A 63,579-nucleotide genomic window follows, 5' to 3' on the forward strand; every position below is an offset into this window, starting at 1 on the left:
CAACTGTCATCTCAGCCCAGCATCACTTGCCTATTTCTACAACAGTCAAGAGATTGCTACCTAGAAAAAACACAGGAATAAAAAGAAGGTGCTGTTAATATAACATCTAAAGAAGAGAGGTATATCCTAAAGAGAAACTGAATTCCTTGAGAAGCTGGGTTTGGGCACTTCACAGTACTAAAAAGGAGAATAAACTCAGAGCAACTGCAAGTCATGAGCAGGCAACACCAAGCAGAAAATAAGACAAATAGAAAAGTTTTAGAGAAGTCTGATCTGAATGAAAAGGGACAAAAAATGTAGCTGCTACTATCTCACAAGTTTTTAAGCTTGTTTTTTGTTCACTTATCTGATTTCATCAGGATACATATTGTGAGTGAAACTCCAAACAAGCAGAAAGGACATCTGAAGATCCAGGAACCTGTACAGGTCCAAGCAACTGTATTGGGAAGGTGACGTCTCAGAACCGGCAGAAGGACACTGTCACCTGCCAAAGGCTTGCATGACCTGGATAAGCAGGTGCTTCCCTCAGCTTTTAAGACAGTGTCCATAGCACATAAATCACCAGAACACTCGAAATCACTCTCATTGGCAAACTCAAAGGGGAATCCAGGGAACAAGTAAACAGGGAAAAACATTCTCCATTTCCACATGAAACACTTAGGTCACAACTGAAGTGCACACTCCACAGAGAGGAAGCTGGAATGATCACTGTGCACACATCAATCTGTTCTGTTGTTTTTTAAAAAAAAATCTTGTGATCTTCTTTCAGCAATGTTAAACTCATTCTGAGAAGGGAACTAAGTACCTGCAGAGACACAAAAATGCTGCAGATGTAGTGGTGATAGTTGAGAGCTCCCAGCTCCCCAATAAAAGAACAGTGTAATAATGCTTTACTAAAAGACCAAACCAAGTAACCCTTAGCTTTTCACTACACAGCTCAGTGAAGGAACTCAACAGATGATCTGCTCAGAAAAATAAACCCAGTCCTTGTGGGCAGCAAACGTGGGCTGATAAACTGAGAGGGAGAGAATGCAGAGGCAGATGGGCAGAGGTAACCGGAAATGACAGAAAGACAAGCAGGCAGAGGGCGAGCAGAGAGCTTGAAGGACAGGCAAAAGAGCTGAGATTCTACACCATGCAGATATCTGAAAAGTTTAATCAACAGCTTTCCAACAGCAGTGTTTTAAAAATCATTGCCCCTAATGTATGCAGGGAATCAGCTCCTTGCAAAATGACCTTTAAACCATACTAACTGTACCTTATTAGACTAATTCAGAGCTGGAGGCTGGCTGCTCCTGAAATCCATTTACACAGGACAAACAGGCATTCAGCAGGGACAAAGAGCAAACACATTGTCAAAATAATTTTATCTGCATTTCTGGATGCACACTCAGGCTTAACACAGTAGATCAGCGCGCTTCTTCAACTTCAGAAGCAGGAAGATACACAAGACACTGCAGCACCGTCCTAGCTCAAGACTTCACTACCTGCTTCCCTCACATTGCAAAGGTTACAAACTAATTATAACAAGTATTGGCTCTCTAGTTCCCTTCTTAGCTTCCCTGAATGCATAGGTCTTTAAGAGCCCTTCATCAACTCCTAAGGGCCCCCAACAAAGTGTCTCTAATGAAAAAAGGTGTTAAAACAGAAAGCAAGTTTCTTACCAACAGATGAAAAGTATCAGTAGCAGAGCTAACTCTAGCACTGTACTCTGATCACTGTAACATGCTGCCTTCGACACATCTTGTTTCTACATTTGAAGCATTGGTGTCCAGAAAGGTTACTTGAACTAGTTTGAGAAGATCTAGCTAGGACAGATTCCTTCACATTGCTCTGGAAACATCACAAGTATACCAGCAATTCTTCCAGTGGATTGGGACCAATGCCACCAGAATAACCCCCGTACACGCTGTCTGCACAGACACACTCAGCTGATTGGTGAAGACTTTAAATCCTATTAGTCCTCAAGGTATTCAGCCCCCAAACCAGCTAACAAATATAGCTGATGGATGGTGTGTGGAAACTGCAGACGGCATGTAGCAGGAAACCATCCCACGCAGACTACGACTAAGCAGGAGCGTCACAAATCTTTCGTTTCCCCAGTTTGTCATGAAGACTTTGGCATCACCGATATCACTTGCCAGGTTATAGCCAATTTGTCAGAGAATGGATCTAACATTAGCACGGGAGTTATGGAAGTCCGGGCTATTTTGGAACTTCTTGGGGGTCTGAAGGCATTTGACCACTGACCTTGTGCTTCTAACCAGCGTTGCTATCGACAGCAATTTTTGTGGATCTGTTTCAATCTAACTTCAGCAGCAAAACACGCAGTTTAAAAATTGGAAATCAACTTCTTTCTGTCCAAGACTGCTTGGTCATCAGTCTCCCAGAATTAATCGGAGTAAGAATTTCCACTTCCCAGTTTGCCAACACAATGCTACAAATCTTTTGTGAAAAAATCTGGCATTAAAACAGCATGATGTATCACAACATTCCCCCACCCCCCGGCAACTATTTCCCATAACAGATAAGCCAGACTGAACACAGACTACAGTTCTCAGGAACACACTGCCTAACACACCATACAGAGAGCACAGAACTGGAGAAACCTAGGAGGTACACTAGATCCATGTCGGTCCCTTTAATTTAAGCACAATAGAAATTTTTGAAAAGAGCGAGAGAAATACACAGTACATCAGAGAAACAGATTCCTGACAGAGCTTGGCTCTGCATTGCTTGAGATTTTGACATCCAACTTCAAATAAGCCTTTTCAGATTCACTCAAAGACCACATCACAGCATTAAGTCAGCTATGATTTCTAACTCCTGACTAGACAGCTCTTATAGTATTTTTATTACAGAAAAAATTTTAGACACCTTTTAAATAGGTTCAAGCAAACTAAGTTTTAAAGCAAGAACAACTACAGCACAGACCACATTTTAGAAGTAACCAAATAACAAACAGTTCAGCTTCAGAAACTGTAACGGTATTCTGACTTCTTTCACTCTTTTAACAAAGTTGCCTTCAAAACCATCTGTGAAACATGCACATTTAGATAACTTTACCCGTAAATATATCTGAGAGCAGAACCACCAAGTGAGAAATTAGACCCAAAGGCAATTCTGCCTCACTTTAACGTCAAAAACTTAAACTAAGAGAAAACGAAAAATAAACACACCTGGACCATGTGTCGCACTGTTAGACAAGAGATTGTTTTTGAGAAGAGAGGGGTCACAAGTTCCCAATCCAGACCAGGCAATGGATACAAGAACTCGTGAGAAAAAGATCACGCAGGGTATGGATTAAATATCTCTGGAAAAGGAGATAGTCAGAGGAGTGAGTAGAAAAGTTCTAAGCTTATTTACAGTCCTGTTTTCTTCAAAAAACCCGAAGTCCAGGAGGTGCCATGTTTGGAGTTTATGTGGATTGCCAACAGCAGGCAAAGGATTTGTTCACAGGGGTTAATAAGTGATGACGACACACCAGGCTGTGAGGGACATCAAGGCTTTGTGAAGTGCCAAGATACAAAGCCAGTAAAGAACTTATGGCCCCAGTTTTGTAAATACCAAATATAGGCATCAGTGATTTCCATTTTAAGTAGGCCAGCATTTTAACTCTGGGACATGCCTCATCTATTAAGATAGCAGTTTACACCCTTTCAGGCAGCTCTATATTTTTAGTTTATCCACTGATGAACTCTTGAGGATATGAAGTGTTGCATTTAGACCAAAGACTCACCAGAACCAAGAACTACTGCCTAAAAAACCAAAACAATAACTGCTTCCATCCTCTATAATTATATGGATCCTTTTCACCTCTGCGAATAACAGGTCAAGGTATGCTTGGGTACAGTTAATCTACTGCCGTTCTCCTCCATGCTTATGACTAAACGAACAGAAGCCACCTGCAGCTTGTGGCCTCTCCACCGACCCCCTTGTGAGGGCATTTATTGAGTCATAAACACCTCCGATAGTCTTACCACCAGAGCATCTGCACAAATGAAGGCTGGAAGAGAGAAAAATTAAAAAAAAAGAGAATTGACTTTACAGAAAAGGCAAGAAAAACGCTCTACAGATATTTTTGCTTTGAGCACAGACTGACGGCCGAAAGGCAGGGCAGGAATACACCTGGCTGAGGATGGCTGGGCATATCATCATCCAGATACGAAACACACAGATTTATCTGAAACTACAAAGCTGAATTTCAGAAAGCCTTCCAAGTTAGATATATTGCATTTCAAGTAGCAAACTGTGTGATATAGTTACATCTCCTTGACAAGACTTCAACTGCAGGATCCCAGCAGAAGGAGGAGAGATCCTGCTTTTTCTCGAGTACAGATACAGACTTCACTATACCTGGCCATACTTTCTTCACCCAGTCACACACATGGGCTGCTACTCTCTACTCCAATAAGGGCACAAACAATCCATAAAGCATTCTGCAATCTATCGGAATGGAAACAACTCTTTAACAAGAGCCTAATGATCCAGACTGATTAGAGATACCTGCAGCACAGTCTGTAGCATCTGATGCATCCCAAAGCTTTTTCTCTTAAGAAGAACGAGATTCAGGTTGTGGAAACACCAGCTCCCAGGAGACCAAGCTGCAGCAGGATCCAAAATGCTTGAGCAAAACTGCTCCATCAGGATGGGACACTGCACAACTACCTGCAGCATCTTCTTAGCAATCTAGCTCACGCCCACAGATTGGAGACGAATTTCCGCAGAGCTGCAGTGCTCTGCTCTTGCACACCTGTGCCAAGCAGGAACTGGGCTTTCACAGGTATCACTTGGAAAAGTAGGCACAGTAAACTGACCACATTCCTTTTTGTTACAATCAAGGGCAAAGGAGAATGCACCTGACTAAAGGTTGTGTTAAAAGTCTACCTCCGCTGGAATCCAGTCAGTCAGTGTTTTGCAAGGGCCTGTTTGCACAGCACAGCAGAGGGACTCACAGTAAAGGAGTGTGCATTTTCCCTGCATTTCCGTTACAAACCCAGAAGGTTCCCATACAGAGGTTGCTGCACCATAAACTCACTCACCCGTTTATTGGATTGTAATTTCCTGACGTAGAAGCCCTAAAGCCTTGATAGAAGTAGATTTACCTTTGTCTGTTACAAATAGCCGACTCATGGGAAGCTGGACGGAGAATAGGGAGAAGGAGCACAGAATTACGAACGGCTGCTAGCTCGATGTATACAGCTTCTATCGACAAGGGAATACATGCCTGAGTAGGCAGCTCTTCACAGCTTGGTTTGGCCACAAGCTAAAGCACAAAAATTTCACCCCGGACCTTCTGTGAAAGACAGGCACCTAGAGTCAGTAAGACAACACTTGGAAAGACAGAGATACATGCACTTCACTAACATCCATTTTTCTGCCCACAGTTCCAAGAAGCAGGTTGTTTAAAATCTCAAATCACGTTAATCCACAGTGACCAGGGACTGTATTTTTCAAGCAGCAGCTGGTCCAAGATTCCCTGGTATAACCACCAATTACATAACAAATTAACCAACCAAAATTCAATGGAAAATCAGATTTGCCTACTGCGGTGAACAGGGAAGCAGAATGGGCCACAAATATTCTGAAGAGCTTGCATGTGAGTGCATATTTGCAGGAGGACAGAACCAATTCACTAATGGGACTCAGATTTAAAAAAAAAAATAAAAATAATTTGTTTTTCTCCTGCCTCTGGACTCGAAGTAAGAAATTAAGATTTCCACTGCCCACTCTCCTTTTCCTTCCACACCCTCTTCTCATTGGCATGAGATAAAACCTTGGGGAAACGGCAGCAGCAATTCTCAATTCTCATTATCTATCGGCAGCAGTAGCTCTTGGGGAAGCTTGCGGTCAATAAACTACAGGCGATTTTAAAAGAAAAAAAAAATAAATAAATTTGTTTTTCTCCTGCCTCTGGACTCAAAGTAAGAAATTAAGAAGATTTCCACTGCCCACTCTCCTTTTCCTTCCACACCCTCTTCTCATTGGCATGAGATAAAACCTTGGGGAAACGGCAGCAGCAATTCTCAATTCTCATTATCTATCGGCAGCAGTAGCTCTTGGGGAAGCTTGCGGTCAATAAACTACAGGCGATTTTAAAAGACACAATGGGAACTGCCCCTCCCACAGCTGTACCATTATCCCAGCTTTTATTAGATTTAAAGCCAGCGATTTTTATGCTGTAGCTGAAGTTCTGCAGAGCCATGAAAACAGACCACCAGAAAAGACATAACGCTCCTAAATTAAATAGAAGACATTACAGTAAGGTAGTCTAAAGTCAGAGAGCTTCCACATCAGCAAAGCACAGGATGCAGCAAGCAGCCTAAGTGGGCTGATGCCATTGCAGTGAGTCAATGGTCACGCCACCGAAACTCAACATTTGGGCTGGTAGAAGCGGCAAAGTTAGTGAGCAGGTTAAGCAGGGCATGTAGAAAGTGTACAAGCTACAAAGGTGGACAATCAGGGCAGGATCCTGCTCCCATAACTACAAGATCATCGCACTATGGGCATTAGCTCTGGAGTTCACGGTCTGGATGTGCCTTCCAAGCGGCAGAGAGAAATACTCCCTCGTGGATGGCAGCTCAGTGGACCTGTTTCAAACCCCTGCGTCAGGACCAGACGTGCCATGCTCTACCAGTGCCTGTTCCTCTCCCTTGACTACAAAAGATGCCCTAATGGCCAGAAAATATACAAAACAGGTAACATTAGTTATAACCCTACCATACGCTACAATAAAGTAACCTGTTCTAGTAAGAGGGTTTGTATAGAATGAGTAGAGGATTAATTTCAAAACTCACTAAATGATTACCTGAGACACTTGTCCTTGGGGCAGAAGTAACTGTGGGTGCATCTTAGCTCCCAGCTCAGAGACGTGCACAGCAATAGCCAAAGGGAAAGTGGTGCTCAGAGGAATAGTCTCAAACCAACACAGTAAGGGGGAAGATGTGAAGAATTATTCTCATCAACTGCAAGCTGTAATTTTCAGTCTCAAAATCCAGAGCTTGCTTTCTCTGAGTCTAATGCATACCATGCCCTGGAGACGTTTTTACCAGCCATCAAAAGGAACTTGCAGAGAACCAGATGCTTCATTAAAGAATATTCACCAAGCCTTATAAAATCTTTAGTAAAAAGCAGAAGAACAAATCACCAGCGTGCAAGTGAGCTGAAATCACACATCCAGCGTTGATTACAACCTCCTGTACTGGAAAATAAATTGTGTTTAAAAAAAAAGAAGGAGGAAAAAAGGAAAAACAACACCCAAGAAAGCAAGTGATTCTGGCCTCTGGTTCCCACATTCCTCCAACCTGAATTTCCTGAATGAGGAATGCGTGAGACAAAGCCATTTGGTAGAAGATGCTAATTTAAACTTAAAGAAAAATAACAGCTTAAAAGGGGGAGGAGGGAGTTTTAATCCTTCCTGAGAAACCACAACAACTTACGATCGCTACATATCTCTCGAGAGACAGAGTACTCAGTAAAAGCAGTGAAGCAAATTGTCAGGGCTTCGGCTGTCCCGCGACAAAGGAAAATACAGAAGATGCAGCCATACACAAGTTTTATTTGAATTTGTACTTGCAGAACCCTCTAGTGCCTGTATGTAGCTGTAAGGTTTAATTACCTATTCCTTAGTCTCTCACCTCTTCCAAGAACATAGCAGGGAGATTTTCTGTCATGTTCCATGACAAATTAATGTCCTGTGCACTACTTCCAGGAAGTTTCTACCACAGCAGAGGGAAAAAAATTCTGAGGTTCACTGAACACGCCAGGAACGAAGATGATCTCCAACTTTTGGTTTATAAAGAAAACCTACCAAAAACCCTACCACCACACAACTCCAAAAAAGATCCAAGTTAATAGGATCTTTCACTGCCCTCTGCTGTTACCAGTCATTTAGCTTCCATTTTACTCTGATAATGTTGGGCTGGGGCTCAGGGCTGGCAGCGTCCCAGCCCCTTTCTCAGGCGGGTTGGAGCCACAGCTTGCAAATATGCTGAAGTTTAATGCAATCTGTCTTCTTTGGTAATCACATTCCGCCCGCACCGCATGCAATAAAGACGTATTGGTAAATGCATTTGCTAAAGATACACTCCGCTGAAAAGTCTACAAGCCTGATTTACAGGAGGCAAAGGAGGAAGCATCAGGTAACAGAGGCTGGCAATAGACGCGCCAGTGCTCTGCGCACGGCAACAGAGGGCACGGATCGTGCGGCGGCAGCACAGGCACTGCTTTACTTTAAAGCTGAGAAAGAAAAAGAAACCACACGTTTTGGGAGCTGGGGACTTTAAAGATATCAGAGAAAAGCCCTTTCTCTGGCAGCTTTAACCTTGCTGATTTGCAGACATACAAAGACCTTCTTTGTAAACAGGAAGGAAAAAAATTCCACTAGGACTAGCAACAACATTTGGTCTAATATATCCTGACAATTTTCCCATCTCCTTCTGTCGGGCTTCTTCTGGGAGCCGGCTGGCAGCTTGTTTCATGTTATACTTAAATCAGGCATACAGCTTCCCCTCACAATGCTAATGCAACAGAGAAAGACTGCTTCTATGAAATCTCCACCTCTCCCCCACCCTCTGTATTAGTAACCCCACAAGAGGAGTCTCCGTTTTCTATTCCCAGATGACTCCATCCTTTTCCCCAAACTCACCTTTTACTGTAGTCTCAGCACCTTTTTGAGAATTTTCTACTCAACAAAGAAAACGGAAAGCCTGCTCTGAGGGACACGTGAGCCACTGAATTCTCACACGGGGCACAGCATCCTTTACGCTCCAGACATCCAAAGCAGTAGCTTATGTCAAACCACTCACTTTTCCCAAGACCATATCCTAGTTGTAATGCCTAAATACTCCATTTTTCCTTTCTCCTTCATTTGTTTCAATTGCCAGAAATTCTTCCAAGGTACTGAACAGCCACTGTCCTACGGCATCAACAGAATCTACAAGGGCTCTGCATCTCAGAAGGAAGAGCCATAATTAGGCTTGCTGGCCCCTCGCACAGGACGAACAGTTTTCAGTAGTCTGCAACTTTCGTAACAGGCAGCAGCTTTGCACAGTAAATAAGCTTTCCTCATGCAGCAACGAAAGGAAGCAAGACCTCCATCTGCAAGGCCCCATAATGGGAGAATGTTTAGAGCCTGTTGGCAAAATGGATTTGCCTACTGCTTCCAAAATACAGCACCCAAGAAGGTAAAGCTTGGGAAAATTATCGTGACTGACTTTGAAACCTAGGAGCATAGGCATTACTGCTTTGGCGGCAGCTCAGTATAACAGGAGCAAGGCTGGGACATACGACAGTGTCACTGGGAAACATGGAATGAATGTGGGAAAATGGTTCCCAAAGAAAACCTCTCTCCTAGAAACGTTGCAATTTGACTGAGATACCTCAGCCCCCAGAAACACTTCCCAGAAGAAAACACCATGCAAAACAAGACAGCAAAGCCAGAAAGTACAACAGGGAAGCTTTTGTTACCTTCTGAGCTGCACTAACACAGCGTTGATATTCCTTAGCCAGTTCCGAGCATTTGAGCACTTCACGTTTGTTTTCTTGGTAGCACTTCAGAATTTCCGACTGCAGGCTTGAACAGACAGGATTAGTGTTCCTTCTCCTGCGGGGAAAACAAGCACAGAAAGATGTGTGAAGAGGAGTTTTCACCCACTTACTACCACTTTACCAGCAACACGCATACTAACCTTGGGTTGGAGTCATCTAGTCCTAATAGAGAAACTGGTGGGAGCTGCAATCACCAAAGTGGGTCAAATAACCAACAGTGTCTTTCAGCTGAATAATCCAGGGTATTTAGTAGAAAGAAGGAACATGTTCTTTCTAGGCTGGTGTGGAAGGCTGTTTTACCCTTAGGTAAAACATTATCTCTCCTCTGCAGTCAGGAGAAAAAAAAATAATTCCAAGAGGTTCAAACATTTCCCAAACTCATAGTAGGAGTTTTGGGAGAACTCAGGAATCCTGGCTGGGTTTGAGCTAGATCTGCAACAGTCTGACAAGGAACCGAGCAGACTTGTTGAATAAGCTGCCTCAATCTATTGAATTCTCATCTATTTAAACACTTCAAAAAATCCAGCGGGATTGGAAGCACTACAATTCTCCTAGTGACTAGAAAACACAGAATAATAGCAAGAGCAGATATCCGTTTCTTTTTATTTCTGAAGCAATTAGTACTCATATCCCGTAAATGGCATTGACAGCTACCCAAGCACAATTAGGGATGGTGTTCTTAGACTCCAACGTGCATGTGTACATATGGCACATCATCAGCAACAGCACCAATAAAGGGGAAGGTCGTTGTAAAACAATACCAGCAACAATGGCACAAACACAACAGTGTCATCAACTGCACAGACTGGCAGGCACAAATTGCAGGAATTTGCAGCACAATTGCCATGGCATGTTTTACCAGAGAACGAGAGAACATATGCTTAGGTGTAGCAATGCGCAGATGCCGCCTCCTAAACCATAAATCCTTTTAATTCCTTGCATTTTCTGCCTCGATAAGCTTAGAGAGATCTGTGCCCAAACATCAAACGCAACGCCTCCTTCCAAAGCACTTGATGCCACAAACAGGCATTAATGCCGTGCTCTGATGTGTTCATTTCCACAGCACCCACAACAGTCACTCCTTCAGCAAAAGGGCTTCGTAGTGAGGCAGAGGAAAAACATGACCTGTTCCTGGGCAGGTCTCATTCTCTCAGGTGGAACAGATTTCTAAGAATCATGGCATCTTAAATTAAGATCTTCTAAAAGCTTTTGGAGAGCTCAGATATGCGTTTCCAAGTCACTCTTGTTTCTGTAAGGTGCTCAGGAAAACAAGTAGAAGGGCCAAAAGAATAATTTAAAAAAAAAAAACAAACAAACAACAAACCCCCACCACCATTCTGTCTTTTCTTCCATATCAGCAACTTTGGCTGCTCCCTCAAAATAGTTTGGCTGAGACATACTCCAAATGATACCTCTTCAGTCTTACTGTCACATACACGGACAGACCAAGAATCCATCAGTAACAACAAGACAGCCACACTCAAAACCACTGAGATTTGTATCAGAAACCACCAGAGATACTATACAAACTTCTTTCCCCACCTCTTCACTAATCTTACAGGCTTTAGAAAAAACTTATTCCCATGCATGGCCCCTAGAGGCTAGTGTGCATTTCTAATTTCTATGTTCTACAATAAATCACCTTTAAAGCCTCTAAAAATCCATATTCTAAAAAATCTTCGAGTTTTGGAATAGAAAAGAACCCAGGGAGAGCTTCAGAAACTCATAATGTTGGCATTTTGCTTTGTCACTAACTTTAATGTCACTCTAATCAAATCAGTGAGACTGTGGAAACGATACCAAACAATACCAGGTCAGGAAATACCACCAAATCCCCCACTTCATTGAAAAAGTTAAGACTTTTAAAATTAGGTTTTTGAAACTCAGCCATGTTAAACTGAAGGACGTTTTTGCAGTTTTCATGTAGAGAGCTGGAAGAGCAAAAAGGTCCAGCAAACAAACCAGTCTGTATTCATCTGAACTGAACAATACAGTGCAAACATCTCGGAATTATTTATACGAATGCTCGAGGTCGCCATTGCGGACACAGAGAGCTACAGAAATTGCGGGTTTTGTTTCAGGATTTTTCTTCACTGTCCCTCCTATAGCATAAGTCTTCATTGCCTAGCTTGAGGGTAAAGCCAGAACCCCCTGGGCTCACAGCAGTGCAAAGTCTGTGGCCCTCTTCTTCAGCAGACCCCTTGGTGATCAGCCCAGAGCACACAGGGCTATTGCGAAGCCACGCCGTGGTGAGCAAGAAGCCACAGAGTGATTGTTGCTGCCTAAAGCCTACCAGAGGCAAGGGATCCATCAGCACAGCACGCGTTGCCTAGCGAGCACCTAAATTACCGTTCATACGTGCCACTTCCCACAACACAGAGAGGATTTATTGGGTGCCACATACCCAGAATCATAACAAGACTATTCTCCTTTATTTCATCAAAATAAAATCTCAGACTGCAGTTATGCAGCAATTGCACCAGCTTCTCAAAACAGACTTAGAGAAACTAATCAATGTAACACAAAACTGGTTAAGGTAATTATCAATACAAATGACACAAACCAATATATTAGTGAATTCACAAGCAAACTGGAAATTCCACAGCACCAGTTAAATCCCCCTGAGAACGACATTTCACTTTGGAATAGGAAGCTCAGGAGGTAACTGCCACTGTGCCCCACCATGCAGTGGGATCTTTGAAACCAACAGACAAGAACTACAACTGTGAGCTCACCGTAAGGAAGCACATCTTGCTGTTCCCAGGAGCACACAAGTCACCCAGGTCCAGAAGACTAGCTCTGGTACTCATCGGGACTGAAAGGGGGTATCTGAACTGCTTTCCTCCCTGAGCAGCAACCGCTGCTCCCGTCCTGTCTGAAAGGGTCAGAGAAGCCACCCGCCACTCCTGCGCTCACGAAGCCTCTCAGCTTCGGGCTGCAACACTTCCTCACAAGAGGCAACCACAGTCCTATACACCAGTTGCACCTCACAGTTGTCTGGCTTTACTAACACATATCTGAGTGAAAAAAGGGACTAAAGGGAAAAAAAAGATGGAGACCAGCAGCGTTGAACTACAAATGTCTGTGTTGAGAGCAATGGCACATTGATTTCCAAAACAAGTGGACCTTAGTCCACCATCTCCCTTCAACCTCAGCCCAGCTCAAGATTTTTGGCATTAACCTTTAGAAAAATTCATCTTTTGGACACTCCGCTACATTGCTCTTGGTAACTTCTCATTGCTTGAGGGTTTCTATTCTTATTTCTTAAACAACAAGAGGGAAGGAACATGGTGGAGCAAGGATGAACTCTAAATACATACAGAGAAGTATGTTTTGACCTTTCTAAAATGGGTCACAGTTTTAAACATAATATGGCACCACCAAATAAGGTAGGCAATTAGCCTCTGCCTAAAATAAACCACTTTGCGATTGCTACTGCTGCTATCGAAACAGATATAAGAGGCTCATTTAGAGCAGCTAGGAAAAAGACAAGAGAGAAAGGCTGGGCTGGGGAGGGCTAGGACAGTACCTGCAGACAGGGAAGCACGGGAGATGAGCTCTGACAATACCTTGGAAACAAATGCAGGACATACGGAATATGAGAGATTAAACCACTAACACATGCTCTCATCTGTTTAAAGGAAGAGGAAAGGAGAAAAAATGACAAGTGGAAAGGAAGGGTTGAATCTAGAAATACAACTTGCCAGCACTGCCTCCCTCATCACAGTGGGGAAGGAAACCTTTGCCTCACCACCATTCAATGGAAGGAAGGCTTCATGCACATGAAATCCATTAGTTCAGATCTTCCCCTTCCCCTCCCCCTCCCATGTAGGGATCTGAACCAGGTCTCTGTGTGGAAAAGAAAGGAGAGGTTTTCTCAAAATGAAACAAAGAGGATCCTTCTTTCTGCTATCCCTTGAGGTAAGACAGAACAAGCATGATCTTGCTGCGTTTTGACACACCAAGAGTTACCAAATCCTCTCTATCACTGCATATTCCCTTTACTTTATTTAATAAATGAAATCTCATCAACTTATCCTTCTTCTATTATCACTGCTGACATCAATCTGATAATATTGGCTTGGCGTGGAATCGTGCTATTATATGTCCTCTTGATATTTAATTTAAGAGAAACGTCTGCAGTGGGGTGAATATGTGAAGCAAGCTTTTTATTACTGGCAGCAGTAAGGATGCTGGGAGTGAATTAGACATTCATCTTAGTCAGGGCCAATCTAGTGGCTCAGAAAAGGTTTTCTTCTTAACCCTCTCCTAACTGTTCAATAGCGGCAGGTAACGGCTGCTCCAGTCAGTAACTGCATTCATTTGTCTTGGCAAATTCATTTCTACATGGATATAAACCCCATGAAGAAGTGTTAAGCGTCTGGGAGGTTAAAGCAAGGTTCTTCGAGATTTTCCATCATAAGCTCTGCAATAGTAGGAAGAGTGTTGGTCTAAATGTCCATCAATTAATCAAGAAGCAGCACAGCTTCCAAATAGCTTCCAAAGACAAACACACAAACTTACTGCAAGAAACGATTAAGGCAGTATCATCAGGATGCAGACCCCATAGACAGAAGGTTTCAAAACAGAGCACAATGGCTACTCGCTAGCTGCTGCTGACAGGTTCCCTTTCTGGAAGAAGAATTATGGACTCAGTACTGAAAAGAGAGGGAAAGCTGGAAGATGTATATGTATTTGCTAGTCCTTCCACCCAGCTGAAAAATCACACCAGCCGAGAGGAGATACAACTTGAATGTTTTAGGACTTGGCAGCGCTTCAGACTAGTGCAACATCAGTAACCCCACAGCGAGTGCCACACGGTCACTTGGTGTTACTGGTTAGAACAGCAATTCCAGACAGAGTAAGAGCAAGATCCTCTTTTTACCTTTTGCTCTGGGAAACCATTCAAGCAGAGAAAAAACTCAAGAGAGAGACTGACTGTATCTAAACCCAGACACTTTGATGCCTCTGCTCAGAAAGTGAAAAACAAGGACACAGAGGATCCCTCATATAAGCCAACTTTAGAGTAGCTGCTCCAGTACACAGCTGCGACCAGCAACCTAAATGGGGCAGTAACCTGGAATTTCCTGTGGGCTGCAAAATCCAACAACTGCATTAGCTGCTTTCTGCTGCACTATTTGAGTAAGACCAGTGTCTGAGCTAACTTGAGCAAACCACATTTAGTCACCACCGTCACTGCAAGTGCAGACCGCCTCAGAGGTCAGCAGTGAGGTGCACAGGCAGCCCTGGAAGCAAAACCAGGGCACACAGCAGCCATTTCTGCATGTCGGGATGGAATCAGAGATGGGTCATATAGTTGGTTAGCATGTTTATACATCTAGGCTGTGAAATGCATTATGTGCATTTCAGACTAAGCTCGGTGATGCTTTGGTCACATAAGTGTGGTGTGCTGCCATTATGTCCTGTACATACATAAAACCCGGTAAGCAGCTAACTGACCTGTAAAACTGCATTCTCTCTCGGGTAGCACTTGGCTATGATGGCTTCTTAATGTGTCAGAAAAATAACTCCAGACAGATGCAACAGACAGCACATAGGATGGTTCCATCCTCTGTCATTATTGCATCCGTGATATTTGCAGCAGAAAATTAAACACAATTGAAGCATTTCATTTTCATCAGCAGCCAGGACAGCTAATTTCCAGCACAGGCTGCAGGGTGCTGCACTATCACAAAGCAAACGCTATGGCCTCACTACAACCTATGGGTTTCCTCAGTCCTGCACGCCAGCTTGATAAGATGGCTTGAATGAAAGCAGGAAGAGTCATATTGCAGCTGTTTGGCAAGAGAAGTAAGAGATGGAAGAAGCTTAATAGGTTATCCAAATGTCGGCTAAAAAATTCAGTAATATTTAAGCTACATAACCCAGCACAGTGCAAACAAACTGCAAACGTCACAAGGATAAACCAGTGTGATCAGGAAGGAAATATTTCTGATCAGACTCATATATTCAAAACACTGCTCATCAGGCTTTGCCGCTGATTTGGATGGAATACCAGGCTTGTAGAAGTAACGTACTGTGTACAGTAAGAGGGGGTGTATTAAAAGGTGAAACCTCGTGACAATTTTCATGAAAATAGGGGCACTACCTTCAAATCTCAGCTGAAACAGTTGTACTCTTGTCCTTCTAAATCCTTCCCACATGCCTTGTCACACTGTCCGTCTGCAGCACACTGCTGCACAGCTCCAGTATTCCCTTCTCTCTCTTCCCCTTGACAGCAGCATTTCAATAATAGGTCACTCAATTCTCATTTTTCCCTACCTTGTCCATGGAAGTACCTAATGAGTGCATATTTATAAAGTACTGTGAGTTTCTGGGTGACTCTGTGATCTTACAAAATTTGTCACTCAAGTGCTTCCCAATCTCCGTTCCTGTTTTGACAGCTTATTTGAAGCTGCCACACAATTCGCCACCGCAATTCGTGCACTCAGTGCACCCTTGTCCTTTCCAGGACAGATACTTCCTTTCCTTCCGATCACAGATACACAGAAGCTGTTCTGAAATCTTGTCCTGCGTAAGTAATTAGATTCTACCACTGAGAACAAAAGTTAACATGAATGTCCTAATCTGAAGTGTCAGCAACTTGTGTCACTGTGCTGCATTCAGTAAAAACGCCATGATCCAACCACATTCTCCTCATCAAAAAAAAACCCCAAAAACTAAAATCCAAAGTCTGAAATATACAGATTAAAGTGGAAAATAACTAAAATTTAGCAGTTCTCTGTAACAACCTCTAATTTTGGAAATCCAACAACAACCTTTTAATTTTACTGATGAAATTGATGCAAAGAGATTGTGTGACCCATCCAGTGCTGGTCCCAGCTCTCTTACTTCCATCGTATCACAATCTGTCCTGTCCTCCTGCACAGTTTATCCTCACACACAAGCAGACATTTCCCATTTGACCAATAGGTCATCCTGAAAGACATTCATTTATACTTATTGTGCTTTGCCAAGTGCAGTTTCAACTGAATTAACTGTCTTCCTTAGCACCTCATAAGCTGCAGGCACTGGGGTTTCAGCAGTGGGCTGTAGGTCTTTGGGGTAGGAGGAGGGTACCAATATGCAAAATACTGTACAAAACCATAGAAAATTAAATGATCCCTATCCTACTGAACCTGAAAATGCAATATCTAATCATCTCTATTAGCATTCTGCATGGCAGATGGCAAGTGGTTTGAAATAATGAGAGACTTTTCCCCACAAGTGGATAATTCCAATGTAAATTTGGATGTAAATTCTTCACTGATTATCATGATAAAATACTGAGTTATGAGAAACTGCCAGTTTGGAAGATGAAAGGAAAACTACTGCCTCTTCCTTCACTTGCCAAGAGATACAGAAGTTAACAGAACTGGATCTCCTGCCCACAAAGCCATGCAGCAATTTTTCCAAAGATGCCAAGTTACTAAAAGTTGACTAGTAAAGATGAAGAGCCTAAAGTTAGCAGCAGAACGGTCTCTGGAAGCCAAGCAGGAAGGAGTCAGAATCTTGTTGCTGGAAGGAGTTCTCTGCATCAGAAAGGAAGCTGGCTCAGCTCCCACAAGGCAGAAAAGCAATATAGCAAGCAATAACTGAATCTGAAAACAACACACAGCCCAACAAGTGACCCGAACAGGGATTTTCTTTCTTCAGATAAAATCCAACATCTAAAAACTGGTTAAGATCTCAGGTCAGGAAGGGAATGCATGCAGCTTACAGAATGCACGCAGCACTGGCCCTAAGAACATATGGGTTGTGGTAATGCTATAATGTCTCGGGGTTACGTGGGGAACTGACTGCTGGGACAATGCTGGGCCCATACGCTTTGTTGGTCTATTAAACTCTTCCCCAAAAAGTATTCCAAAGAAAGTAACTGAAGATGTGGTACGTTGATTTCATATAATCACAAGACATGAGGGACAGACAGGTTCAGTAAATTTTTCCTATGTGAAATGATCTTGTAATGATGTCAGACTGCTAACGAAACATTCTTTCTTAAAACAAAACCCTGAGCACTCATTTGAACAGCAGTTACTTTTCTAAAATGCCACTAAACATTGTACTAAGTCTCCACAGTTTACACCAGACTACACAAAGGAGTATCCGTGACAGACAAAAATAGAGTCCATTAGTATATTCCACACTGACAGTGCAGCATATCCTAGAAACAAATTTTGAGAGGAGAAGGAAGCTGCCAGCATTAAAGTTCAGGTGGGATCTGAAGTTAAACGTCCACCTTATTAAAAAAACTCCCCTTGCTCCTGCCCACATGCTCTAGTCTTCAAAACCACAGCGTCCCCTTTCACCATCCTGTGCAATTTGCCAAGTACTGACTTGGCAAGATGCCCATCAAGCAGCTGCTCATCCCCCAGAGAGCATCGACAACGGTGCTTTCAGAGAACACGCATGAAGCCACGAAGTCTGGTTTTGGGGGGAGTTTAGGATTATTTATTTTTTTTTAAATAAAAATTATAATTTCAAGAAGTTCTCAGTGAACTGGAAAAAAAAATCCTTATAGGAAATAATTTAGGTAACATGGTTTTCAGTTTGGGGAAGAGCACATGAAATGCCTTGGGTGAGTTCATGAGTCCCAGGCTCACCTGGGGCTACTCTGTGGTGCTGTCCGTGGCACTGCCAGCCAGCACAGCGCTGAGAAGTTCTCTCTGAAGAAACAATATTCATCTCTGAATAAGTGCTCCTGTCTTCCAAACGTCAATTTTTGGGGCCAAATTAGTCACAGTTGTGTTTGGTGCGGTACATGTATGTCCCAGACAAGGAGGCAAGAGACCCTCCAGGGCTAACAAGGAAAAGAAAAGGATAGGAAGGAAGAATCAATCCCAGCAAGGTCCTCACAGTAGGCTGAGCACCACTTGGTCCCGAAACTTCAAAAATTGATGGGACTCTACAGCCTAGAAAGCTATTTGATCAGAGTAACTTCATGAACTACCAAAATCACACAGAATAAATAAATAATAAAATTAAGTCATCACAGCCTGGTCTGATGGTAGAGATGGTTTTTCTCTCCCTTTATAAGGGAGGAGAGGACCTTGATCTCTCATCAGCCAACAACATCGACCACCACCAGCTTCCTCTGTGCAGATGGATCACCACAACGGAAGGTGTCCACAGCCACCCTGTCAAAGTCCTTACCTCCTCAGCAGTGGAGATACAGAAACTCTGACCTACAGAACAAACTATTGTCCTCCTCAATTTTCCTCCACTGGCACTTGCCTTTGGTCTCTCCTGTCATCCCTTCATCACTCCAGGAGGAGACTCACTCAACAATAAGTAAAGACATTCTGCACAGCACATATAATCCAAAATCAGGAATATAATAACTGTTCAAAATAGCAACATTGCCCTTGAAATCAGTTGCTATTGAATTAATGACCAGATTGTTAGGAGTGTTACCTCAACTTTGCCTTAGGCTGCTAATTAGCAAACAAGTCATTAATTCACTGGTAACAAATGGTTTCTCAGGCATTATTGCTTCTGACATCTTTAATTCACCACTCTTTCTGGACAGCTTCCCCAGACAACTTCATCCTCAATCCTCTACGAACCAGCCCCATGCCACTACCACCAGCACATGATACAACATACGCTGGAATACAGAGGCAGAAAAACACAGCAAAGCTGGGTCATTAATTACTATTTATGATATCTTTCTCAACTGAAACCAAAGGAAGTGGGAGGGGAACCAAAGGCACAAGAAGTTCTGGACATTGGTGTAGACCTGTCACTACATCTAAATGAACAATGAAATACTATGAACCTGGAGAAACCTTGCTTCCACCAGGGTACAAAGCACAATACCTAATTCCCAATCTGAGGGCAGAGATCTGCTTCTATTTTCACTGCATTCTCTGTGATAAAGAGCTTTGAACTGAAATATTTCACGTACTCTGATGCACAAAGTATTTCTGAGGCTTGTTTTAACAGCTGCACAAATATCCATGCTTTTGAAAACAATCTGGATTTGGCTTGCCAACAAACCCTGATCTAAGGGTTTTATAATGGCAACATTACTACACAATACAAGTGCTTTCTGTGTAAAAATCGATCGCAACAGAAACATCCCTAATAGACTACATGGAGTGTTTGGCACCTCTTCCTTTGCTATTCCAGCCTTCGTTACTCGGGTCTCATTTTATAAATTTCCAAGTTCCACCAATGTACCTTTGAAGAAATGCTCTTACAATTTTGAAAAGATATATTAATATTTTACACCAGTTTTTCAACACTAACAGAACTGCAATCTCAGTTCATTGGACTGATTTATTAGTCATCCCTCCTGATGCACGAAAGGAAAGATGACATTGCGAACACTAGATTAGAACATCAGTTTAAGAACTGGGCAAAAGGAAAGTCTCATTCAGAACCAGTATCTTAGTGATCTCCAAGAATTGAACTTCATAAAGAATAGTTGACGGCTTGGCTGAAGTATACAATCTAATAAATTTTTAAGATTTAAAAGTCAGTTCAAAAAAGAATAATCTGGCCCAACTGGAAAAGTTACAGAAATGTGACTATTATCACATATGATATTCCTAACGTGGTAAGGGAACATACCTTGTTTGGAAATCAACACTTGGCACAAACACTTGCTTAGGCACAGGCCTTCCAGAATTCGTAAAGATGATGTTTACATGCTAATAGAAATGAGGGAAAATCTTTGTGAAGCAGAACTGAAAATGATTAGAAAGTTTTTCTTTCAGTAAAATTCATGCCATGTAAAATGATACAAAGCCCCAGCTTGACCCATCTACTCTTTTGCCCCCTTTTGAAGTAACTTTGGGGAAACTCATGCCTTATAGTCTTACAGCAATATTCCAATTTCCTACCAGAAGCAATTCTATAAGTATGCAAAACAGCAAAGCTTTGACTAATAACTCCTCTCTTTCTTCAAAGATTACATGAATCAGAATCAGCGCGGACAGAAGTAGGAACATTCAGCACAAACCAAGTGCTGAGCGAAGAACGGGACTGGGATGGAGTCAAACTATTTTTTGTGAAAGTATCATCATCATTGCAGGGCACAAAAGCACAATGCTGAGATAAGGCTGGGGATGAGCTCCTAGCAGTAAGCAGTCTTTTATTCCTGAAAACTCTCAAATCTCTATTGCAGAGGCTCTTCATTTCAACATGGAATTAATCATTTATCTAATCTAATGATAGGAGAAATCCCAGCGCAATTTTATTTGAAAACTAGGATGTCTTTACCCTTCTGCTTGGGCTTCACAACTGTCCACATAATAACTATTTTAGAGCTTGACTCCTGGGCACAATCCTCTGCTCAAATACCTGAGGCCTCATAGTACATTTCAGGATTAATAAACTCAAGAATCACCACATACCTATCTTATAAACTTTCCAGATCTACACAAACAAGGGGGAAAAAAAAAAAAAAAAGAAGAAAAAAAGAAAAGGCAGCTCCTCTAGGTTCCAGATAGTGTTGCCATTTTGGCAGGTCGTCAGCCTCAAAATTTTGTGCAATTCAATAGAACCTTCACTTCCACGAGTACCGAAAGCAAGCCATACATTCCCTGTTCCCTGCAGACAATCCAGCTATGAATTTTCTCCCTCTACCCTCACTGTGTCAGTGTGGTTCTCTACTCCATGTTCAGCCCAGGAGGATACTTACTACGTGGCAGTTTCTCTAACATAATCGCCTTAAATACTCATGTCCATTAAGTTTAAAGATCTTAGGACCATTAAATGGAACTGAGATACTAAGTCCCACATGGAGTAAATCTCTTTGGCAGTTTCTCCATTGGAAAGCTGCCTTGGATTCGAGGCTGATCTCTATCAGGATAAGATACCGACGTTCTTTATGCACTCCCTGATAACAGTGTGAAGCATATGCAGCCCTCTCAGCACAACATGCAAAGCAACACACCCATTGGTAAGCAGCTTCCGAAACAGTTCTGCAAACTATAAGGAGATTTTGGAGGGAAACTCAACTTCAGAACAATTTTATCTTTTAACAGCTTCCTAATCCCCTGACCCCACTCCTGCAGCTTTACCTTTTAGAGAGACTCACACCCCACCCATGACAATTCTTGCATCCAAATTTAACAACTACAAAAATAAAATGAAAACATGATAAGACGACCTTCACAAAAGAAAATAAATAATTTTTTTTTAAAACCCAGCATTTTGAGGATAAATCTAGAGTGCCTGCACTAAGCCATAACCTCTTTACTGATGTTTTTTTCCTTCCCCTTAACAGATTCAGGGACTGTAATAACATTTAATCCTCAGAAGCTAATCTAAATGTAACACTCAAAAGAAGACAAAGACAACGCAACAGAAAAAAAATTTGGCCACTGCCTTTTGGGAGTGCTGCTTTATCCCCGGAGCGAGTGCATTAATAGACTCTGGAATGAAATGCCATTTTATTCTCTGTAGCAGGGAGGGGATTAGCAAGTTGTCTTCTCTAAACCCAGTCTGAGTCATGGCTCTATGAACACTGAGAAAAGGATGTGGAACGAAGTGAAGGGCGGGGAGCACTGGCGTTTTATTTACACACTGCTTCCTTTGTGGGTGGTTACTGATGTGCACAGTTTGCTAAACAAGGAAAGAAGAGAGGGGGAAATGTTCTAGGTCCCCAGACTTTAATTTTGTTGGTTAACAAAAGGAGAAAAATAATAATGCAACAATTATAACAACATCACTGAGACAACATACCCATGGCAACTGTCCAATTCACCACAGCATGTAAGCAACAAGGGCAAGATGCTCAAGGTGCTGAAAGCTGTGCTCAGTGGTTTCTCGTTGCTAGGATCTTCTTTATGGGAGAAAGAAACAGGTTGGACAGAGCCCAGAACAAAGAAGGAGATACTGTGGTAGGAGGAGTGCAGAGACAGGAGCAGGCTGGGCCGGGGTCAAGAGATGGGGAACAAAGTCCATTGTGCAAGTCAGGTCACGCAGGCATCAAGCTTAGTCTCCCACCTTGAAGCAGAAACTAAGAGCTAAAGCCTGAGTCAGTGATTTAATACAAAACTTAGTGCCAAGTACTTCACTTCTGCTTCTATACAAAGGAAGACAGGAAGGTTTACCTGACTACCTCACGGGCATGTCGTGAAGGGTCACTGGCAGAAACCTTGTACTATATTCCTTGATAATCACCAAGGAGAGGAAATAGCCCATGGAACACTTGACCACTTGTGCAGAGCTGTAGGTGTTGATAACAGAATTGCAAAAGCCAATAAATGCCAAGAAAACACTGATTTTTTTTTTGTTTCGGATATTTCTTACCTTTGTTTCAACATGGACTCTTAAGAAACAGCATACTCACTGTGGAAACAGCCCGAGCTCTATTCCAGTCTTGGTCCATCAGCTACGCTGATACACAGTGGCAGAAGACAACAAATACAGGGTAGATTAACCCCACAAGGCACAAGTACCAGGGGCAGGACAAAGAGTTCAGTGAAACAGGGATGATACAAGCTAGGGAAGAGACTCTACGGGAAGGAGATGCACTCTTCTCTGCAGATGGAGAAAGAGCCACTCCTGGTTTCCTTTCATTACAGGAGCTGTGGTAGTCCAGCACTGGATGCAGGCAGACCTGGGCTTCATTCAAACTTTGGCTATATTCCAGTTCATGTAATTTTGTTGGAGCATCAGTTTATTCCTGTCAACCAAGCTGCTAGATCTGCAAAAACCAGTCTTACCTATCTTAGCACTTACTGGGCTCGTATGTGTAATACAAAAGTGCAAAACAGGATGAGCAAACTATTCTTTCCGCTGAAGTCCCAGGATCTTGTAATTTATCACCGTAAACAGGCTGTAGAAAGACTTGCAAATACAATGCCTAATAAGAGGACCTCTTAACACGCAGGCTTCAGGTCCTACCAATTAAGAATGAATGCCAATGTACAAAGGAAGTTTCCCCTGACCCCGTCCCAGCCTTATCGTGACCCTCACTTGAGGCAAACGTACTCTTTGAGAGTGTTTGTACAGCGTGCTGTACACTAAGGAAGCGATCATGAAAACGATCGCTGCATACTGCTGTAAGAGACACATCCGCTGCAGGCTCGTTGGTCAAAGCAACACCTCTTCCTGCTCAGACAACTATCAAAGGGCATTATCCATTCCAGACTGTGCACTCCAACACACGACTCGGTGCAATCCCAGCTACTGCTGACAGTTTCTACTGTAAAGAAATAGGGAGTACGATGCTCACCTTCTCCCTTAGTTTCACTAGTGGCACACAGTTTGTCCCTTTCAAGATACCCCTCAGCCACATTATCTTTTCATGCAAAATTCACATTAGGGCAGGTGTCTCTTTCAGCTGCAAGGAAGACAGCCCAAGGAACCTGTCCCTTTATGATAGCTCAAGTTCATACTGCCATCAAATAGAAGAGCATTATACAATAAGGCCAGAAGCCAGGGACTAGCAGATGATAAAGGCTCAAAGAAAAGCGGATGGAAGCCCTAAGAGGCTGTAAAGACATTTCCTGAATCTTGAAAGAAAGAAGCCATTAGTATTTGTACTCATCTCAGTCACTGACCTTTATGAGGAATGGTTGCATTCCCAAGTTTCCTACATTACCAGTCTTCATCTCCACCAGAAACAGAGACCAAATGCAACTGAAACCTCAGGAACAAACTTAACACTACTATAAAAAATAGGTTAGTTACAGTCTGTAATCACAAGTACATAAAATAAACCAAGGTCCCAATCTCTTCCTTTACAAAGTCACAAGAATAAATCACTGCTACATGGATTCCCAACAACTGAGCAAACATCTGCAGAAGCCAATCCAAGAAAAGACTAAACTGATCAAAGACTGTCAGAACTTTATGTCTTATGAATTTTTAAAATTTTACTTAAAAACAGAATTTAGAATTCTACACAGGAAACCGCATGAAAATGCACGCAATGTGTTAGCTGACTTGCTTTGGCTTCTTTAGCAACTTATTGCTTGACTGTCCAAACAAAAATATGAAATTACAACAGGTTATGTGATGCCTTGGCAGTCAAATATAATTTTAAATAAAGACAGCACAATATACTGCACACTCTACTAACATATTCATCACTACTACATTATCTATTTATGCAATTAAGTATCGTACAGTCTGGACTGGGCCCAACTGGACTACATATGTTGCTACTCCAGTTTACTGCATGTTGGCCAACTGTTTACCCAACTGAGATTCGAGTGCTGCTCTTGACAGTGTAATTGCTTTGGACTCATTAATATTAAAGAATTACAGAAAATATTTTTTCTTAGATAGCTGTTAGTGCATGTGGAACAATAAGCTATACAACACTACTGGCAAATACAAATGAAATTTAGACACAAAATATGCTCATTGTAGAAAGACAACATTAAATGCCAGCTAATTGGGCCAAGGCTGATAAAAACGGCCGGAAAAATCATTACAGTCATTCTACAGAAACATTTATTATAATAACACCTTTATTTTGATTGAAATTTACAGGTCTAAGATTCAAACTGTTTACCTTTTTCTTCCCTGAACAATGAAAACTCTGCAAGTTGTGCCATTCTTCCTACTCCCACGCGTTAGCCCAGTGCTGCCATATGAGGTTACATACATTGGGTCAAAGTCTGAAACACCTTCCATTGCCATTTTGAAAACCCTAGTAAACATTCCTATTTAATGGGAATTTCCTAAGTTCATGTTTTCTCCCTCATTCTCTCTTGCAATATCTAACAACTTTATACTCCATTCTGTCCAGCTTGGCACAGAAAGAGAGGACGCTACATTACGACTCCTCAGTCCCCTAAATACCTGACAGGAGGCAACTTCACGCTCCGCTCATTGGACTATCCAGAGGTTACACAGAGCATTATGAAATGCAACTGGAATTGCTGAAAAGAACAAAAATGGGTCCTCACTTTATGCACTCCTCTGCCTTGGCAGCTGCCTCCTGGTATTGCTCCGACGTCAGCTTGTAGATCTCCGCATTCTGAAACAAAGAATATAACACTCAGCTCTAAAAATTAAAGGAGTCTCAGATCTTATCCCGCCACAAAGTTATCTTCTATAATTAATAACGATTTCTAACAACAAACAGCATATTCAGTTCAAAGAACACAAAAAATTCTTAAAAGTTGATTTTTTCTCCAGCAAGACGCAACAAAGCCATGATTGCGTCCTCCATTCCACACTTCACCTTTGTGAAGGGAAAGATGGGAAAAGGTGGCTAAAAACCAACCATCAGCTTTAATTATTCCATGTAACCACAAAAACAAGGTGTTTCCAGCACCAAGTTATTTTGAGTTAGGTTATGTTTTGTTCTCTTTTTTCATTAAATGCTGTGAAGGATCTTTCAAGTTCCTGACGTGCAAGTATCAAAATTGGCTGCTAGCACTGGAAAATCCATTTTACATTTCAGTGCTTCTACTTATGTTACTTATTCTCTAAAAGAAAATTATGCAGCCTGTTTCCCTTTTAACAACACAGGGAGGCGTATCAGGTATCAGTTAAGGCACTGCCAAACAGAGTCTGGAGTGTCTTGCTGCAGGGCTTAAGAGGTTTGCATTAAATTCTCCTGAGCTTGCACAGAGTTTTAGTTCACAACTGCTCAGCCGCCGAACACGGAGGGCGAATTTCTCCTCTCGGCTGCACTTACAAGTCTCCCAAGCACAAGGAGGGGAAGGGAACGGCTGCGCCCCCCCAGCCACTGCGCTGCAAGGTCTTGTGTCACTAAAGTGCTGATAAAGCTGCTTTAGGCAAAGCCTCTGGACTTTATACCGAAATAGCTGCAATTGCCTCACTCAAATCTCGTCATGTGCAAGGCCCTTAGTCTGAAAAGGCACATGCAGAAAATATGCAATAATCAATCAAAAAAGCTACAAAACGGTACTGAAAGAGAGGACAGCTATTCATTTCGGGCCAGTTCTAGCTGCTATCTCGTCTCTCCCCAAATTTGGTCATTTTATATAGAACACTATTCTTGCCCTTCCTCATTTATTTTCCCATAAATGCAGCTGTGGTCCTGCGCATGATGAGACGACACATATTGTTCAGTGGTTAGAAAAAGGAAAGGACAGATATAACTCAAGTTCTATTAGCGGTTCTGCCACTTGTGCAATCTTGGGCAAGTCACCATTTCCCATCTGCAAGCGAGGATAACAGCTGCCTGTACCACTGAAGTTGTGTGAAGCTCAGCTAATTGGAAGGCTTATACAGGTTTTCAGAGCCGAGGCTTCAAGGTGCTATATTTAAGCGTTTTATCTCTGGTGCCTGAATTTATGTCATCCCACAAAAAGCGCAGAACAGACTTAGCTTTTCCAAACTTTGACCCAGGAGACAGAACGAAGAACTCATGGAAGAGCAATCGCTTCAAAATGCGGCTCGCCAGCAAACTGTCGTTAATGCTTTCCTTTACTTACTTGTTACATAATGGTCAAACTTCTATGCTATTAAACCCATTTTTCTCCATCCTATAATGAAAAGTTCAGCTTTTAATGGAGCTTTTTTCTCTGTCCTGTAAACAGATCTCACGACTTTCAGCTCCCTGCTGTTACTTATTCACACATGAAACCACAAGGCCTGCACTTCATTAATTAAATTTGCCATTAAAAATTAAATAATGTGAATAAGTAGATGTAAGCGTTATCTCCATGGGCTTCATAAGTCTCACCATTTCTCCGATTACTACCCGAGCAATTTTCATATTTCATACTGTCTGATTTCTCAGAGGGACTGGATTTGAAAGATCAAAATGAGAGAAACTGGGAAAGAGAGAAAACAAGGCAGTAAAATTAAACACTTTTCAGGCTATAGGAAGTAGCCTCGTCAAATACTATTAGCCTGCAGCACTTTGCAGTGCAACAGCAGCAGGAGAGGAAAACAGGAACAAATGTGTTGTACGTGAGACCCAGCATGAGGTTGGCATTTAACCCACCTAAAGAAAGGAGAAAAAGCCAACAGAGTCATTTGCTGGTTGCACTGTCGATTATCGTGCTTGTCTAGTTTATCAGAGTTCGGCTGCCCAGTACTGTGGTCAGCCTCATCTCCAACTACATCAACTACAGACACGGCCAGAAACAGCTGGGAAAGAAATCAGTATGAAATAGCTCTGGATCCTAAAGCTGATAAAAACAGGCAAGTGACAACCTGAGCAGAGAGGCAAGAATCTCAGCCAGGGCAAGGAGGAGAGAGCTGGCCTCGGAGAAACCACAAGACACATGGCAAGATGCGAAGATCAAGGAGGGGCCCAGGAGACCTTCAACCTGAAGATGAAAGCTGCTGAGTTTTTAAAAGGAAAACATCTTTGCATGTGATCCAGCCGGGCCTCTTGCTTTTGGATCAGACCTCTCTGCTGCCCTTTCCCCCTCTTTTCCCCCCTCAAAACCCCTAAACCCCAATGAAGCAGTATTTCCAATGCTATGAATCAGTAGCTTTAAATGCTTCCCCAAATAAGAAAAAAAAAATAGAATTTTGCCATTTAAACCTGAGTTCATTCAACAAGCAGACTTGTTAAACAGGTTTTCCTTGGCCTCTAGGCCCTTTCCTACCTTGGGAAAGTCACATTCACTTTTGTCCTAAACACTAAAAGAGCAACAAACGGGCTAAACGAGCATCAGACAGGCCTGTCAGTCACCGCAGGTTCTGTGATTTGAAGCTTCTACTTCGAGAATATTTTTCCAAGTATCCTCACCTGTACAACTTCAGACGCAAGATCTGTTTCATTTTCAGTATTTTACTTACCATGCTACGGCAGGGGATAACGTTCCAATGGCCTACAAAATTCTAGAACTTTGTAATAAGGTTGCAAACAACCAACCAAGCCAGAAACCATCTATGCACCCCCTGTGCCCTCAGCAGAGCCGCCCACACGTAAGGGCTGCTCAGCAGGATCAAGGTATGGTATTTGCACTTGAAATAAAGTCTGAGCTGCCCGTAGAAGTTCTTCAGCTTCATAAAACGATATTCAGTTGCACAGTGAAAGAGAGAACATTCAACACAAAATTACATGACATCAACACTGCTTTTAATTTACTCTCACAACATTTGATGCTTGAGATAAAATGGCAGCTCACAAAGAAAAAGCTGAACACGAGACCTCAACTATTATTAAATAAAGCTCCTGGCATTCTTAGTTGCAGAAATAAGTTTAAAAACATGACCAAAGGACACCATAAGGGCTCAAATAACAAGAGACACAGAAAGAATGAATGAACCACCTAAAATGTTTCACTTCTCTCAATAAAGCTGAGCCTCAGGGGAGCCAACTTCGGAAGATCAGAGCTTTGTCATATGGGGAGAGAGCTCTCCAGAGAGGACAAACAAAGTAAACAAAGAAATGTTACTTTGAAAGATTTTCCCCTGCTATTAAATGATGGTTCGTAGCAAATAATAAAAACACTGAGAAGTTATAAAAATACATAACTAGAGCCTAAAGACCAACAGAATCGCTTTCCTTTACCCTGCTGTTTTTCTACAACAGATTTGCTGCTACACCCTTGCTCCCCACTCTTCCCAAAACACTCTTGCACTAAAAATTCCCCTTCCAAAAGGAATCAATTTTAAAATCCGGAGCTAAATTTGGAGTAATTTTAATTCAGCATTCCTCCTTGGCTGCAAACGTGCAGAGAAACTCCAGCACTCCCTACTACACCTCGCTACGCTGCCCAGGCCCTTTCCACAACATACAGCAAAGAAAGTAAGAAAACAATATAGCAGAAGATGAAATTCTCAGGGTTATTTCAGGAGGGAAAGTAATTGAAGCATAAAGAGAAAACCCTGCCAGCTCATTCTCACATTGACATTAAACCACATTCCTTACAACTTCAGTGAAACATGCGCTACTTGCGGTAACACATAAACCAGAAATCTGCGCATCATGAGCATGAGGAACTAGAGATTAATCAGATTTAGGCAAAAATCTTTGCGAACACCAAGCAGCAGCAGCAAAAACCTGATGCTGGACGCAGATTTCTCTGTCAGGTTCAGCCTGGGTCAATAGATCAGAAGGTGTTTTGATTAATCAAAAAACCCCAATCACCATCACCACAGCTATCTTGAAATATTTTGACATCTCAGAGTATAGAAGCTTGTCAGCGGTCACAGCATTTAAAGATACAAAGAGGATTAACAGCTGCTGAAATGCTGCCAGCCTAGATGAATGCTAGTGATACCTCTGATGAAACGGAGCAGGCCAGCGGAGGCCTTGACAAACGCTGCAGACGGCAGCCAGGGGATTAGATGGTACAATCTGCCTCGCACCTGACAGACGTGTCGCTTCGATCCCTGCTCCCGACATCCACGCTCGCCAGCTTTCAGCAAACCTCCCACCACAAGCCCCCCTCGAGCCGAAAGGAGCACGAGAGGCAGCGCCGAGTGATGGGGGGACATGAGGTGCATCCTGCGAGTAGGGAACACCGCGTATTTGGGAGAGAAAAGGGAAAGGAAAGCAGAGGCAACTTCTCACATATGAAATATCAACGGGGAGATGTCCAAAGAAGCTGCCTCCAGCTGCTTCCAAACCAGAAATACAACCTCACGCCATCCTGATAAAGCAGCGCGACTGTCGCCTGCCCGCAGCTCTCAGGGACGGGGAACTCACACCTGCCCTGGACATGGCTGCTGCCACGAGGAACAGCGGGAAGCTACAGAAAAACCTTGGTGCAGGCTTTGGGAACCACCTTTGCTTGCGATGCTGCCTAAGGGCAGCAAAGGAACACTCAGGCACCGCACACCTCACCTGGCTGCTGGTTCACACGCACCGTAAATCAGGTTGCTCGTTCTTGTCACTCAGAAGTCTCATGCAAATGGCTCCTAACAGATTTGAAAAATTACCCCATCTACCTGCAGCCCTCCCACAGGTACAGAGGCAGGTGAGCTGAACCGACCTGCTCGCTGGACGACAGTTTGGATCCATTAAAATCAACCTACACGATCAATCACTGCTATCAACTTTGGCCAAACAGGGACTTCGGGAATTTCAGGACACGCTGCAAGACGCAATCTCTTCACCTCCTGAGCTCGCTTTTCCTGATTCTCTGCTCAGCCTGTTTGTTGGTATCAGCTAGCATTTAGCTAAAAGAGATCATTCACATTTTCTCCTTCCTATCAAGCACAAGTGCACATAAACACAGAAGCCAATTAACAAGGAAAAGAAATATGCACATAAAGCATATCACAAGAGCATAGAAGCCAAGGGTTAAACTGTTTTCATGCAATTCATATGTCTTTTTCTTAAAAGGTAACAGAGGAAAGATGCAAGCAACTACAAACAGCTTGCTGATACGGAAAAAAGATTTTTTTCAGCCAAAGCCAACTTCTAAACACAGATCTCTTGTTTGCTGTTCATGTGTGGGTTCATCCACTCCTCCCACTGAGACCAATAATGAAATGAGTGCATTGAATTTGTGTCATTCTATTCTTTCCTTCGGCAATAAGCTGTGAGATCATAAATTTTGGATTAAGATTCAGAGAAGACAGAAAAAGAGCAAAGTCCACAGAAACAACACAGGAAAGTTAAACCAGTCATGGGCAGAAGTATATTCCTGTTTGAAGAGACCTTCTCACGACTGCAATATTATCCTGAGTTGAAAGCAAAATATTAATTCTGTAGCATATGTAGACAGATTCTCTGAGATAAAATTTAAAAAAAAAAAAAAAAAAAAAAATCAATCTCCACAAAACTTGAGGGAGGCAGAGCTGGGGAGAGGTACCACAGCTAGTTTTTTCCTACGGATAACAAGCTAGGCACAGAAAGGTTAAGATACAGCCCCTAAAGCTCACAGTGAATCAGAGCCACACACCCCATGACTTCCCAGATCCAGGTCCCACAGCAAGATACTCCATCTGGCGAAAAAGCGTTTATGGGCCCAGACGGCACACCAGAGTCAGATCATCTCTGCGAAGGTACTCTGGGAAGAGTCCAATTAAAACAGGCACCCCGGCGAAAGATGATATTAGGAACTTCTCCCAAGAGCCGCATGTGCCTTCCCGGAAACCTCCAGAAAGAGCCTCATGTTATCTTCAAGTCAGAAAGACAGCCAACAACAAAGAAATTATTACTTTGGAGGCAATTAAATGGGGAAGAAGGAGCGAAAAAACACCCAGAAAAAATTAAACACTGCATTTATATGAGGTTGCTTTAAAGCACGCTGTTCTGAAAGACTACAAATAAAGCATTAGTAATTCTTTAAACACAAACCCCAGAAAGTAAAAGCACCTTCAAAGAGAAAGGCCATAAAATGCCAGCAGGCAACTCGGGCTTTCTGACAAGGACAGCAACAGCAACGTGAAAGGCTCGGCTTAACGCTAAAACCATTGCAGAAGAGTATCACTCCACACTCCTCCTAGCTGGAAGTTTAATATAGGAATGACACGTCTTAGGTGAAGAATTCACAGTGAATGCCCAAATCAATTATACCTGGCAAGTGCAGGTAAACTGCCTTCCCGGGCATTGATTGAACATCGAGGGTTTTCAGCATCAGCTTCAGAGAACTCCCACACCTGGCTGACCTGCACAGGTGAGGCGGTGCCCACGCCTGTCCGGGCCCGGCCCTGCACATCCCTGCACCCACGCTGGGCGCTGCACAGCGAGTCCTGCGGCGAGCCCTGGGTGCTGCCAGCCCACCCCTCGCACAGCCAGGATCAACTCCCAGAGCACAGGGCGCTGCCTCTAACGACCGGGCATCGCCCGCAGGAGAGCGACAGCCACGCAGAGAATCGGTGCTAAGGGAAAGGGAGGGGAGAAGAGAGAAAAGGGAACTGCCAGGGTAACAAGAGTGCCAAGGTACAAAGCTGAAAGTTTCACTAAGATGCTGACCAGCACTTCAGAGGGAAAAAAAAAAAATTGGCAGTCATCAAGTACTTGTCATACATTAAAAAAGATATTGAATACATTCCCCCACCGAGCCCATCACAGGAGCTTATTTTGGGAAGGGAGGAACATTATAGCTAAGGTTTGATGCCATCATGCCAGAGCTGGTATTTGACAGAGCCTCCAACAGAACTCCCACCACCCTGGATGGGCAGGCTGCAGCTAAAACTCCCGGCTTTCTCTGCTGAAAATATCCCTGAGCCCCATTTATAAACTGCAGCAGCTGGCCCAGTTAACAGTCCCTGTCCCAATTTAAAAAAAATAAATCTAAATTATATCCATGACCCCGTCCTTTCCTACAATAGGTAGCTAAGAAATTAATTTCTCTGCATTCCTAGAGGGACCCAAGGCAGCGGGATGCACGAGAGAACTGGAGGAGTCAGAAGGAAATGCTGCACATCCGTGCACTTGCATGGGTAAAGGAAACTGCGAGCAAGAGATCGCCATAAGAAACAAGCAAACAAAATACCCACCAAAAACCAGAATTATAGCAAAGCCTGCAAGTTTCACCCCCTCCCAGGGTTTTTTCCCTCTACCCCCAACTGCAAATTATTCTCCATGTGCAGTTTCCAGTAAATCAAGCTTTGCTAAATAACCCCGACATGTGCGGGGCTGAGAACCAGCCAACAAGCAATGATGAGATGTCCCTGGAATGATTAAGGGAAACGCAGACATCTCTCAGGTTACGAGGAAGCCTGTTGTACTCTCCCCTTAGTGCATATGCAAAGCTGCAAGCACTGTTCCGAAAACCTCTGATATTCAAAGGCTCATTTGGTTGACAAGGAGCCTGTGGATTCGTGGACAGATTGTCACACAAACTGTCAGGTTTTTAGAGAGACTATCAGACCTCTCTTTGCCTACGTTATGGAGCACATCAAAGACACAGAAGATGAACCAGACGCAGACTGCACAGATCTGACAGAATGGTGGGTGTACATATTCAGAATACTGTACTGCTGGGGGGGGGAGGCTTAATGTGAATAATCAGGGGCTGAAAGTTCCAGAAATGTGACAGTTTTTGGCAGTGATTCTCATCTTTGCATTTATTTATCGAGGGAGAAAAACTGCCATACTGGAGGCAAACTTGGGAGAGGAAGAAAAATTCGATCAGCAGCAATTTATTTTGCCACCATGCTTTTTCTTTATTATTATTACTCCCAGAGCATTTTCTGAAGATATTTGTATTTTAGTCAGGGCTCTCTCACTATGCTTGTAGCTTCTCTTTCCGTTTTATCCTGTAGGAGAGGCTGGTTTAATGATTACAGCCCAAAAGACCGCCTGGACTTTACAGGTCACTGTACATGGTTAATGACATGGACAAATCCACACTCGCAGAAGCGCCCGCTGGCTCGCAGCTCTGTCTGGAGATGCTCGGGAGCTCATTATTCAAAACTTCAAGCTCAAGTTATGGGTAATCAGCACGTCTGAAGAAATATATCGTACCCGGACAACCAAAAAGTGAAGTAGCAAAAGCTATTATAGAAAATACTAACCTTAAGCATTAGGGTCTTACATTTTAAATGAGGACAATGTTCACTTATCTTCCAGTGAGCCAGAAAACTCAGTTAATGAATACCTGGAAAGAGTTTCTAGCTCCACAGCTCATAAGGAGTTTTACAAGGATAACTTGATGTCATTCCCCTTCATTAGTGATACTTGAACAAACGTTATAAAGCAACGGTATATTTATTTTACAGCTGGCAAAAAAATTCTTAGGCTATTTCTACCTAGAAGTATTGATTATTACTTAAAAACAGAAGTAAAATATAACATGAAACACTGATACTAAGAAAAAGAAAATTAATTAACACAGATTCCTTTGGCCTGCCTTTACAATACCGCTGTCACATAACCTCCAGTTCTCCCTGCAAGACATCAGTTATGCCAGAGAAAAGAACAGCACTATCTTTCTATATTTATTTTGCTATTCAGAGTGGATTGAAATTCTTCACACAGCAAAGAGAAAATAAATGCGATGTTTATCCTAAGATAAAAAAAGCCAAGGAGGACAAAGGATAAGGAATAGTAAAAGGGATAGGAAAGAAATCAGAAAATATTTGTAAGCGATTTCCTTTCCATCATTTGACAGTCTCACTCTCTCTGCTTTCAGTGATCTTCTCTTTCACACGGTTTTTAACTGAGCCGTTTTGCCTCCTCTGAAGAGGACAAGGCATTGAAGAGTCATCTCTGGAGCTGGCAAAGAGTTTGTGAAGTCTCCAAAGACAAGCGCAGAAGAACCACAGGCCGCCAGTCAGGTGGCGAGAGGCATATTCACAGCGGGGCTATTAAGACATAAATATTAACATGAAAATCAGACACCCACAGAGAGCAGGGGCAGCCACACAAATGCTTCATTCCCATACTGGGGCAGAGACCACTCCTTCACAATCGATGGCTGTCACAACCCTGACACGTGATGTCACCCGCAGCCTTCAATAGCTTTTGGTTGTCACCAGCTTCATAACATATTTTTATGACAGAATCCAGGTGCAGGAAAGGGAACAAGGCATTCCTCACTTTTAGTCCATTACAGAATAATAGGAATAATAACTCATTAACATTAAACCAGAAAAATCTCATAAAGCCTTGTTGTCAAGGCCCCCCGGGAACATAAATGGAAGAATGTGACGTGTAGGGTGCACTGTGCAAGCTAGATCTACTCTCAGAATTTAATCTTTAAATGCCATCTCTAACAGTAAGGAGTGCTACACTCAAACAACAACAGACCTTGAGGTTGGGACTAAATGAGGAAGAAATAAAAGTAGGCTTAGAGCTCCAAAAGTATTTTTGCATAAGCATTGTCATTTTCAGGGGTTTGTTGCTGTGGTTGATAAAGTTTGTAACAAGAAAAGCTTGGGAAACAGTGTTGGGTTTTTTTTCAGGTTCATAAAACAGTATCAGTTTTTCATCTATATCTACTGGACAAGACCAAACAAAAACCCCCAGCCTTTCAAACGGTGACAGCTTGGGCTCAGAAATCAGACAACAGAAACACAAAGAAGAGACAGAACTATACTTCTGCTGGACAACAAGAGGAGTTAAAAAACAAAACACAACCACCCCAACACTTGAAACCCGGAGCCAAACCCTCTCTCCACACAAAAAGTGAACACACCACAAACATAACCCAGCACTGCCCTGTTGTCAGCCAGCAAGGACAAACTGTGTTCCTCACTGAGACACCTTTGTCTATCCTAGAAATCAACAGCTGGGTCACAGTTTTTGTTGTTGTTCTTCTTCTTCCTGCAACACACCTTGCCTCTACCTGGAGGAAGCTTTACCTCGGTGCCACACAAATCAGCGAAGAGCCGCCAGGAAGCGGCTTTTTGCTGCTGCTAACATAAGCTGTACCTCAGTGACCTAAAGGGGAAAGGTCTCACATACTACACTTAATTCCCTCAACAGCCAAACAAAACGTTGTGGTAGATGTAACTATTATGAAAAATGAAGTTAAAAATTCATATGCACACCTGGGTGGGCACACAATACAGCATTTTTACATGCCCATATGAGTTGTTTTCTCTGTTTCAGAACCACAGTCCAGTCAGTTCAAGGCTTGCTGCATGTCAGGACAAATTAGATGATTTCGGTATACTGTCCAATACATCAAAAGACATCTTTAGGGAGGAAAAAAAATAAAATAAAATAATCCAGGAAATGCTCAATTGACCCAGGCATGCAAACTCATAACAACTTCGCAGCTTGAAATCATGTGAGCAAAAATTTGGCTTCTGTTCAGAAGAATGGGGAGGGAGAAGGAAAGAGAGGGAATTAAGCCTTTTTTCTTTATGAAAGGACCTGAAATACAATAATTGGGAAAGGAAAAAAAAAAAAAGTAGCTCTTCTCATAAAATAACCTACTTATTACAAGCCTTCTCAAGTCAGAGGCTTAGAGTTTTACCTCAGCTCCCGCATTTCCTTGTCCCATCCCTCGCTCCTCTGTGGCCTCTTGGGGGCTGGCACAGATGAAGTGGCCTCTCGGCCTTTTCTTGCTCTGACACTGTCCCTGTCCTCTGCGCAGGGCAGCATCTTTTATCTGATAGTTGCTCCCCTGATGAATATCTACCAGGGCAAAAATCTCCACATTTGTCAGGTTTCACCTCCCAGACACTTCTAGTGCAGAGATCTATGTTTACTATTTCTATTAAAAACAAAAACAAATTTAGTCATTATTTCATACTTACTCACAATCCAGCCTTGTTGTAAATGAGCGAGCCAGCTAATTGTTATTAGAGTCAAGGTGTTTAAGGGTAAACTGTGATCGAGATCACTCTTGGTGCAGCAGAATACAACAGCCAAAGCACCAGCTAACCCCAAACGCAAGCAAACAAAAACCCCATCCCTCGTCATCCTGGGTGATCAGGAGATCCTGCGACAGATGAAGCAAATAGCATTTGCAGTGGCTCAAGACCTCACAGCGAGTCTGACGGTGCACATATATTTAAGAACGTTAAAACATGTTATTTACAAGCTACTTGTGAGTCACTCTGGTCTCCTAGGAATGTGCATTATATGTTCAAGAAATTGGAGTAGCTCTTTTATTTATGTTTCTTTAAAATGACTGGCAGATGGGGAAAAACCTTCAGAGAAGTGGCCCTAGGCCGTCATGAAACATGTATTTAACACACCCACAGTAAACTACGAAGCACATTCACTTCAGAAGGTACAGCTGCTGTAAATACAGAGCAGTCCGTTTTCAAAGTCTCATCTCTGGATTACTTAATTCAGCACAAATTTGAGATGTTCTGTGGAGTCTGCCCAGTTTACAGAGTAATTATTAGCCGTATTTTCCATTAATATGATGACAGCATGTTCTGTAAGGGCACAGCCATAATTTTCAGGACATTTTCAAAATGTGCCCAGGCCTTGGCTTTATTTTTAAGTCACAATAGTGGTGCCTTTTTTCCTGCCACACGTGTAAGGACTGCTGCAGGCTGAAACAGAAATCTCAGATTCCCCAAAGTCAGGCTCTTATGCAAGTGGATTCCACACACAGAGAAGTTTTTTATACCTGAAACAATTTCCAAGACTAAGTCTAAATCTGGAATATCCCAAGAGAAGCACAAGCTTCAATCATCCAAATCCCAGCAGACACACAGACTCCAGCCTAAGGTCTGGAACATATTTAATCAATTCACTGTGCTAACTCTCTACAGTTTCATAAAATAGCCAATACTGCAATAACAGGGCCAAAAATTAATTGAGCACTAGTTGGCAAATTACACGGAAATAACAGGCAGCGCTAGTACTTCCTGCAGCAGGATAACATAGCTGGTGCTAAGGTACAACTACACCACAGTAAAGATAGGTGAGAGACAGATTGTGTGTGTGTGTGCACACATAGGTATGTCTGTACGTGAGCACTGCTTTCCATTAGAGAAGGAGCCCTGGTTTTACTGGTAATAGTGCTACCTCTACATACACACATTTATAAATACCATTCTTTTTAGAAATAAGCACATAAGCAGCAAAAAGAGGAAGGAAACAGAAATTTAGACTATTAGGCAATAAGAAAATGAATGAAATGAAGGAAAAACTGGGATGAATAACAAATGGTGAGGGAAGGTATCAGGAATATTAGATAATGGGGAAAGGTCTCAAAAGACAAAAGCACTCCTTGTTTTGCTCTTCTGGGACTAAACTTGACAAATACTCCGGTGCCAAGATCTAACAAAGAGGCAAGACCACATTCTAGGTCTTTTTGTTCTGCCTTTAACAAGTCTTCATAGTGATACACTGATGAGACCAGATACCAGATTGTTATCTAAATTCAGCTGCTAAATTCAGTGTTAAGACACTAAGTTCAAACCACACATTGCCACATTTATTTCACAAGTCGAGCGTGAGGATGGATTCCTCCAAGATGAAGCAGCCCATAAGCATCATTCTCTCCTTCTGCAAAGGTACTCTAACGGCCAGGGAAACAAAATCACCGTGCGGCTCTGACAGCTCACCCTTCAGCACACAGACTGCAAATGCATCTCTACACTAATCGTCCAGACTGAAGAGGAAGCAAACACTTAGTTGCTGTTTGCATAGAGGCTGCTTGTAATTTGATGTAACGCGCCGTACATCAGTCAACACATATTGACGGGAGCGCATACACACCGCAGAGAAGGCAGAGCGGCAGCGCTGACATCTAACACGTTTTATTTGCCCTACTATAGATGTTCTTGGAGTTCATCAAATTACCAGTCAATTTATCTGATCTCTAAAAGCTGGTGTGCTGAGGTATATTAACTGCTGAACTTTACAAGCTTTCAGCAAAACAGCCATTAAATGGGTGAGTTGAGCACAGGGTACTGGAAGTCAGTTTGTGAGCTGGTCGACAGCAACAACAAAGCAACCTCTCCCCACAGCCAGGGAGAGGACGGAGAAGCATTCGGACGGCGAAGCAGTCTCCTCTAGATGCTGCCCAGCCCGAAAGGACACCAGCAGAAAGGAGAAATTTGGGATGCCGTACTCCCTCCTCCTGCCCCAGCGTGACATTTAATGTCTGTGAATAACTGAAAAGAGGAAGAGGATGGGAGGTCAGAACCGGCTCTGATGACGATTTCAGGCTTGTTCTTTTTTCTTATTGTTCCCATTCAGAAATTTAACACATGCACTGAACAAAACCTTCAGTTCTCTAAATATCAAAAACTGCGCCCTCAGAGACTGCTAGAGCCGCAGCCGGCAGAAAGACACCATCCACACAGCCTCGGACAGACAGCCCGAGCGACTGCAAAGTGATCTGGATGATTAGGATGGATCTTATCAGCCTCCTTCAGAGAACTGTACTGGGGATTATTCTTCTTCTGTTCAGGAGATTAAATCAACAGTTCAATAAACTGGGTGCTTCACTATATTGCTCCACTAGCCTGAAAAGCAAACTGCTCTTTTGGATCACAGCCGCTGCACGTTCACCTAAAGCACTGCTGGGTTTGTGAGAGGAGGAGTTTGCAAGAGGGGCAGAGGATGAGAACTGAACAAATTAAGTAAGAAAAAAAAAATCAAATCATAAAGAATATTATAAGGCTCAGTTACAAAGTCAGAGACAAGAAATACTTCTGAAAGGGAAACACGTTTTTTGAGACCAGAACTTGATTCCACACCAGCTGTTCTTCCACCAAGTACTCCGTGGCGCTGGCTGCAGCACCGAGCACCCCAGTGAGTGGAGGCAAAGCCCGCAGCCCTCACGCACACAGCAATGGCTCACATCCAGCCCCGAGACCTCGCAGGGCATTTTAGGGAGAGAGTAAATGGTGTCGGTGACACCCGTCAAGACATAGCAACTCATTTAGAAAAGGGCACCGAATCTTTAACTCCCGCTGAGAGGGCAGAGGGTTCAGCTGAAGATAACACCCCAACGTGGCTTGCTTTTTCAAAGGTACTCGAGTGCTCTCTGCGTCTCACGGATACAGGTGCAGCCTGGGATCCCAACTCAGGGAACCGATTCTTTGTCCTCTTCAACAGAAATCCCCTGCCACCTTTGTCAGGTGACAGCAGGTTGTTCAGTCCTGCAGAATTCGATAAAAACTGGTTGTGAAGACCCACCGTGAAGATACTATTTGAGAAGGCTTTTCTTCTAGGCTGCCGTCAGTTTCTCTGCAGAGATTTTTAGTAAGACGAGTTACTGGCCAAAAAAAGCAGAGAAATGAGAGTGGACTCACACGTAGGGGTGACCTTGGTGCACCAGAAGTGGAAGACAGCTCCAAGAAGAAGGATCAAGGCAAATAAGAATAACAAACAAAAATAAGTTTGCCTCCCATTCTTTACACATCCTAAATGTTTTACAAACATGAATTAAATGGTAAGTGCAAGGGCAAAAGGAGATTAATTTAAACAAACCAAACAAGGCGAATGCCACACAATTACAAGATTTGTGAAGGTAAGCAGAGGAAAAAAGGTGCAGTCTACCTACTTGCATAAATACTCTACAGCTTATGAATACCTCTTGTGCTACTTACTCTTCTGAAAACTATAAGCAGAAAATCGTTGCATATTAATGTACCCACTGCTCACAGGAGCCCACAGCCACCTAATAAAAGATAACGTGGGAACCGGAGCTTAGGAAAATCCAAACAAAGAGGAGACATCATCTGCAGCAAGGAGTTTCACTTCATCTGCTGAGATTACTTTCAGCCTTTCTCTGTCGTTTTACACCGCTCCAAAGAGCTGCCCCCGTTTTGTTACAGTGTAGCACTGCCCTGAACCTTTGTCAGCTTAAACCCAGCAAGAGGGCAAATAGCAAAAAGGAGTCAAACAAGTATTTACTTGGGAGAAAGTATACAACTAATACTCTAAGTGAAATCTCCTGACATCTGAAGGGTTCCAGGAGAGACTGCATTTCTTTCTTATCACACTTTTTAAAGGAGGCTTCTAGCACTTGGAGAAAGCAGGACAATGCATACATGGAATACTGAATAAAAAATTGCAGTTCTGAGCAGTATATATGTTGTATAAATTTTATATAAATATATATATGTATATTTATAGCTCCTTACATCTCCTTTCCCTCCCTCCATGCTCTGTGCATATAAATGCATGAAAGAACATCATCTTAAGCTTTTCACATTGAGTGTTTCTAAGGTTCAATTCTCATTCTTTCTACCCAGAGAAACACTACAGTACAAAACCCCCTTCAAAACAGCTGAGGCAAGACCCACTTTTTATGAAACAATTCCAAATTACATGGATAAGATGTAAAATTACTCTAACAAGTCAGAGTTAAAAGTTTAACTGCTTATAATAAATTACCCAGGTCTCATTACTGGATTACTTATTGGAGATTAGACAGTCACATTGGAAACACAGGTGTGGAATGGAATGTCTGCATCCCCAGCTCCAAAATCCTGCAATTACACACAGCCACATATGAAACAGTCAGTTCAAAGAACCTATTCCCTGTAATTTTCCTGATAACCCCAATACTTCAAGCACTCCAAAAAAACCCACAACATACAAGCAACCGAAGAGACTGAGGCATAGAACTACAATGACATACCAGAGTTACAGTGAGGAAGATCAAGGGCATCATTAGTGTCCTGATCCTTCGCAAGGAATTTGTTCAATAAAATTTGCTTAAATAATAAATAAATAAATGAAAAGTCTAAAGAACATGCACTGCAAAACCTACCACCCCTTCACACACACACTGACACACTGTTAACGAAGGGCGCAGTGGGACGAATACTTCCCAGCAACAAATCACAACATGGGTTTAACCCCAGTACAGCTCCTTCATGCACTGAGATCCGCACTCAAAACAGCTGAATGCTGCCAGTAGCAGTAGTGTGCGGCATTTCCTCAACGCAAGTCAGAAGTGCAAATCAAGTGTCAGGCACTACAAAGAAACAGAAGCAAACAGTGATTCTGACACAGCTACCACATTTATTTGTGGTCCATCCGTATCCCGAGCGCTGTGTGCACAGTTCTGGTTGACGCCTCTCGGAGAGGGTTACATAGATGTGGAGAAGTTTCAAAGAGAACCAGCCAGGGTGACCAAAGCATGTGGGACAAGTATCCTTTATACATGCCCTGATCTTTCTTATGCTCATCCCTGGACAGCCACTTTCAGTCACAGTCAGCACTGCTGCTCTTGGTCATCTTACTTCCTCCAGTGTGTGAGCAGACGGTGTAAAAGCTGAAAGGCTGAAATTATTTTTTCATACACACCCTTTCCTGTGAAAATTTTAATAAGACTGTCTAGAGAAACTGAGTTTCTTAAGACCCATTGGAAATAAGGTACACCCACAGTTCATTTCATGCAAAACTAAAGCCAAAGCCTTTTTAGCATTTTTATAGCTTTACTGTTTCACAACACTTTGCCCTCCCATTATAAGCTATTCCATCATATAGATGGAATAACTGAGATAGATGGACTAAGTAATTGTTTCAAACTCCCAAAAGAGAAACAGCTATTAGAAAATGAGCAGTTTTTTGCTTCCAATTCTCTGCTCTGTCCAGTAGATTACAGCACTCTTTCACAGATTACAAAACAAAAGGATAATGTATTCACACAATCTGCTGCATTCAAGGGAACTACTGAGTTCAGTTCTGGTCAATACCTCTCAAAAACAGAGCACCAAGGGGGAAAGGGCCCAAAGACAAACAAGTAGAATGAGAAACCTGGAAAAAAAAAAATCATTCTCACAAGCAGAGGCTGAAAAGGTGAGGATGCTCACCTTAATGGGAAGGTAAAAGAGGGAACAGAAGTCTACAGATAATGAATAAGAAGAGAATTCCTTTTATCTCTTTCACATAAAGGATATTAAATGAAAAAAAGTCTTTGAAACTGGTAACACGGAATTTAGAGTATGTAAGTTAACCTGCGGCACACATTGCCACATGATGTTGGAGGCAAAGAGCTAAAGAAGGCTTCAGGAAAAATGCCTGAGACACACAGAAGAATGATGGCACTATTCCAAGTTCCATTACAGCGAATAAAAATACTGAATGAAAATAAACTCCTTTGCAGCAGGGCACGTGTCAGCCTCCAACTGACAACACTTAGGAAGACTCTTCTCCAAGTTGTTCTCCAAAAGTTTTTTGTTATTCTTTTGTTTTGGTGAGGTCTTTTTGCATCTTCCTTCAAAGCCTTTCAAAACTGACCACTGTCAGAAGAAACAGGGCAGTGTCCCAGTTTAATGCAGTGCAGCAGCTACTATGTTGTAAGGAGTATGTAACACAATTATTCTTGGCATCCTACTGGGAAGGTACTTAGTTCTCAACATCAACAGTTCAAAACATCCTTCAGAAACAAATCTCTAAGTCTCCTACTGCTGAATTCCGCTATTACGCACAAGTGGGGAGAAAGCCAACCTGAAGTTACACACAGGCACAGCAGTGGGGGAGTTCCTAACAGCCTGATCCTTAGAAGGCGAATTTTCAGCTCTCTGATTCCATGAATGAATGTGAGAACTCAGCACTCCTAGGCCAACACCTCCAAAGCACCAGTGACCACACTCCAAGTGACCATCCCCTCCAAAAACAGGAAAGAAAGTAAACTTGTATTTCAGAGCTACTTCACACCTCATCCCTTTGTCGACAGCTTTTTTCTAATCCAGACACACACGTACATACACAGATATATAAAGATATATCTAAGCCTGAATTGGAAGGTTTTAGCGCAGTGGAAGGAAAAATAAATAAATAAATGTCAAGGTCTGCGTGCATTCAACAAATAAAAGCAGAATTATATAAAAGCAACAGCTAATAAAAAAGATTGTTCTGTGCTGTGTTTTCCATCTTTCCAACCATTATAGGAATAAAATTATCCACAGAGAAGATCAAAAACCTTTTTCAAAACTAATACAATTAAGCTTTATTACACTGTTTCAAGTACATTTCTCTCCTCTCCCTCCTAGCCCCCACCACCTCCCACTCCAATCCAGATTAATGGTTGGAAGCATTCTTCTACTTTATTACCACCAAAACACTGGTGCTTAAGGGTCAGAAACCATCTAGTGTTTCAAGAGGGGAAAGAAAACCTGTCCTTTTTATCTACTCGCTTTTGTACATCTCAGAACTAGAAGACAGTTTCTATGCAGCTCTGCAGTTTGAATAGAACTATAGGACCTCCCTCCCCTGAGAAGATCCTGCACGAAAATATCCATCACCTTGTTTAAAAATTTACCCTGCAAGCAATGGACACGGACCTGAAAAGGGAAGTACAAAACACAACAAAACATTTCAAAAAGAGGACAATGCAGCCTGGACACAAACTTCTCCCCACTCCTCTGTCCATAAAGGACAAACACACACACAAATTTTCCCTGCAGTTTCCGCTTCATGAAACCAGATCCGGAGAGAAGAATAAAATAGAAGCACACAGCATGAGACTAAGAAATTGCAAAAATTCCCTTTGCGTATGAACATATGGACAACTGTGATAATTAGAACGATAGCTGCTAGATTGTTTGCAATTTCACTGAACAATCCCCATTATCTAGAAATAGAATTTAAAAATCTGAATGCAACACTGAGTGGTAGTTCTAATAGTTTATTTTTTAATGAACTGTACGGATAAAAGCGTTGCAGAAGTGTATCATGTGAAACTGCTTATGGGCACATTTTGCCATCAATGGCTTCAAAAAAATAAAAAAAACCTCTCAACAATGCTGTATGGACAGTCATGCCGTAGCAGGGTACGAGAAGGGAAATAGATGTACTGATAGTTTTCTACCATTTCCATTGTCTGCAATTTTCCCATGTTCCATATTCACCATCACGGTACGTGTTGGTAGTAAAGCTGATTGATTTCTCTGTCTTTCCACAACCCACTTTTTTCATTGTTTGCATTTCTTTTCATTCACGGAACTCAGCTACGAGTCAGATGTATGCAACTGTCTGTCAGGAGGTCTAATTGCTTCAAATTGGAGAAGATTATTCTCTACATTTATTAAAAAATAAAGACTACTTATAACATTACTTCATTTTGCCAGGAAGTGAAAAACACATTAGTTCATAAAGAACAGCATGGCTGCTCTTGTTTTTATGGTATCAATTTTTAAAAACTCATCATGGTAAACAATTAAACAGAGAAGCAAATCCCACGTTTGGGGGAGAGATTCAAATCCCTAAATGGATTTTCAAAGGTCATTTCAGGCTTAAAAGATGCTTGACAGTGTCTCCTCAAATCATGTTCATTTCAAAGGCTTATCCAACAAGAAGCAGGCAGTGCACAGCATCACCACTCTTTGAACTGTAGGGCTCCTCAGAGAAAAATTAATAATACAACTTTAATTCATATTTATAGCAAGATTTGTGGTGTGGGCTTTTTTTAATTTAGGAAAGGATTTATAACAAAAGGAATTTAAAAAAAAGGCACTTGTTTTTTTGAACTTAGCTTTCACCTAAACCCCACGGTGAGGAAAAAAATAAAGTTTGAATTACTTTATTTAAAAATCATTCCGTTAAAAACCCCTTATCTTTCAAAAGCAAGTTGTTCAAAAGATTTGGTTTGTACAGCTTTTTCATCACTTAACTATGTAAGGGGTGAGGGGCAGGTAGATACCAGGAGCTGACAGTTCCAGGTTTCAGCACAACGCTGCTTGGTTTGGCTCAACACAGATCTGCATCCAATCCCATTAGTATTCAGAGGCCAAAAATACAACTCAGCGTTACCTTCTTCTCAATGCGGGCCAACTGCTCTTTGTAGAAGGCCTCTTGCCGCTTCAGCTCTGCTTCCTTGCCTTGCAGTTCCACGGCCTGGGAAGAAGAACAGAAGAGCATCAGTAAAAGAAGAAATTAAAAATAAAAAGTGTGAGAAAGCAGCCTGGAAGGAACTAAAAACCAATTGCTCAGGACCAGTGTATGGCATCCTTCTTGGTAGAACTACAAACTTTCACTATTGCAGTTCATTTTGGATTATCCCCACAAGTTTGAAATACTCTTATTGGTATCACGCTCAAACTCATAACCTTGATTTTATTTCTCTTTATTAAATGAAAACATATAATCATAGAAAGGTGACACCTTCTTACTGCCTTTTTCAGATCTCCACCTTATCCAAGCCTTTGTTTTTCACGGATCATGATGTTTATTACTCCACTTGTTCTTCAATTTACCTTAAAAATAAACCTCAAATCCTCCACTTTATGAACACTTACACCTTGGAGTGACAGAAAAACCTCTATAAATTTAACAGACCCCTACAATCATGAGGAAGATCTGAAACACAAAGTCTATGCTGTAACATTTTTATAGCAACACACATTCTTACTGACCATGAATTTGCTTTTACACACACATACACAGAATGGCTCCGATAATCAAGTTCTCGCTCCAGACATTCCCCGTGTGTCCCCACCAGCACTGCCTCAGGCTGGGTGCTGCACGTTCAAAGGGGAGATGGGTGTCAAGAATTTATCTTCCATCTTCCAAAGTTTGAGTGGGACGCTTTCAAAACAGCAAACTCAGTATTCTAGTGCTTAAGTATAACCTGGTCATCAACCAAACAACGATCAATTATGTGGTTACAGCAACAGCTTTTGCCCTTTAGCTCTTTGCAGCCAGCAGCACTTCACTGCATTCCCTGCCCTAAATGAAACTAGCATTAAGCAAACATGGCACTGATGAACACAAGCCAAACTTTTAAGTTTGAAAGTAATAATAGCAAGAAGAACGCCACGGGATTTTCTTCCCCCATCCTGCCCCAAAACCTCTGGGGCCACATAAGCTATTACCAGACGAGAACACCTTTCAAAACTTGAACTATTAGTCCATTTAACATGAGTACAAACACGGCTAATCTATAGCATACCAGCTACATGCTCTTAACTTCCAGTGATAATGGTACAACCACAGAAGACACTTGTCCAATATGATTAAGGGACAGAATGTCCTCACAAGCTCAGACCTGTCATTTGATGGCCAACAGCCACTGTTAATGAGAAAAATTACAACTGAAAGCCAGTTGCTGTGCATTTCCTTCTTTCTACTCCCCTGCTGATAGAATAGCCTGGTAAAATAGGGCTTAGAAGAGATTTTAAGCTAGGCAGTGAGAGACAGCTGATAAGTAAGCAAGACAAAATATAGAAGTACATGAAACAGGGGGGTTGCGGGGGATGGTGGTGGTGCCTGTTTATTTCTAAAGGAAAAAAAAGTATTTTGGTTCCCGTGTTTGTCATCCAGCCAATAGGGCCACAGCAAGGCACAAGCACCATGGATTCACAGCTAAATCCCCACACTCTCAAAAACGCTTGATTAAAGGCAAAATCTCTGGCTTTGGTTTAACCAGAGCTGCTATATATCTTCCAGCCCACAAACCAGCTGAATCAGGATGGGGAGGGCGATGAGAATCAGCTGCCCCATACATGTAACCTGACCACAGAGATACCACAGTAACAATAGGGGCACTGATGGGCACTTCCTAAGTGCCAAATTACCACCATTTCTGTGATAAGAGAACCAAAGCTATCTGTCTGAACCCATACCCACCACCTACACAGAAAAGGAATAAGCAATTTCAACTGAAAGAGATGTAAGAAAGCAGGATAGTCTTCTGGATGACCAGAGGAACCTGATTCTCGTGCTGATTTTATGCAAAACATGCAAAAAATCAGATTACTAAACAAGTGATTTGTATTTCATTAAGGAAATAAATAGGGAAAAGAGAGCAGAGTAACATAGTACTGACCCTTCTGCACAATTCAGATGGACGGTGTCTTTGACATGAAGTGTATTTCAAGGAAGAAAAAGAGCCAAAAGAACAACTCTTAAAAAGGCAAGAAAGCTTCTGCTTAACCTAAATAAATTATTTCTGTGGCAGTGCTACTCTCCTGGGGTAGCAGACTATTCTGGGAGCACAAAACCAACATGTGTAACAATACTGGTGGGCAAGAGGCTTTATTCTGTTTCTCGCAAGACATGGATATGGCATCTCTGGAATGGAACCCAAACCAAACCCCTAATGTCTCAAGTGGGGTGCTGAGATGCAACCACGTTAGAGATGTGTTGGGCTGCATCCTGGAGACACATGGACCCCCAAGCAGACCTGATCGGGGTTGGGGTGCTCACAGTGAATGTTGCACAGAAAACTTTGACTTGCAATTCAAGCACATTTTCAATGCCTTGCTTGTTTTCAAGAGCTGCTGCTGTTTCAGTGCATTGAAGTAAACTCAGAAGCATTCTATTTGTAACAGATTTGCTTGAAAGTTGCTTTCTGCTTCCCTCTACCCCCAGCTATTATTACTAGAAACTTTAGTACACTTTATGTTGGTGTTTGAAGTATCAATGGTACAGTCAGAGGATGTGTCATTTGAAATATTCACTGTTCCAAACTGGGTTAGGCAACAAGGGACATTTTGTATGAATACAGGATATTTATTAAGAGTTCCTCCAGTCCTGCTGCTTATTCCCTACCTGAAGTCAGAAGCCTGTGATGTCCCAGACAGAACTGGCTGCTATGGAGATGATTACAGTTTCACAGGGGATTGAGATTGAAGGTGCCAAACAAAGCATAAGATACCCTTTTCACATAAAGGCTTTTAGAACTGAAGAAGGAATGAGAAGGGAAGACATGTATGACAGATAACACACCGGTTTGAAAAATCACATTTCAGAAAGCTGCATTTCACATCCATGCTACAGAAGCTACATCTGATCTTGAATGTATGATGCAAGAGATGACCAACGCCCAGGGATGACACCTAAGAAACTGTAGCACAGAATACAGAATGCGATGTCCAAGGAGTGTGAAGACAGAAACAAAACAGCAGGAAGGGAGGAAGAATGTAGTTAGTTATATGACACTCAAATACACCCAAAACTTAGAAAAGTAGCACAGGACAGCACTTACTTACAAAAAGGAACACATGCAATCAGGAATTGTCCTCTGTACAAAAACTAGGTATAAGACATATTCAGCAAATGGTCAGGAATTCCCTGTGGTATATCAGCACCGCATTCTTGCAAAAGCACAGCAAAGATATCCTGCTAGCACAGCTTCCATGGGCATGGATCCATGTACTGGTGGGGGCTCTTTCCACTTCTTCTTACTTTTTATCTTTACACTTTTTCCATAGCCCAAAGTTTTTCAGGTTATCTCAGTGCTGTGGCAACAAAGAGCTAGGGTAGAGTCACATGCAATTCTTGGCCTCCTCCTCTCCCCTTATCAAGTATCCCGTTTAGAAACAAACTGTGAAAGCACAGTTCTAAAGCTATGCATTACATACTAGCTCAGCTGAAGAATTCAAACACTGGCCTGCCAGCTGACAGGGAGGCCAAAAGAGACATTTTACAAGTCTCTAAAATGAGGTCATGAAATATTATTGGTTCATCCTCTATGAACAAAGCCGGACACCCTAAGCCTCGTCCTGAACGGACACCGACATGCAACACATGAGACTCTGCAGCTGATCTCCTAGTGCTGGGCTTCACTCTAGCTACATCCATTCACAGATTAGCTTTGGCTTTGCCCCTCACAAAATATCACCAGATTTTCATTATTTTTAATCACAGTCCCTTCTCATCACCTTGGTAAACATGAAAGCTATGAAGGAAATCTGCTTGGAAAAAAGGGCTTCTTGGCAGGGTCAGATTACAGCAGGGAATGTGGTACCCAGCAATAAAGTGCAGCAACAGCGCAGCCCGCAGCTGACTGCTACCATCAGGCTGTCGGTCTGCAATGCTGTTGGAGTTCTGGGATTTGGGTGGAAGGCATGGAGACTCTACTGGAGAAAAATAAACAAACAACGAAACAAAACATCACCCCTCTCAGCAAAGGTCAAGCCAAGCTAGAAGAAAAAGTCCATACCTCAACCTATAAAGAACTTCCTCAAAGGCAAGTCACAGCACTTGGCAAGATTATTGCAAAAACATTTATCTTCTTGGCAAAACACATTTACCAGTCACAGACGAACTAGTGAGATGATGCCTAGCGAATAGTCAGAGGCAATCCAGGGAGAGAAGCTACAAGGATAAAGGGAAGGTCCTTAAGTCTCAACCAAATGTCTTGTTTCTACATCATCCTGTCTTTGCTGAGCAGAGTTACCAGCTTCCCCCAAAGGTATCCACTAACATCTCGGCAGTAGCACAGCAGAGATACTGTGCCTGGGTACCTCAGCTTGCCACGCTCCACAACTGCAAATTTTTATACCTCATGCTTTCCTGTGTCTCTTCCAGTCCTGGTAGCAGTCCAGGTGGCAGGGGAGAAAAACAAATGCTATTAAAGGCTCTGAGACTAGAAGAAGGAATTGACAGCAACGCATTGAAGAACAGAACTAGCTCCAAAATGAGCTAGCTGGCATGTTCCTCCCCAAGCCTTAAGGGAATGGCAGAGCCGAAAGGGCAACAGTGAAGCAGCAAGAGGCAGCTTGCACGTATCATGCCTCAGACTGAAGAGCAGAACTTCCCAGGGAGGCTTGCACAGGACGAGTAACGACAGGGGAGCCTTGACTCAACCTCCACGGCATGAGCAGCAATACCACCACTGCTGCAGAGCCGCCTGCAGTCACTATTCCAGACACGCGAGGCCTACGAAATCGCTTGCTTTTTGTCCTTTATCTCATTCTGTTGAAGGCAGGTGACTGGGTTTTAGAACCTAGATGCAGACACATGGCCTTAAAAAGCAGCACTGGTGTAACCTTCATTTCCTCCTGTTTCTGCTACTCTCTTAGCCAACAACACAAATCACCAGATCAAGTTTGGTTTCAGCAGCTGTAAGCTACACAAAAAGAACCAGCGAAAATCTTTATGGAGGAAATAATATGCAATTTTCTAGCTGAACACCTTTTAAAATGTAATGACAGAAAATAAAATCCTGCATCTGTGCTCAGCAATAACAATCTGTACGCACGCAGTAACAACATGACACTTGGAATAAGCAAGATCCAGACAAAAAAGAGAGCTTACCCAGGCGTCCAAATCCTCAGGCTTGGAATAAAGAGAGCGCAAGAGAGAAAGGAAGGGAAAGTGAAGAAAAAGAGAAATCAGTGATTTATGGAGGCCGCCTGCTGCTGCACAATATAGCTCTTAGGATGACAAGTTTAGAAAAGTTCCTTAAAACCGACAAGCGTCTAAAGCAGTGCAGTGCTGTCCCCTGTTGGGAACTGTGCTACTAAAGCAAAGCAAAAGCACATGCACCCCCAAAACTAAGAACAAAGCAAAGTCCCCAAAGACTGCCGCAGGATTCCCCCGCAGGGTGGAAGCTAAGCCAAGACAGCTGGGACGCAGCCAGCTTCAGGGAGCCACGCAAGGTGCTGCGCAAGGTTAGAGATGCGGGTACCCACAACATGCACCGAGGAACAAGGCAACGTCGAGTGTGCTCAAAAGGAGGTGGCAAACAACTGCGCTGTTTCCAAATTACCTGCAAAGAGTGAGTATCCTTTTGCAAGGGCATTTCTGAATGAACAAGCTGACCCACATAGCAAGTCGTATTCTTTACTGGACAACTTCAAATAGCACTTCCTAACAGAAAGCCAGTTGACTGACCACACTTCCAAACAGATCCTCCTTCTTAGGCAACTGAACACATCTTTAGTGAACAGCCCAAATCCCTGCCAAATCCAAGCTGCCTTCACCTGCTCCTTCCTTTGTGAGCAAGCCTACTCAAGTACGAAGACAAGCAGATGCAGCAAGCTGCAGCATTACCTCTTCTTTACTCATTACTACTTTTTACTTACACAGTAACTCGGCAGCAGCAAAACAAATACAAGACGATAAACATTTCATAGCCATAACCACACCTCCTTCTGAAGGCAAGGCATTTATGAGGGAGCCACAGCTTTCATCTGTTGTCAAGGGCTGCAAGCCTTCACTGCCACACATCCGCTAAGCAGGAACTTCAGAAAAGCTGGCCTTCTTCATTGTGATTATTTATTTGAGGGGAGTTGACAGGGCAGGAGGAACCTTCCCCTTAGTCATAGTTCAGTGCCAGAGGGAGCAGACGGTGGAGTGCAGCACGTTTATGGGATCTGCCAACATTTTAATGACACCGAGCAACTACTTCAGGTAACTGAGAGATGACATATCATCTGTGTGTGTCATCTATCTCAGGAACAGCTGAGAGGGCTGGAACCGAACATCTACACTTCAGCTGGGGGAAGCCAATTCCCCCCGCTCTGCAGCCAGGTTTGATCCAGCAGCATCAAGTCCTTGGCCAAACAAACCAATACACAACAGGTGTTCACCAGTCATCACCGACCACTCTCAACAAAAGCATGATCTGAATAACATTTTTCTTCCTGCTGATGTGCTTAGTTTTGTTTTTACATTTTAGCAATTCCAAGCCTGTCTGTCCCCAGCAGACGGACAGGAGGAATGTGGAGTTATTTATGGCGTGTGTTATTGCCTCAGCAGGTAGGTCACACACACCTCTAGCTCTTTACTGGATGTATATCTGTCATCCCTGGGCTGCCAAAGCCATTAACTGTCACGTTCCTGGTGGACAAACACTTGCATGACAAAAAGAACACATGGTACTAACTCAGTGGCACAGTCAATTGCTCAGAAGAGAGCAAAAAGTAACCAGCCCTATCAGCAAGGTGGTCTCTCTTATACCCCTGTAAGACATAATGCACAACAGCAGAATTATGGTTTAAAGATAGTGACTAACCACAGGACACTTCTGCAGGTACCACCAAAGGCTTTAATTTTGTCACCTTTCAGAAGGGAGGAGAATTATTACTCCAAGAATAGACAGATAACACACCACTAAATGAAAACAGGAAAAATTAAAACAGGTGCAGATGCAGTAGGACATATTGCTGTGCTGGGAAAAAAATACCTAAATTTGGAGTGAAGCACAGACTAAATAAAACACAATAATAAAATAATGCAAAAATGAAAGCTCAAGAGTACTGCTGGTTTTTCTACCTCCTAAGCATGTGGCAAGATGTCTTTGTAGACTTGCATTTGCCAACTTTGCTTGTTAATAAAAGACAATGTGGCCACTAATATTTTCATAATTTACTTAAACTGTTTAAGAAGTGAGCAATATCTGGGCTCCTTGTTTCCTAAGGGAGTGAATTTCACTTCAAGTTCATCTCTGAGTTTTATAATCCCAGCCCTGGGACATAAGCCATCTTGCATTAGCCTTGGTCAATACTGCTGAAGTCATCTGCTAAAACAAGGGTTCATGTCTCTTCCACAGAACTCACTGGACAGCAGCCATGGGAGACTGAATAAACGCTGCACTTAAATCATTTTGGGTCAAAAACAAATCAAGATACTCTTCTTGCCTGTATCAGAGGCAAAAGGTTACTGAAACAGGATCTCAGGGCATACCAGCAACCGCTGTCCTAGAGAGGGAAAAAGACAGCACAGTCCACTTGGTGAAGGCTCAGGCTACCTATGGGAACTTCACATCTGAGCACTGATTATTCAGTCACGCGATGCTTTTCCACATATGTATCAACAGTCCAACTTCCAATGAAATCAAGAATATGGCACTGAATTAGTATTTCACACATAGGAACAATTTCCAGCATCTTCTCCCAAACCCACACATCACATCATCCATACATGACTGCCACAATGGGCACATCACTCATGTATGTCCTGGTCTGGGCAAAGGCAAAAACGGCAGTGAGCAATCAAAACCTAGTTCTGCAATTGGCAGTGAGGGAGGAAGGGATGAGCCTCGTTAAACAGTGGCCCTAGGAAAGGCAGCACCTTGTGACCTGACTGCAACCAGCCTGACCTCAGAGGTCCATTACCTTGCCACAGCCAGGAAGTCCCTCACAGAACTAATCTCAGTACAGCACAACCAATGACTCGGGAATCCAGCCTACCAGGTTGGTAGAGATGTTCTCCTTAAGAACTCAAGACAGAGTATTTTTAGGGGCGCTGCCAACTTTGGGAGTGGAAGATGGAGTGGGAGAGGCGAGGAACGAGAGGCAGCAGGTGCCCAAAACCAAAGACAGCTGCTGGCAACAACTTTTGCACTCATGTCAGTATCTGAAGAGCTCTGCAGCACATATTCTAACATCTTGATGACCAGACTTCATCACTGAATGAGCAAAGACTCATTTCTTCTTAGGGCAATAATCCAGCTCTAAACTTTTCCACGATGATATATTTTTAAAATGCTTTAATTCCTATCTAGACAGTCAGTATCCACTCCAGACCCTTAAACACTTCCAGTTTAGTGGAAAATTGAAGCAGTATTGATATTAAATGTAATGAGAGTCAGAGATGTAACCAACTGACAAGGGAGAGGAAGCAGGAAGAGACAGTGAACAGCAATCAATTTTGAGGAAAGGCTGTGATGAAATTGCTCAACTCTAATGTATACAGAGCATAACAAATTCTATGAACATGAAGATGGGAAGCAGCAGAAAAGCCCTCTGCACTTTTATGATTCAGGGGCACCTGCACTTCTAATACTTATGGCATTGCTGCAAATACGTTTGCAATGTTGACAGTTGATAGTTTTCATTTAAAACAGAATAAAGAGAAACCTATTTTATAAAGCCCAAAGTAAACCACCTGCTTTCATTGCTTGAATACTTCAGCCATTCCCACATTCTCCTTTTCCCATCACCACTTCTATACATGCACACATACAGTTTTCATTTTGCAGGCTGCCAACGGACGAGGCATTCGATGACTATAGAAATCTTGCAGAGCGTAGGCTCTCTAGAGATGTATGCTCAAGATGCTTATTTCCGATAGCAGGTGAGTCAACAACTCCCTCTAAATTTTTACCTCCTTGTTTAAATTCCTACTCTGCTTGTTAGACATAAGAATCTCCAAGTCCCTGACCAATTTAGCAAAAAAATAGTACCACAAAATCCTCAAAATAACCCGAAACAAACCACACACACAAAAAAGCAACAACACAAAACACAACAAGACTCAAGATAGGGCATCATGAAATTCTATCCCAGAACACATTTCAGACCCTACTGAGTCAATGAGGTATTTTCTCATAAAGCTAGAATCAAAGGCCACTCAACTCTTCTTGGATTATTTCTAGCTCATAATCATTAATACAGACACCCGTTATGCTAGCCTAAGGGTGGCATATGGCTTTCTAGGGATAGGACAGACGGGGGAAAATAACAGTTACGCATGCCTACATCCCAATCTCATTTCTGTGCATGCATATGGGGACAGAGCTTTCTCTTGCCAGATTCTTAAATACCAAATATATTAGCTTCCGAGTCAAACATAGTACTTCAAACACAACCACCGTTTTGCAAAAAATCAAGATGACATGCATAATCAACCCATGTGCCTCCCAGCAGTAAAAACGATGAACCATGTGAGTTCAGAAGGAATTCCCTTCCCGCATTTGCTCCTAGACACTATAAGCAATTTTTACCTGCCTCTGAACAAAACAGATATTTATAGACACCACTTAATGGATGCAGGTTTAGTACAGGACAGTAAATAGAGTTCCTGCCACAAGATTGGAAATCTAATTTCTTTTTTATTTAAAAAAATACTACCTCAAATTCTATACAGTTGAAAAGAAATACAGTTGACTTTAGGGTTGCTTTTTAATGTAGGAAAAGCGCGTCTTAATTACATGCTTGAGTAAGAAAATTCTTGAAAGCCTTCAGTCATGGTCTGCTTCTATGAATCCTTCTGCAGGTGGAGAGTCAGGCGCATTTCCACACATCACAGTTCACGTTTTTAACTGCTTTGACAGTCTTGTAAATTCTCCTGTTCTCCCTGCTCTTTCATCCCAGACATACATAAAGCACATTTCTCACAGCATTACAGGATCAGTATCTTTCTGGGGACAGAATCCAACCTACCAGTTTGCCAAGACGTATGTGGGAAAGACATACAGTCATCAGCATTCAGCATAAATCAAGGGGATTCAAAAGTCTTACAGAAAGGACCACAAAAAGCCCAGGAGACTCAGAATAAATGGCCTGGGCTAGTACATATACACAGTCATACTTGTAGTGAGATATGACCTATCGAGTCAAAATACGCAGAAAGATTAATCAGAGACACCCCAGGAAAGAAAAAAAAAAACAACTTAGAAGTAAGGAACTTCACTGTAACCTCTCTCATTTCTATGATCACTAAAGAGAGACAGGCAGTCAGCACTAAATTTCCCTGCAATCAGTTCTGAAAACGTACCTTGGTCCTTCCCTGCAGCATTCTCCACATCTTAGGCCAAAGTCAGTGTTATGAAAAAGCTGCCAATTAAGTTGTGGTTTTGAGCTACAGACAAAATGTCCACTAGAGACTCTGATTCCTGCTTCCAAAGCACTTGCAATCTGCCGTGTCTTTTAGGAAGAGAATATACTGGCTCTCAAAGACATGTACTCTCAGCTCCTCACAAGGCTGCGATCAGAGAAAATGCTGCAAGGTCGAATCTTTCTATGAAGTCCAAGTATATCATAATGAAATCATCTGCAAAAAGAAGAGTCTAGATTCAGCAGCAACAAGGATTTCAGGCTACTGTAAAACTATATTCTTTATTTTCCATTGCAATCTCCAGAGCATTGTACCAAGAGCAACTTGCAAATCTATATCACTGAGAGCAAATTTTTGATTTCCATTTGATAGGACAATTTACAAAGAGCGGTCTTCTGCATTGTGCAAGTGCTTAATGTTTGTAAGAACCACAAGCACTCAATGTTGATTCGATGCCCCTTTACTGGCCAATGTAACACCCTTGCTCAGGGCAGGTGGCTTGAAAGAGCTGGGGAGGGGGGAAATGCATTGTCTCTTTGCATGAAGGAGCAGTACAAGGTAGTCTCTCAGCAAGGACCACAAACCAGGTGTTACTGCTGTTGAGAAGAGGCGCAGACTAGGTGCAGCAGGAAGAGCTTGAGGAATTTTCCTTAGGAAAAGAAAACAATGTTTTGCTCTCAGTATAGCTCCTGAAGCTCAAAAATGATGTCACATGCTAAGGAACCAGAGAAGTATTTACTCCTGGACCTTCTGATCAAAAGCAAAGAGCTTGAAATTTAGCCTTTAAGCAGTGCATGCTCCAAATATAGCAGTCAGGTGACCTGACAGAGCTAAGATTCATGCTTCATGAGTCTGCAAATTGAGAGTCAATCCAGCTCGGAGTATCACAGAACCTTAAAGACAGATTGCTGTACTTATTGTAGAAGATCCTATTTACAAACATATCTCCACACTGTCTGCTCTCTAATTACAGTTGGGGCACATACATCATTTACTTTCTGCAAGCTCCTTTTGTATGCTACACCTCCAAAGTCAATGAAAGTAATTTTAAGAACCTGTTGACTGATTTATTGATCAAGTTGACCAGTGCAGCAGGCTAGAAGTAACCAGACAGGCAAATGATCTGATAAATATTCCTGTAGACCAGCCACTGTAGGCACTGACAGTCAGAAAAAGAAACTCTCGAAGGCAGGTTGAGGCTTTGTTCAGAACCTATATTAACAGTTGGCCCTAAAATTTCATTCCTTATGCAGGCCTGCTTGGTCAAGAGCACTTCCCAATCAAATGTTTGAGACAGTTAACATTGGATCGTACGGAAATATAAAATTCAGCAGAAGCAATTGGCAGTAGTTCAGCTCCTATTGCTAAAAACAATGAGAGAACAGAGAGGAAGCGGGGTTGTGTTATGAAAGAGTTTGAGACAGGAAAAGGTTACTTCTGTCTGACCAAGGCCATGAGATGGAAGAAACACAGCTTCCAGTGCTTGGGACAGTTCTCCGTGGGTTCTGGTGTGGGACCTCACCACGGCTGTCCCCGAGCTCCAACAGCACGGAGCAGATTATGCCTCTGGCCTGCACTGAAAACCTTAAACCTCATCTATCAAGTATTCACTAAGACAGCCTGGTTTTTTTTCCTGTGGCTTTAATTGTGATTTAATTAGGTTTTCAATGAAACATGTTGGCAGCTTATCATAAAACTAAGCTGAACATAACTTGTTCTCTTTTTACGCTGTCCGCTCGGCTGTGAGAACTGTCATCCAACTCAAGCGAGAGGCAAATTAGGATTCAGCTGTGTTGCACAGGAGTAGTTTCCTAAGAGGCGGAGGAGAAGTACGTGAACAAAGCAAAAGGCAAAGGAAAAAGCTTGCATTACTACTATTAGTAGTACAATATTTTAGATACCTTTTAGCATTGTCATTCTGGGAAGTTTACATTTATACCCAGGACAGAAGGAAATAAATGTCCAAGGATGTCAATATCTTTTTCCACAAGCACAAAATTAAGCAGGAAGGAAAAAAATTTCAGGTGCAGCCAAAATAAATTGGCAAGACCAAATTCACAATCTTTCATAACCTCTCAGCACTTTCGAAAATAAATGTCACACTTACCAAAACAACCTTTAAAATAAAAACCTCTAAAAGCGTATTTATTTCATAATATTCTCCTTCCTGCCTGTTGTATGCTATGTATTGCATACGTATAAAATCAGAAGAAACTAACCCTCCAGTGCTCCCTCTTCCATTTAGTGTTGGTTATACACCCACAGAGACCTCAAAACATTTTAAAGGATCAGGCCTTCCTTCTCATTAGTACCACCATCACGTCGCTCTGAACTGTGGTCATATAACCTTTTGCACCTTTTCACTCTATTGAATCAATCTCCCCTGGCAACTTCTGGTGTGGCACTCCGCTCCCCCTGCCTCCGGCTCTTCTTCCCTCACTAATTCTGTGTTCAGAACTGTGAAGCACAAAATTAGACGTTTCAAATTAAGCAAGGAGAGAGAATGAGAAAACCTTATTAAATCAACATTAGCATCAGAGTGACTTTAAAAGAGAAACTCAATTGCAAAATATTGCTCTTCGCTGTAAAGCTCTTTACACTGACAGAACTGAGCTGGGCTGAAGTTATCTTCCTCTGCCCCCACCTCCGTCTTCACGCTGGTCACAGCACTTGAGCTGCAGGAGCAGGATCCTTTTCAGGCCACAGCCCCAGAGGAAGCAGAGCTTACCTTGAACTCACAAGCACTGGAATTGCCAAGTAAAAAGGACAAGGCCTATTAACACGATGTTGGGACAAAAACACACACAAAGAAGCACATTAACACACAAAAGCAGACTCCCTTCTCCTCCCAAGCTCCCCACAACACTGATTGTTCTCTCAAGTCACGTTACAATTCTTTTACTTCTTGCAAAAAGGCAAAGAGCCATTTCAAGTTTTAGTTTCCATTCTCAGTTCCCCCCAACCAGAATTACTGACACAACTGTGATGATCAGCATACACTGTTCCAAGACATCTAAACCTTCTGAATATGAACCTCCAGTTCTCTGGCCAGATATCCTTAAACTGCTTTTGACCATAAATCACTAGAGTATCGTACCACTCCCCCTTGCTGGATAAATTAGACATGTTGTTAAAGCCAGAAATCACCTCTGAGCCTGCACAGTCTTTATACATGACTTTCGCTTGGCACTTCCCAAATAAGAGTTGATATTTGCTCCTTGCGTCAATGGAACAAGCGTACACCCCTCACACCACTGTGCAGCAGGGTCGCAAACTGGTCTCTTGGGCTGCCATCTAAACCAAGGAGTGTGTCAGCAGTCTCTTGTAGGAAGAGTTTGTAATGCGTGCCACTAAGAATTCCTACAGAAACAAATCTACTAAAATAATTTGAAGTACAAAAAAAGGATGTATTTCAAAACTATTTAAAGTAATTAAAAAACCAATGTTTAGAGTTCCCATTTAGCTAGCCAATATCTGAGGCAAAACAGCTGATTCCAACAGAAATGGAGGCTGAAGCTTTGGGTTGCTCTAGTTCTACCACACAACGGAAACTTCAGTATCAGCCAGACACTAGTGAAAACTGCAGGTTGCAGACAGGTTTCTACGAGCAGACTCTATGCACCAATAGAGCAGCACGTCGGGAAGGCTGGGGTGCTGGCAGTTCTGATACCTCTTCAGAGCTGCAACAGAAGTGCCCACTTGCTCACCTGACAGTGGTGCTTGGATGTCATTAAGTATGAGACAAAGTAATTCCTACCCCAGAGTTAAGACAAAGTGCACCAGTGGAACAGGAAGAAGGAGAAGGATAAAAATAACACCACATGAACTAGTGACAAAGAGCTAACCTGGTTGTTAAAGGGCTATCTATTCAACATCCTTGTTCCGTAAAATTAAATGCTTCGTTTTTCACCTCAAAGGGCAACAGTAGCAATACAAGACTGCTTGGAGTCTTCCAGAATGAAAGGGTTCACTGGAAACGAGCAATTTAACATTCAATTATAAAACCTGGAAAATGGGGAAAAGAGAAAAGTCAGAATGAAGCACTGAACCCGCTGCCTAGGGCTGCCCTCGATGCCTTTTCAGGCCAGTAAGAAGTCTTTACGGAAACACACCTGCCTGCTACACACCTTTCTTCCAGGAAACGACACTATTAAGCAAAAATCAAAAACTTATTTTTCCTGTATCTAATTCTCTTCTAGGTTTTCTCTAGCAGTCTGACACAGAACTAGAAATGGCTTCCCACTGCCTGCAAGTCCCATGTCTTGTTTTTGTAGGAGTTATCACACAGCACCTTTAATTCAGTGGGACAGTAACTATAATGATGGATGTCTAAACAGAATGATAATAAAATGATAATAAAGCCTCACAAAGTTAAGCACTAAACATAATTATACAAATGAATGAAGCGATATCACTGAATATGAACGCATTAGTACATGGGATAAAATTCTCCTGCAAAGCCCTCTTCTCTTTGAACACCAAAGAATGTCAAAATAGATCAGTATCACTTCAGTTTAAAAAATAAAAGGACCCTGATTTCAGAGTGTTCACCAGGTAACAGTATGGTTTTCCACAAATACCAAGTAATTTGTTTGCATTCATGTGCCCAATGCTGTCAGCTCTTTAGTGCCTTCGTTCTGAAAATTTTTCAGAAAACAGTCAATTTTTGCCAGCCACACAAAATGTACAACTCAAAGAAGCAACACTTGGGACAAATTTTGTGCAAGTTCCACCATCTAATTCTGTTTCTTAAAAATCATAAGTCAGTTTGATAACTCAGCATATACCAAACCCACAGGCAAAAAATGAAATGTGTAGGTACTTAAAGTCACTTGTAACTGAAAGCTTAGAAAAGCTTTAAAAGAGACACAAAGTTTTAAAAAGCCAAGAAGCATCAACAGCTAAACAACCAGAGGGTTCCAAGGAGTTTTATTTTTGTTTTTTAAAAACACACCAAACTATTCACCTTCAAAGATCTCACTGAATATCAACATGTCTTGACAGCACTTCTTGAGATAACTACCACTCCAAGAAAACTAAAGCACAAGCAAGATGCAGTAATTTGTCCTGATTTGTGCACAAAATACTAGACAGAATCAAGCCTGATAATAGAGACTCAAACCACAGAAGAAACCAAGATTTTCATCATCCATGTATTTGTGCAGATTACTGAAAGGAAAACAGTCAGAGCATACTGATGCTTGCCTGTTCATACGCTTCCAAGATGGCACAATCAGAAAATTATCTCAAAAAGTCTAAGCATAATGGAATGAAAGGGTACACACATTTGAGATGAGTGGAAAGAGCTGGAGCATCAAAAAAGCAATCCCTATTTTGTTCTTGAGTCTCCAGGGGACGCAGGAAGCAGCAGTTAATAGTGGAAGGCCAGCCACCAAACCCGGGTAACTAACACTGCTTGCAGTGATTAACGCAGCCTAGGTGTCAGTCTGCCACCTACTACCATCAGCGTGGAAAATTCGCTGTAAGGGAATTTTGATTCCGAAGAAGGGAAAAGGAACACTGAAAAAGAAGAGCCCAGACAGACACAGAACAATGAAGGAGTCACAGCAGCCTTTCCTTTCAGTAGGAAGTATTGGTTGCAGCACTTCGCCCACCTCTGAGACATCAGTAAAATGGATCCATCTCATCATCACTCAGTTTTTCAAGCAGCAAATAGGGAATTAATATTCACGGGTTCTATGACTGACATAATTGCAATTTAAAAAGGGCAATTAATCATCAGCCACACCGGCAGCTGACTTGCCTGGCTGGGATCTTTTCTCTCCACACTTGCCAACAAACTCACAGGAGGCAAAAGCATCACACGCGCACACAGAGCCAGGAGGTGCCATTCTCCCTCTTACCCCAACCCCAGGCTTCACAGTGCGCGCTACAGTTTTTGTTCTTGTATGTGCCCTATGGGGGTCACTCACCCACTCCTTCCTCCTGCAGCCCCCGCATGGTGTCCAACCAATCTTCCCTGCCGTGGGGGTAAGGAATGCTCTCTCCGTGTTGCACCTCACTCACGTCAGCCAAGTGAATTGAGGCAATGAGCTCCATCACCTCTGTTACAGGGTCCCTCCTCGTCTTCCGATTTTCCTTTGTATCTTTGCATTAACTAATATTTTTAAGAGTGGCATCTCATCCCATTCCTACTTGGAAAGCAAACTACAAAGGTGAGGATACAGCTCCAGAGGAGCAACTAACATAGACTCATGGAAACTTCACACCTGGCAAGTAGTTTATAAGTGAAAAAAGCCACTACAGCAGCATTTACTTCCACGTAAACAAAATCAAAACCTTAAGCAGTTGTTCCGGGTACTAAAGATTTAAAATCTTTCTATGTGAGTATGCATTGCCAGCCAAGAGGCATTTGAACCAACAGTACTTAGAGAAGAGACCTTTTGAAATTTGGCAATGGTGTTCAGGTTCACAAAGTTCTGAGACTAAACTACTGTGGGGTGAGTACATAACCCTTTGTAGGAAGTAAAATTCTTAATATAACATCCTTTCCCAAGAGAAAGAAAGCCAAACTGACCACCATATTGTGCCACTATTTCTCTGGAAAGTACACAAGACACTATGGTGATAAATACCATAGAAAATAAGTATAAGATTGATGGAAAGATTTAGAGGTCAGCAAGCTCTGAGGTCTTCAAGTGACATAATTAAGACTGTGTCTCTGACCCAAATTAAATACACAATGGACTTCTAGGCTAAAGAAATCTTGCTCCAACAGGTGCCACTGCTGCCAACCAAGCGCAGCAGCTACACAGGGACTGAGGACGCATGTTGTAACACAAGCTGTACAGTCCTTCCCTCTTCATTCCTGCCCACCTGCCTTCATCATAACAACACAGGACAAGAATTCAATGCAAAAGAGAGTAGTTTCAACCCTAAGTATTAAGTCAGGATGGAAACTGGAATACAACTACGTGCTGCACTTGTTGGTCAGAGTTCCAAACAAAGGTAGTTGGCAGAACATCTGCACCAGCAGGTAAACACCAATAAGTGGCCTCATTTCCATCTATTGTAAGATAATAAACAGGCTTTGCTTCCTCATACCATCCTCATTTCTCTCAGGTGACTTTCAAGATTTGCTCTCTTTTTGACACATGCTCCAGGTGTTCTTCATCCACAAACCTCTGTGCATGACTGCAAGTTAAATGAGGTGTGTGTCTAAAATCCACTTCTCTCAGCTTTGTGAAACTAGGCAAGTGCAATGATAAGTCCACTCCAGCTTTTTTCTCACTCAGATTTTGCAAAGTTTTTGAAATCTCTTAAAGAACGTTTTATTCCCAGACCTTTACCTTTCAACAACACAAGTACTATGTCACCCACATGCCCTCTGTTCAGACAGGATTGACCTCACCATCCCCTAACAAAAGCATTTCTTAACAAATGCTCGAGTATGTATCTTCTCCCAACTTAGGAGTAAATACCCTGTAGCTCAGTTATATTGCCTCATAATGACTGGACAGATCAAAGACTTTTACTGGGCTCTTCTGCACTTGGAGAGGGTGTTTACCAAAAAATAGAGTTTATAACAAAGCTGGTGGTGGGGAGAAGGAGGGGGGAGAGGAGGAAAAAAAGAAAAGAAAAAAACATATATATATATATAT

The 63,579-nt window shown here is 42.4% G+C and overlaps 1 protein-coding gene across 1 annotated transcript; it reads right to left on the reverse strand.

Moving 5' to 3' along the window:
* Positions 1-7,109: 7,109 nt before the first annotated feature.
* On the reverse strand, positions 7,110-50,731 carry LOC104281129 (MICOS complex subunit mic25-a-like; the record flags this gene model as incomplete). Its single annotated transcript, XM_009879021.1, has 5 exons — positions 7,110-7,196; positions 9,469-9,604; positions 25,425-25,495; positions 45,482-45,565; positions 50,711-50,731. Coding segments are annotated over 5 exons (399 nt in total), but the record flags the coding sequence as incomplete, so codon positions are not given.
* Positions 50,732-63,579: the final 12,848 nt, after the last annotated feature.

Source organism: Apaloderma vittatum, unplaced genomic scaffold, assembly GCF_000703405.1.
Source record: "Apaloderma vittatum isolate BGI_N311 unplaced genomic scaffold, ASM70340v1 scaffold16851, whole genome shotgun sequence".
Lineage (NCBI taxonomy): Eukaryota > Metazoa > Chordata > Aves > Trogoniformes > Trogonidae > Apaloderma > Apaloderma vittatum.